This window comes from Zingiber officinale, chromosome 4A (genome assembly GCF_018446385.1).
Source record: "Zingiber officinale cultivar Zhangliang chromosome 4A, Zo_v1.1, whole genome shotgun sequence".
Classification (NCBI taxonomy): domain Eukaryota; kingdom Viridiplantae; phylum Streptophyta; class Magnoliopsida; order Zingiberales; family Zingiberaceae; genus Zingiber; species Zingiber officinale.
Genome location: NC_055992.1, coordinates 128,052,677 through 128,124,513, shown reverse-complemented (window position 1 = coordinate 128,124,513; position 71,837 = coordinate 128,052,677). Strand labels below are relative to the sequence as shown.

The window sequence follows — 71,837 nt, the reverse complement described above, 5'->3', positions numbered from 1 at the left end:
TGACGAAATCCACCAAGGATTGCGCTTTGATGGCCTTTCGGAGCTGGTATTGGATATCAAACTCGCTGAGCTCCGTCGTCCATTTGATTAGCCGTCCGGACGCTCTGGGGTTGAGAAGGACCCTCCCCAAAGGACTATTGGGCATCACGATGATGGAATGCGCAAGGAAGTAGGGGCAAAGCCGTCGAGCGATGAGCACCAACGCAAAAGCCAGTTTCTCGAGATCGGTGTAGCGGGATTCAGCATCTTTCAATATATGACTCGGGAAGTACACCGATTGTTCTTCATCGTTCGACCTAACTAGTGCCGAGCCGACCGCATGCTCGCTCAAGAATAAATAAATTGCGAGTGCCTTGCCAACAGTTGGCTTAGCCAATACAGGCAATGAATTGAGGTACTCCTTAAATTCTTCAAACGTCCGGTCGCACTCTTCGTCCCATTGAAATTTGGTGGCTCGGTGTAATATCTTGAAGAACGGCAAGCTCCGACCGATTGACTTGGAGACGAACTGAGATAGTGCAGTTATCCGACCGGTGAGACATTGGGCTTCCTTGACGGCGACATATCTTGTAGTGCTTTCACTTTGTTGGGATTCACCTCGATGCCCCGTTCGGTGACGATGTAACCCAGGAATCACCCGCTCTTTGCGCCGAACAGACACTTGCTTGGATTTAGCTTGATTCCATACGTCCTGAGTGTCTGACAGATCTCCTTGATATCTACACATAGGTCACCTGCTCGAAGGGATTTAATTAGTATATCGTTGACATATACCTTCATGTTGCTGCCGATCTGCCGCTGGAACACCTTATTCATCAACCTCTGATAGGTAGCGTCAGCGTTCTTTAGTTCGAACGGCATGACATTGTAGCAGTAGGTTCCATCAGCCGTGATGAAACTGACCTTCTCTTGATATTCTTGGGCGAGCGACACTTGGTGGTACCCTTGATACACATCCAACATGCATATTAGCTTGCACCGGGTAGTGGAGTCTACCATCTAATCGATCCGAGGCAGCGGGTAGAAGTCCTTCGGGCACGCCTTGTTGAGGTCCCGGAAGTCGATGCAAACTCACCACTTGTTGTCCGGCTTTGAGACCAACACTACATTCGCGAGCCAACTCGGGAATTGAACCTCGCGTATGTGGTCAGCGTCCAAGAGCTTCTCTATTTCCGCTCGGATGATCAAATTTTGTTCGGCGCTGAAGTCCCTCTTTCTCTGCTTCACCGGTCGAGCGCCTGGTCGGACGTGAAGCTCGTGCTGTGCGACGCTCAGTGAGATCCCGGGGAGCTTGTACGTCGACCACACGAATACATTGTGGTTTTGTTGGAGACAGGCGACCAGCTCCGCCTTCTGCTCAACTCCCAGGTCAGAGGCGATGAAAGTTGTTGCCTCCGCTCGGCAGGGATAGATCTGTACTTCTTCCTTTTCTTCATAGACTAGAGTAGGAGGCTTTTCAGTGATGACGCTTACCTCTAGTCGGGACATCTTCCGAGCGGACTTGACTTCGGTTTTGACCATCTCGACATAACAGCACCGAGCGGCCAATTGGTCGCCTTTGACCTCTCCTACCTGGTCTTCTACCGGGAACTTGATCTTCTGGCAGTACGTTGAGACTGCTGCTTAGAATTCGTTGAGGGACGGTCGGCCCAGAATGATGTTGTAGGCTGAGGGGGCATCCACCACAATGAAGTTTGTAGTCCTGGTCCTTCTGAGCGGCTCCTCTCCGAGTGATATGACCAACTTGGCTTGGCCGATCGACAGAACTTCATTGTCGTTAAACTCTTATAGTGGGATCGTCATTGGTAGTAGCTCGCCTCAGTCGATCTGGAGATGATCGAAAGCCTTCTTGAAAATTATATTCACCGAGCTCCCTGTGTCAACAAAAATTCGGTGAATTGTATAGTTGGCGATTACCACTCGGATGATGAGAGTGTCATCGTGAGAGACTTCCACTCCTTCGAGGTCCCGGGGTCCAAAGTTGATTTCGGGCCTGCTCGCCTTCTCCTGACTACAGCCCACGGCGTGAATTTCTAAGCGCCGAGCATATGACTTCCGGGCTCGGTTAGAGTCACCGCTAGTTGGTCCGTCGACGATGATGCTTATTTCTCCTCGAGCGGCATTGCTTCTGTTTTCTTCCTCCCGAGCGGTCGTCCTATGTCGCTCGTGTGAAGCTTGGGGATGGTTATTGCTCCTCTGTTGATGGTGGTGCTACCGCTCGAGTGACCGCCTGACATCCTCTCGTCGCCCAGTTGTTTGATGCCCGTGTCGTCGGTCGGGTGACGGCGATCAACGATGATAACCCCTTGGTGACGGTCGGGAGGCTGGCGTCAACCCACGACAGCCGCGGGTGTTGTGAGACGCCGATTGGTGGAAGGAACAAAACATAGGTGTCCATACCTTGCCCTTAAATGTCTTTGGCTGATCAGAAGCCACGTGCTACACGACTTGTGTTCTCGTTTCTTGGTGCGGTCGACTTTTGGCTCTCGGCCCCCCCTTGGCAGTTGCTCGCTGTCTGGGCCTCCTCCACGTTTATATACTCATTAGCCTTCTTGAGCATATGGCCGTAGTCGCGGGGCGGCTTCCTGATGAGCGACCGGAAGAAGTCTCCCTCTACGAGCCCCTAGGTAAAGGCATTCATCAGGGTCTCAGATGAGACCGAGGGGATATCCATGCTACCTGGTTGAACCGTTGGATGTATGCTCGGAGGGTTTCTCTCGTCCCTTGCTTCAAAGAGAACAAACTGACGCTCATCTTTTGGTAGCGCCTGTTGCATGCAAAATGGTGGAGGAAGGTCGTTCGAAAATCCTTGAAGCTTTGTATTGATCCGTCCGGCAGCCTCCTGACCCATCGCTGGGCCGAGCCGGACAGCGTTGTGAGAAAGACTCGACACTTCACCCCATCTGTGTATTGGTGAAATGTAGCAGCGTTGTCAAACTTTCCCAAATGATCATCCGGATCGGTTCATCCGTTGTATTCTCTGATTGCCAATGGAGCGTAGTGTCTCGACAATGGGTCTTGAAGTATTGCTTCAGAGAACTGGCGGTTGATCCGCTCTGGAGACGCGTCAGCCCGGGGCGCCTTGCCTTTCCTTGCGTCCCGAACAGGCGCTTCGTCTGAAGAAGATCCCCTCTCTTGATTTGCTTGTGCAATCTCTAAGGACATTTGGAACAGAGTCCGATGGAATGGAATAGGCGTGGGTGGAGCTTCTCCATGCGTGCCGGTCGGCAGTCTATTTTGTCCCTAAATAGAATACTGCTCCGATCGGTCGTTGTGAGCCACTCGGCCTCCAAAGGCCGACGTTGCTTATTGTGCCAGCCGGCCGGCTATACCTTTTGCTGCTATTGCTCGACGATCTTTACCGCTCGCGCTTGTATTAGCGCGTCGAGCTCCTCTTGAGTGAGCGTCACGGTGTGAAGTCGTCCAGCTTCTTCCATTTTCTCGGCTCGGATGCAGGTGCGTTCCCACAGAAGGCGCCAAATTTAATCCTGTCCAAGAGTCAAGACGATGGATGCTAGGGACGTGGCGCTCTCGTTGACCGTTGGTGGACTTCTCGTCAGTGAAACCTACAACCACAACAACGTCAGTGCCGAGTCAGGGAGGGGTTCCCCGGCGATATCCCTCTGATGCTTAAGTCAACCACCGACGATGAAGAAATGAGGAAGCAAAATGGCAGGGTAACTGTAGCTATAGTAGAGATTATGCATACCTCCGTCGAAGCTTGGAGCTCTTTATATAGGGCCCCGGGGAAGCGCGTGCACACTCCTCAAAACATATCCTAAAAAGACATATCAGAAAAGTGTCCCTGACACCATACCTCAACAACCCGAGCAAATCTCTGACAAGACAGTGGAAGCTTCCGTCGTACGATCCTCTGCCTGACCATGCCTCTAGCCACGCCGTTTGTCGGTGGCACGGGCTCCCACAAAGATATAGACTGATTCGTCTTTTGTCGGCTATCGGGCTGAGCGAAAGAGCCGCTCGGCCGATCCTCGTCCATTTGGACGACTGTCCTTCCTGGGGCCGAGCAGGAGAGCCGCTCGGCTGATCCTCTCCCATTTGGACGGCTGCCCCTCCTGAGGCCAAATGGGAGAGCCGCTCGGCCATCCTTCCACTGTCCGCTCGTTTGTGACTCCACTCTGTTGGTTGAGACTGTTGGGATGTATACTATAAGCCTAGCTTTTGTATGAACATATGTTTTGAAGTATTTTGAAATGAGAATCACTTTAATCAAATATCTGCATTATATATATATATATATATATATATATATATATATATATATATATATATCAATGCAGTTGTCCATTTAATTTGTATTGTAGATAACATGGTGTGTGGTGCCAAACAGAAAATCATGTTATTGGTTCCTTATAAATTATAAATAGTAGCTCACAACCAAGATAGATAAGGATGAACCATTAGAACGGTTGTAGTATAATTGGGCATTAGTTTGTCTTGACTATAAAATTACACTAGTACACTATATGTGTATTGAGCATGATCCTTTGACGTTGTTCGATTTGTACTGACTTCGTAAAAGAACAGAACCTCTATTATTATGGATGTGCATCCTCTTAATCCCTATATAATAACAAGCACGTATACTTAGTATTTATTTCTTTAACTTATCAATGACTGAGATTTATTCGTTAAATCAATATACCCGATGAGTTGGGAGATAGTATTATTTATATAACGTGTTGTTGATTATAGAAGGAATCTGTATCCTAATTACTTAGGTTGATGATGCCCCCTTGAGGAACTCATAAGGATTATCATGTAAACTCTGTAGGTGGACTTAATCCAGCATGATAATAAAGTTGAGTGGTACTACTCTTGGAATCAAATGTTAATTAATTGAGTTGTCAGTAACTCATTTAATTAACGGACATACGATTTCTTAAACACGGGGAGATTAACACACTCATGATAAGAATGAGCCAATATTGTAATATGAGATTGGTGCGGTAGTTCAATAATAACTCTTTAGTGATATGGGTTATTATTAATGGACTTGGGTTGGGTGTTCGGGCCGAACACAGGAAGCCCAAGCCCATCAGAAGGTCTAAATCAATTCCTCCTTTAGGTCCCTGTTATAGCCTCTATATAAAGTCTCGCATCTACCCATCCATAACTTGGTTTGGTTTAACTTGATTTAGTTTAACTTAACTTGGTTTGGTTTAACTTAACTTGATTTGGTTTAACTTAACTTGGTTTGATTTAACTTGATTATAGAAAGAGAGATTTTTTCTAAACAGAATTCGATTATAGAAAGAGAGATTTTTTCTAAATAAAATTCTGTTATTTTTTTTCTTTGTAACCGATGGCAAGCCTATAAAAAGGAGTAGGTGGTGGCCCCTAAAACCTAATTTTCCTAATTCCACAATTCTCTTCTCTCCTCCTAGGGCTGGCGGCACACATCCTTCTCCTTGTGGCTGGTGCCCCTCAACTCCCCTCTTTCTCCTTGGTGGTCAACGCCACCTTCACCTCCACCTAGGGTCGGCGTCATTCTTCCCAAGCTAGGGTCGGCGCCCCTCCCCTCATCCTTGAGGCCTGGTGCCCCTCCTTGCTAAATCCATTGGTGCCCGGTAGCTTGAAGAAGAGGAAGAAGAGGAAGAAGGTGCCCTATCCTAGAGCCTCCTTTTGTAGCCGGCGGTTTGGAAACCGAGAAGAGAAGGAGGGTGGTGTTGTCTTGGTAGATCGTCTCCCACACGACGTCCAAGAAAAGGAGAGGAATACGACAGAAGATCAAGAGGTCTTTAGCTACAAAGAAAAGGTACAACTAGTTCTTTAATTCCGTTGCGTATTTAGTTAGTTTTTCTTTGTATCATTTTTGGAATACCAACACAAGAGGCCAACGATTTTGTACTTCGATCAAGGTGTTCTTTGATCATTCAAGAACTTGCTTAATTGATCAAACACATGTTTGATCGAACATACGGGTTGCTAGGAAAAATTCTGTTTTTGTATAATTTTTTTGTACAGGAAAATTGAAACAGAATGGAATTCCAGCACCCTTCAGAGACTTCAGGCAAGTCCAAGCAGATTGGCTGCTTGACCTCTGGATTCGCTGATACTTGGATTTTTGTACATGACCGAGATGTGCTAACATCTGCTTCATGTAGGCTGGGCGATTCTCCCTCCTGGTCAGGAAAGGGGGGTTGCCCGATCGGGAGATAATACTGGGGCGTTGACCAGTTTAACTTTGACCTCCACCATGTCATTGACCACCCTGCTGGCCGAGCCTCTCCTCATCACCGGATCAATGACAAAAATAATCTTATTACAGAATTTAAATAATTGTATTCTTCCTTTCAATTAAATCAAATTTAATCTGACTAAATTAAATAAGATGAAATTAAATAAAATTATTTACAAATATTGTACGGTTGGTTTTACAATAGTAACTTCTGAGCTCGCCCTCTTGATGAAAAATGATTAGACAAGTAAATTATACTGATTAATACTAGAGAAAATGACATTAGATTTTTCAGGTCAGACCAACATCATACCATGGTAGAAACAAATTGGATCATTGTTGCAAATACATCTAACATGAGAAACATAGAAGTCACATCTGCATATGCTATACAATACATTCTCTGACTTGATGCATGCACGGGCTCCTAACTTCATCAGTGTCCATCGAGCAAAGTGTTGGAAACACATAAGTACACAAAAGAAAGTTTGACACTCCGCTGGGATATGGATTCTTCAGTTGAGGGGACATGGCTTTTGGTATCTGAAGCAGACAGGCTGTTGGAAAAAAATTGTGCTTCCCTACATAGGAGCTCCTAGTGAGGTAGCAATGACATTCGATTGAGAAGTGCATATCGTTGGCTAGCCATATTACCAAATGGAAACCAATCACCAATTGCAAAGTTCACTGCTTCACCACAGTTGAATCCTATGGAAAAAATGGAGAATGAATCTGCTTCAATGATCCTTAGACAATGACGTGCAGAAGAATGTGAAAATTAAAAGAACTCTAAAATGGAGAAAAGGAACAAACTCCTCACCGTGACTGAATCCAGCAGGATAAGCTCTAAGAAAGGTGATAATGTATTCTCCAGGTTTTTGTACAGCTTTATAAATAGGAACATTATGTTCTAGTAGAATATTTGGAGGAAGCATAGTGGTCTTCCTAAGAAGTAACAAAAGCAGCATCTGCTACCTATACAAATAATGAATTCCAAGAATGAACACATATATATTTTTTAAACAAGGTCAAATTAAAACAAACTAAATTTAATCACAGGAACAAACCCAAACTAAACTAAATCAAATCAAATTTTACTAAACCGAACAAAATTAACCATCAAGTTTGCATAAAAATCAAAGTTTAACCACCAAATTTAGCCGGTCTAGGAAATTACAAGTTTAACTTATCCAAAGAAATAACAACAAAACATACAGGTCTATGCCTCAAATATCTCCACTCGATAACGCTTTCACAAAAACTTCTTTCTCATCATCTGGTATGGTGAAGAAAATATTTGTAGTCTCATGATCACAACGAATTTTTCTTGTCACTTTGTGTCACTCCAACATGCTAAGCCCAGATAACTTTGTTAAAACCTTATTGATTTTCATTCTTTTTTCAGTGCCTTCATCATATTCCAATGCTTTACTTAATCGATTACTTGCATTGTTAAGTTCTTCCCCAAGAATAGTTGTCGCCTCTCTAATAACTTGAGACAAATCTTTAGTACTCTCGGTCTTTTTCCTTTTTGGCTTAGAATTATCTTCGTTTTATCCAAATATGAAATCTTGGCCATATGAAGCATAATCCCCATCAACACCTATACTTTCATCATTATCAACTACAACTTTGTCTATTTCTTCCACAATATCAGCACGAACTTGAGCATCTTTCCCAGATGCACGGTCTCCACCAAAGATGATAGAAAGTTCCTCATAGTAAGCCAATGACTTGTATCTAAATTGTTCTGCATCTCCATAAGTCTATAAAATAAAATTTAATTATATTACTAACTAAACAAAGTAAAATAAAAATAAACTATTTTAATAATAAAATAAATTACCTTAATATATTCATCCCACACAGAATTCTCAGCCATAACAAGTTTTTTTTCCGAGTCCCAACCAAAACTACTGCTACCAACTCCATACAACATGTCATGCAAAACATTGTGCAGCTTCTGGAAAGTTCTTAACCTTGATTCAATTTCTGATTTTGCCTTAATTCCATGTCCAGGCAAGCTAACCTCAAGCATTTGTTGTAGCTTTAGTCCATGTCCTGGCCTAAAACCTTCCTCATTCTTGTTTCTAAGATCTCCAACATTATTTAATTGCATCAATGCTTCAATAAGTGCAACATTTTCTATAGCAGACCATTGATATTTGTTTTTTCCTGGTCTTTTTGGGTTATAAGATTCTCCTAAAGGATTAGAAGCCATGTTCACCTATAGCACAAAAAAATAATAGCTCAAATAAAGAGAAATAGCAACCGACCTTCTATCGAGAAAAGATTACAGAAATGATTGATGATATGCTTTCTATTAATGAATGAAAAATAGAAATAGTATTGGTACTGCTTTTTATATACATAAATTATTGGCATTGCCTTTATAGTTTACCGTTGGTTCCTATTGCGTTTCTTAATGGGTTGGTCAGAAAATACAAGCTTGAAACATTCTAATTCAGCATACTCAAAATAAGCTAAACACAAAATTAAAAATTGTAAGACATGTCACATGTAAATTACAAAGAAACAGAATAAGGACTATGGTCTTTGTCCATTTACAAAAATCTAATAATTCATAAGAATTAAACAAATGATCTCATCTAGATCTTTTCCATTAATTAAGCATGTCATTGGTCAAATTATCTCGTCAATCGTTAAATTCACTCGAAATCTCAATGGTTAACACCATATTTTCACAAATGTCATCTACTTCATCTGGTTGACTATCCAACCTTCTCTCTAACCTTCTTTCTGTAAGATCCCCAACCATTTCTCTCCTTATAAAATTGTGAAGAAGGTAACATGTCATAATAATTCGATTGTGAGTTTGGATGGGATAATAAGCTGGACTTCTAAGTATTGCCCAACGTATTTTAAGTAGCCCATAGCATCTCTCTATCACATTTCTAGCAGCCGAATGCTTCATATTGAAAAACTCTCGCGGGCTTCTAGGTACTCGACCTTCTTTCTACTCATTTAAATGATATCTTTGGCCCCTATATGGTGCTAAAAAGCCTTCACAGTTTGTGTAACAGACATTGACAAGGTAATAATATCCTATAAATTGAATAAATGTATTAAAATATATCACAAACTCAAAACACAGTAAAGTATTTAGGATATTTTGAAAAATTAATTAGCAAACCATGTGGGACTTTTAATCCATTTTTCCTTGTGATTGCATCTCGTAGTACTCTACTATCTGCTGCTGAACTTTCTCATCCAGACAACACATATGTAAATTGCATATCTTGGGAACTAGCAGCAAGCACATTAGTAGCAATTTCACCCTTTCTTGTCCGATATCTAGGTCTATCCTCTGTTAGTACTCTAACTTTAATATGTGTCCCATCTAAAGCTCCCAAACAATTCTAAAAGGAACAACAAGAAGAAAATGAGAAAAAAAATCATAAATCATTACTTTAAAAATAAATATAATAATTACCTTAAATAATTTCCATCTCTAATCTATTGAGTCTGCTGCAATTGGCTCTGGATTTTCGAAAAGTACATTTTGTAGATGAATAACAACATTCAAAAATAGGGAAAAATGTCTACTTATTATTTCACCAGACCTTTCAAATCGAAATTGTATAGTTCTATTCTTGGCATGATGAGCTAGCAAATGTAATGATATTGCTACTTGCTCATCTACCTCCATATATCTTGTTCCTTTCAGGCCCCCTTCACTTTCGAGCATACAACATAACTTTGTAAAACTACTCCTATTCATTCTTAGCTGTGCTATGTAAGTAGCATCACTTTCATATGCTAAATTATATATCATCCCTCTCCTAGCAAAAACATCATTCACATATCGCCTTTTCAAGCAATACAATCTATTACACTTTTCCACTAAAATACAACACATTTGAAAACACCAATTCACTATATTCAAGATCTCCAACCAATGCATTAACACAACAACTAGTTTCTTTTTTCTCATTATATTCCTGGTCTTTAAACTAAGACGAGTCATGGCTGCAAACGAAAAAGACAAGATATTTTAGAGGGAAAATAAAAGCATGTTACTTTTGGAGGGAAAAAAATGCATGTCTGGCTGATGCATAAAAGACCCACTCGATATAGATAATATACAAAGCAGTAACCTAAAAACAGTGGAAGTAATGGTTGTAACTATTATTATATCTCTTGCACTAATAGAGTCCATTTCGGAGTATGGTATATACAAAAAATTATAATAAAATAATACGACATTCTATTTATACCTTGCAATGTTATGTATAGATAATATACAGATGGCAGGGTGTGCGATGATAAAAGTTCAAACAGTACTCTAGAAGATGTTAGAAAATGTTCTCTTCATAGTCTGGTATATGAAATAAACTAGGTTTATGCTGTCTTTAAGCAGAATAGTGATCTATGAACTTACAGCGGTGGATCAAAGCCTTGGCAAGACTTTAATAGGAAGCAGAGACAAGGATGGCGTCAGTGTCGATGTTGGTGTTAGTGTCGATGCTGATAGAGGGGTTGGATGGAGGTGGTGTCAGCGCCAATTCTGATGGAGGCGCTGGATGAGTGTGCGAGGCGAGGGAGAGGTGGTGTTGATGTCGTTGCTGATGGAGGCGCTGAGATGAGTGTGCAAGACGAGTTATGTGCGAGGCAAGGATGAGTTTCTATCGGTGTCGTTGAGAGGAGAGGGAGAGGTTCTGCTGAGGCAAGGGAGAGTGTTGGTGCAAGGTGCACCAAAATCAAACCTGAGTTTTGATGTTGTCAAAGGTTCAAGTTAAGTCGATTTATTACAACTTTTGTCTTGATATTCACTTAATCGATCTATCAATTGATATCAGAGCCTGGTAGCTCTAAAATTACTTAACCATTTTTCAAGCAACTTTAAAAACTTTTTCTTTTGCTTTAAAAGTGTTTTCTTTAATTCTTAAGTTTTTTTTCTTTATCTCGCACTGCTAATCCCAAGACAAAAGTCTTGAAAATTCTTTTTGTTTCTCAATTTTTGGTGCAAGAACAAATGGCGCAATCCGAGGGATATTCGACCATGCGTCCTCTGCTATTCGATGGAAGCGATTTCTCATACTGGAAAAAGAGGATGGAAGTTTTTCTCAAAACAGACATTGATCAATGGCTTATTATCCGATGCGGCTACACATCACCAGTCAACAATCTAGAGGAATGGACAGAAGAAATAAAGAAGAAAGTACAAATTGATTCAAAGGCACTTAACACTTTACAATGTGGATTATCAAAAGAAGAATTAAAACGAGTCGGCCCCTTCGACAATGCAAAAGATTTATGGGATAAGTTAGTTAAACTACATAAAGGACAAATGATACAAAGGTAATAAAGCGTGATCTTTTATTAAATTCATTACTAAATATTAAAATGCTAGATGGTGAGTTGGCAAGCCAACTACACATGAGGATTAAGGACATCCCAAATGGACTACATACCATCGGCCATCAACTTGAGAATCGTGATATCATCAGGTATACGCTTAACTCATTCTCTCGAAACTCCTTATGGGCATCTATTATAGATGCCTATAAAGTTGCGAAGGATCTTTCCATTATTAAATTAGACGAACTATTTTGTGAATTAACATTACATGAACAGACTAACTTGAGTCAAGCCAAGAAAGGGTTCGCTTTGTATGCAGGGCCAAACAAGGAAGCTAAGCCCCGAACAAAACCAGAACCAAAGCACTTGAGCCATATAGCATTTATGGCAAAGACTGAAGAGTTTGAATCCGAGTATGAAGATGAGTATGAGTCAGAGTCCGACGACAAGTCTGAGATAAGCCATGGATTTGCATCTGTTTCAAAAGGACCCGATAAGGTAACTTTCAATTCGAAGTTTGAAATGTTAAAAGTAATTAAATGCTTGTTTAAAAAATTAACAAAATCTAAAAAACAAAATAACTTGCTACTTAAGGAAATAGACCACCTTAAGGAGCAAGTTAACTTGAGTAACTCAACTAATCAAGTTCAAGTTGGAACTTCAACTCAAGTTGAAAAACTTGAGGAAGAAAATTCCAATTTGAAAGGTCAAGTCGAGCGACACAAGAAAACGTTGGAAAGGTTCGAAATGGGATCCAAGTGTTTAAATATGGTACTTGGATTGCAACGAGCCGTGTACAACAAATCAGGACTCGGTTACAAACCCAAACAAACAAGCAAATCATACTTATCCTTAATCAGTCAAAATACTAGAAGGCAAGTCCAAGCATGGGTTCAAACAAAACTTTTAACCAAAAAAATTGAACCAAATCTATACTTGGTCCCTAAGAGTCAAATCCATTACTTAGATAGACCTTATCTAAGCTATGAATCAGGGGGAGCAAGTAGAAAAATAATACAACCAACTTGACTAACCAAACTCAATACTTAGGACTAGGTTTATTTCTGCTTAGAACGGTTTGATGAAAAAGGTTTACCAAACCCTATAACATAGCATCGGAATGAATTGGAATGATAGTACGTCAAGGAAGCTTTGTCGAAGGCATGTCTAGGCTGAATATGGAATTATACCTGGTGCACTAGACTTAGTGGATCTGACCGAAGCTACCCCAGTCAAACATGAGCTAGTTAGACCAAAATTTAGTATTAAGTTTTTTGGGCGGGAACAGTTTGGAAAGCCTTCAGCAAGTGGTCTAATGATATCCAAGTAGGCCGTATGCCTCGCCGCTGAACTGAAAGCTTATCCTCAGGATGTCTGCTTGATTAACCTAAAGCTAAGTTTGAATCTAACATGGGTTCAATAACCTTTTTCAATATTAAAATTTATTTTAAAACCTAATTAAAATTATTTTTTAAAACTTAATTAAAATTATTTTAAACTTAATTAAAATTATTTTAAAACTTAATTAAAATTATTTTTAAAACCTAATTAAAACTTAATTAAAATTATATTAAACTTAATTAAAATTATTTATAAAACCTAAATAAAACTTAATTAAAAAACTTATTTAAAATTATTTTAAAACTTGATTAAAATTATTTAAACTTAATTAAAATTATTTTTAAAACCTAATTAAAACTTAATTAAAATTATTTTAAAACTTAATTAAAATTATTTTTAAACTTAATTAAAATTAATTTTTTTAAAAAAAACTTAATTATCTTTAAACTTAATTAAAATTATTTTTAAAACTTAATTAAAATTATTTTAAAACTTAATTAAAATTATTTTTTAAAAAATTAATTAAAACTTATTTAAAACTTAATTAAAAACTTAATTAAATTATTTTAAAAACTTAATTAAATTTCTTAAAAACTTAATTAAATTTCTTTTTAAACTTTATTAAAACTTAATTGAATGTTAAAAAAAAAACTTTGTGAAAACTTAATTCTAATTATAACTGAAATTAAATTAACACACAATTAAACTCAAACTTAATTTTTAATATTATAATTAAAACTTAAAATCGTAAACTTAAGGAAAACTAAATCAACTTTAAATTCATAACTAAATGATTAATCAATTAATTAAACTTGAAATCATTAATTAATTAATTAATTTTCTTTAACAATTAATCTTGAAATTTCTAAACTAAAACATAAATTAATAAATAAATTTAATAATAATAATAATAATAATAAACTTAAATTAATTAAAACTTAACTTAATTAAATTCAAGGTTAATAAATTAATTCATTAAAACTTAAACTAAAATTTAATTTAAAACATAAAAATATAAACTTAAACTAAAACTTAAAGTAAAAAAAAAACTTACACAACATAAAATTTAATTAATCTAGACCTAAATTCAATACTAAAGTTTAAAACTTAATTCAAATTTAAATTAAATTAACACTTAATCATCTCAAAATTAAATTCTAACTTAAAATGATAATAATTTTTTGAAAATAGTAATAACTAATATAAAAATTATAATAATGTAAACCAAATCAATCTAACTCAAAACTGATTTAATTAATTACCTCTTAATTAATCAAATTATTTAATAATTAAAGTTAAACTAAGTTAACTAACTTGATCAATTAATCTAATAAATAAATGAAACAATTATTCTTAATTAATAAATTTGTAAACCTAAATTAATTATGTTTAAATAATTAACTTAAAAATAAACTTTAAAGTAATCCTTAATTAATTACTAGTGTGATTGTGCACACGCGTTGCGTGTGTAATATTGATCCTGTCCGAACGTTGAATCAACGGACGCTGGGCACGTGGCGCTCTCCGAATTGCTGACGTAGATCTTCGACCGGTCGTACGGACCTCCGGCGAACCTGCAAGGAAGTCGGGCCGGGAAGGGGTTCCCGGCGACGACCCTCCGACGCTCAAGTCAGGCAAGTGGACAACAAAGAAGTGGCTCTCAATCTCAGAGAATGCGTACCTCAAGCGAAGTGTGAGGCCCTTTATATAGAGCTGTGAAGGGGCTCACACACACATATCGAGGCGAATACGTGTCCTCAGCACATACCTCAGTATGTTCTTGTCAGAAAAGCTTACCTGACACCATACTGCTACAGTCCGAGCACATCTCTGATGGGACAACGGAAGCCTCTGTCATAAGATTCTGTGTATGACCTGGTCGTTGAGCATATCCGCTGTCAGAAGCTGTTCCCTTGTCCTTTTGTCTCTTCTTACCCCATGCCGAGCGTCCGGCCGGTCGGCCATCCCCTCACGTCCAGCCGGTCGTATGTGCTGGTCCGCTCTGGAGATTCCTGGTCGTGTGCCCTGCCGACTGTTCACAGTAATGCTACTTTATGCCTTCGGCCGAGTGGGCTCCCCGATCGGCCCGGCGGTCCTGTTCCCCATGAGCATCGGAGACCCGACTCCCCGTCGGGTTGTTTGTGATTCCGCTGGGACCCCGTTCGTCCGACTGGTCTCCCCTTCTCCGGTCGGTCGTTTGACGCTTTGACTTCCACGTGGCTTTGACTTCCCACGGAAGGGGGGTCCCTGTTCTTACCACCGGATCACTTGCCTCCCCTTCAACTCTAGTCGAAGGAGGCGATTAGTCCGACTGACTAGACGATTGTTTAGCCGAGTGGATCATACAAGAAACCACCCCCGCTCGGCCGGTGTGGAGATAAGTACGACCTCAGTCAACGTCCCTATCCCTCGGATCTCCTCGGAATTCGCGCCAATCTCCGTCATTAAGGCCAAGCACGCGCTCTGTGCCTCGATAAGGCGCTTATTAAATGCTCTCCCGTGGTGGAATGCCACGTGGCATTGCTGTCGTCAGCGTACGGCAGCGGCGCCGCGGGTGATGAGACCGAGGCGGTTCGAAATGAACGGCGCGATGCGTGCTCCGATTCTCGCGACCTAGATCCGACGGTGGAGGCCGCTCGGGCTCCATCCTATAAAAGCTTCGCTTTCTTCCTTTGCCGCATTCTTGTTCTTGCGTGCCTCACAGCTTCTCGTTCTCAGTGCTCCGGCGACCCAGCTCCTTTGCTCTCCAACGATCTTCGGTGTTCTTCCTTCGATCCTCCTCTTCGTTATAAGGTTCTCCTATTTTCTCTCCTTGGTTCTGGTGTTTTCTTTGCATTTCTTTCCCAAGTTTTCATCCTCGGGGTACTGTTTCGTTGCCATCTTCTTCCTTTCATCCTCTTTCGTCTTTTTTTGTTTCGTCCGCTCGTACAATGGCTAGCTCTTCCCAGCCACAAGACCAAGCCCTCGGCCCATGGTATACCACCATGGAGTCACGCTTCGATCGGCGCGACGCCGACATTCTGATAGATAGTTTTGACATCCCATCCGACCTTGAAATCATCCTACCCACAGATTTCGCTCGGCCACACAAACCGCCGCGCGGAGCTTTTTGTGTTTTCCGCGACCAGTTTACAGCCGGTCTGCGATTTCCGATCCATCCCTTCTTTGTAGAAGTTTGCAACTTTTTCGGCATTCCGCTCGGAAGCCTAGTCCCCAATACCTTCCGCCTCCTATGCGGCGTTGTCGTCTTATTCAAGATCCATAACATTTCCCTCCGACCGGAGGTCTTCTATTATTTCTATTACCCTAAACAGTCCGAGCCGGGTACTTACATGTTCCAGGCTCAGCCCGGTTTAGTTTTCTTCAACAAACTACCCTCTTCCAATAAGCATTGGAAAGAATTTTACTTTTATATTCGCCTTCCCGAGCGGACCCCCTTCCTAACGAAGTGGCAGATCGGACCACCATCCTCACCAGAGCTCAAAAGGTTCAAAACCCGGCCGGATTATCTCCACGCCGCCAACATGCTTGCCGGTCTGCGCTTTGACATCAACAAATTCCTTCCATAAGGGGTTATGTACATATTCGGCTTGAGTCCGATCAGAACACCCCTCCCGAGCGGCTTCGGTAGGAATTTTACTTGTACATTTGCCTTGCTTGCTAACTGATTTTTTCCTTTTTCCTTTGCAGCGAATATTGTCATGGAGTCGGTGATGGCTGGTATTCTGAAGAGGAAGGCGGCGGCGGCGCTCGAAGCCGCGGCAGCCAAAGAAATGGAGACGCTCGGCATCCAGCCGGTCGGCTCTAATGAGGGGGAGAGCGGGACCAATGCTGGGGAGTCGGCCGCTCAGGCTTCTCTTCCAGAGCAAGCGGCTGGCGCAACTGCTAGTCGAGAGCCTTCCGCTCGGGAGGAGGGATCGACGCAAGAGGAAGAACACCCCCATCGACAAAAAAGACACCGGGCGGGAACGCCACTTCGCTCGGCTACTTCTGCGATCCATCCATCCGAGCGGGTCACCGCCGCTTCTCGAGGCAAAGCTCCAGAGATCGAGGCGAGTTCGTCCGATCGGACTCCCTCCCAACTTGACGCGTCTGCGGACCCTCTTGAGGCCGTTCCAGTCAGCGTCCTTCCGCCCGCTCCCCGCCAAGTCCATCGTTCCACAATTCTGTCCCAGTTTACTGCGCCAGCTTCCGCTCCTTCTCCTGCTTCCGCCCAGACTACCCCCGGTCGACGCCGCACCGTCCGAGTCTCACTTCACCTCCCGACCGAAGAATTGCTGCCCGAGGCCGATCGACCCACCGCGCCCGAGCATATGATCACAATGAAGGGGCCCTTAGCCGAAATGTGGGCCGACGCTCGGGCGCGGGTGGCGATGATTCCACTCAGCAACTTGGTCAATAGCCACATGCAACAAGCCACCGGGGTAAGTGCATTTTCTGAAGTCGTTTACACATTCTTTCCGATCGGCTACTAACAATTTTTCTTTTTGTCAGAGATGGGTGGAGGAGATTGCTGTCTCCAATCGGCTTGCCATGGTGGATGAGGAGCTCAAAAGGCTACGGAGTTCGGGCGGCGCTCCTTCCCAAGGCCCTTCATATGCCGATCTTCAGAAGGAGCTCAAAAAGACCCAAGATCTGTTGGAGGCCGAGCGGAAGAAGACCGTCGAGAGTCTTAATCAATTGATTAATCTTAATCAATCGAGAGTCGAACCGGCGACTATAAACCCTTCGAGCGGAAGACCTAAATTTAATTACACAACATAAAATTTACACAACATAAAATTTAATTAATCTAGACCTAAATTCAATACTAAAGTTTAAAACTTAATTCAAATTTAAATTAAATTAACACTTAATCATCTCAAAATTAAACTCTAACTTAAAATGATAATAATTTTTTGAAAATAGTAATAACTAATATAAAAATTATAATAATGTAAACCAAATCAATCTAACTCAAAACTGATTTAATTAATTATCTCTTAATTAATCAAATTATTTAATAATTAAAGTTAAACTAAGTTAACTAACTTGATCAATTAATCTAATAAATAAATGAATCAATTATTCTTAATTAATAAATTTGTAAACCTAAATTAATTATGTTTAAATAATTAACTTAAAAATAAACTTTAAAGTAATCCTTAATTAATTACTAGTGTGATTGTGCACACACGTTGCGTGTGTAATATTGATCCTGTCCGAACGCTGAATCAACGGACGTTGGGCACGTGGCGCTCTTTGAATTGCTGACGTAGATCTTCGACCGGTCGTACGGACCTCCGGCGAACCTGCAAGGAAGTCGGGCCGGGAAGGGGTTCCCGGCGACGACCCTCCGACGCTCAAGTCAGGCAAGTGGACAACAAAGAAGTGGCTCTCAATCTCAGAGAATGCGTACCTCGGGCAAAGTGTGAGGCCCTTTATATAGAGTTGTGAAGGGGCTCACGCACACATATCGAGGCGAATACGTGTCCTCAGCCCATACCTCAGTATGTGCTTGTCAGAAAAGCTCACCTGACACCATACTGCTACAGTCCGAGCACATCTCTGATGGGACAACGGAACCCTCTGTCATAAGATCCTGCGTATGGCTTGGTCGTTGAGCATATCCGCTGTCAGAAGCTGTTCTCTTGTCCTTTTGTCTCTTCTTACCCCATGCCGAGCGTCCGGCCGGTCGACCGTCCCCTCACGTCCGGTCGGTCGGCCGTCCCCTCATGTCCGGCCGGTCGTATGTGCTGGTCCGCTCGGGAGATTCCTGGTCGTGTGCCCTGCCGACTGTTCACAGTAATGCTACTTTATGCCTTCGACCGAGTGGGCTCTCCGATCGGCCCGGCGGCCCTGTTCCCCATGAGCATCGGAGACCCGACTCCCCGTCGGGTTGTTTGTGATTCCGCTGGGACCCCGTTCGTCCGACCGGTCTCCCCTTCTCCGGTCGGCCGTTTGACCCTTTGACTTCCACGTGGCTTTGACTTCCCACGGAAGGGGGGTCCCTGTTCTCACCACCGGATCACTTGCCTCCCCTTCAAGTCTAGTCAATATAATAATATATAAATTATTTGGGCCTCAACAATAAACTACTGTAATGGGCTTCCCTATGGAAAAAATTATTTTTATTTAATATTATACTTATCTTAGTAAAAGAAACTAAGAAAAGTATATTTTTTAACATCGTCGGCTTAAAATATTTATAGAAGTTTCTTTGATCACAGTGTTATCAATTCTAAGATGTGGGACTAAAGAGAACTTTATTATTTTTTTAGAAAAATTTATAATAATACGTCGTAGCTGAGTCTCGAACTCTAGATTACTGATTGTTTTGCTCGTGGAATTACTAATAAACCTTGGAATTATTTTTAGTATGAATAGAAAAAAGGATAGTAACGTAAATTCATTTTAGGCTTCACCAAAGTTAGTTAGTAAAGGGGGGAGATTTTTAATAAAATAGTAAGATAGTAAGATAAATAATTATACAATAAATTAGAAATTAAATAAATCAATAAAGTTTTAATCTGAAACCTAATTTATTTAATTTAATAATTAAATCATTAATTTGAAGTTAATTAATTTAACTTTACAAATCTAATTAACACAAAATTCAAAATAATCCAAATTGAATTCTCAACTTAATCAATTAATTATTTAATACGTAAATTAATTCAAGTTTAAATGATCTTAACATTAATTAATTAAAATTAATCAATTGATTATTAACTTGCTTTAATTAATCTTATTCAATTCAAAACTAACCTTAATTAAATTTAACTTAAATAATTCGATAATAAAATTTAGCAAATAATATTTGATTAATTAAATAAAACTTACTCATTAATTAAATTAATTTTAAACTTTAACCATAAATTAAACTTTAATTAATTATTAAACCTAATTACCAAAATAATTTGAATCATCTCACACAACTATAGGTTTATTTAGTTTGATAACTTAGAACTGGCGAGATTAATTAATTAAATTAAAAACTATTCCAAAACTTTGGTCTAACAAATATTTTTCATATCCTACTTGGACCTTAGGTTATTTTTTAATTAAGGGGGAGCGTCAATATCATTTCAAGATCAATCTTTCCTAGAATTTTTCAAAATTCATTTTTTCAAAACTTATCTTACTATTTTATTAAAAATCTCCCCCCTTTACTAACTAACTTTGGTGAAGCCTAAAATGTATTTATGTTAATGTCCTTTTTTCTATTTACACTAAAAATAATTCCAAGATTTATTAATAATTCCACAAGCGGAACAATCAGTGTTCTAGAGTTCGAGACTCAGCTACAGCGTATTATTATGAATTTTTTTCATCATTAATTTTCTTTGGTTGTTTTATATAAAAAAAATGAGAAATGATATGCAGCTCGAAACTACATCTCGAATTTGCGCCACGAACGATGTGGCGTCCTGCGTGGACAGTGACGGGTCAAAGTCAACATTTGGTTTTTTTTTTCTCTCCCCGCTCGTTCTTTGGTTTTTTTTTTCACGCCCAGCTCGTTTCTTTTCTCGCCCCGGCTCGCGCTTTCTCTCCCCTCCTGCCCTAATTGGTTTTCTCCTCTCCCTGCTCCCTGCCGTCGCTCTTTCCCTCCGCTCGCTGCTCTCGGCCCTCCTGCCCTAGCATTTTCTCTCCGCCTCCTTGCCGTCGCTCTTTCCCTCCGCTCTCTGCTCTCGGCGCTCTGCCTCTTGCCGTCGCATTTTCTCTCCGGCTCCGTGCCCTAAATCTCTCGGCGCTCGGCGGAAAACTCTCCCCTGCCCTAAATCTGCCCTGAATCAGGTATGAGGTGTTTTCCTTAGCTAATTTTTGTCCAAATCGACTCGATTTTCTGCTATTCGAACCTTCCTGCTGTTTAGCTGCTCAGCTCTCCCTGTGTGTTTTTTTTTTGTTGTTGTTGTATGTCATTGCAGAGCTATGCTGACATTAGAGATTGTTCTATACATTCAAAATTCATTGTGATGAAGATTCTTGCTTTGTACGTTAATTTGTTTGCCTATGTATCATGGAGATAACCAGCCATCAGTTTTTCCTTGTGTGACAATAACATTAGTGCTTCCTAAGCTCATAAGCTATCTGCCGTGATATGACTATTACAATGGATCCGGTTGATATTTGCTATTTGGATTTTGGTTTTTGTTTTAGAGTTTTGTGTGTTTGGTTTATTAATTTTTTAAAATAAAACATGATATCAGCACAGCTCTGTGCTGACAAACATCTCTTATAACTTTTGTGTTTGGATGTATGTTCTTCTTTCTTTTATGGAATTCCTTACTTTTCATTTGTATACTTAACTTTTTGGATCTGTTTTCTATTTTTTAAACAAATAAATGTAGTTGAATACTTACCTGCCTTCCATTTTTGAATAAATGTAGGTGAAAAATAATCATGGATCAAGGAAAAAGTTATTCAAATGAGGTAAACGATAACAACGACCATGTGAGCACAAATCTATCTCCATCTAGTTTAAATGAAGTCATGATTCCTAAGATTGGCATGACTTTTATATCTGAAGATGAAGTTCGTAATTTTTATAAATCATATGCTCAGAATGTTGGTTTTGGTATTTCCAAATTAGGTGGTAAAAAGGGAGATGATGGAAAGCAAAAATATTTTTGTTTTGGATGTGCCAAAAGTGGTAAAACAGTATCTCAAGCCAAAAATGCTTTGTACCCTAGACCTTCTATTAAGACAAATTGCAAAGCTAAGATTAATGTTGTTATTCGGAATGATGATAACTTTGTGATAAATAGTGTATCTCTTGAACATAATCACGTCTTGAGCCCGGGAAAGTCACGGCATTTTAGATGTAATAAATTATTGGATTCAACTACAAAGAGGAAACTTGAATTAAATGATCAAGCAGGAATTACTTTAAGTAAAAGTTTTCATTCATTGGTAGTTGAGGCTGGAGGCTATGAGAATTTGACATTTGATGAGAGAAAGTGTAGGAATTATATTTCAGAAGCTAGAAGGTTGAGGTTAGGGGATGGAGATGCTGAAGCCTTGAGTAATTATTTTTGTCGCATGCAAAGTCGGAACTCTAACTTCTTTTATGTGCTTGATTAGATGAAGAGTCTCGAATAAGAAATGTTTTTTGGGCAGATGCAAGATGTAGGGCTACATATCATTATTTTTCTGATGTTGTGACTTTTGATACAACTTATTTGACTAATAGTTATGATATGTCATTTGCTCCTTTTGTTGGGGTGAATCATCATGGTCAATCCATTTTGCTTGGATGTGGATTATTATCAAGTGAAGATTCAGAAACATTCATATGGTTGTTCAAATCTTGGCTGACATGTATGCTTGGGCGTGCTCGAAAGGCCATAATCACAGACCAGTGTCGTGCCATGGCAATTGCTATTGAAGAGATATTTCCGGATTCTGATCATCGTTTGTGTCTTTGGCATATAATGAAAAAATTACCAGCAAAATTAGGTGGGCATGCTCAATATAAGCTGATAAAGAAACAATTGAAGAATATTGTTTACAACTCACTTAGTATTGATGAATGTGATGAGAATTGGATGAAAATGATTGAGGTTTTTAATTTAGAGAACAATGACTGGTTGAAATCTTTGTATGAACAGCGGAATAGATGGATACATGTGTATGTCAAAGATAAGTTTTGGGCAGGTATGTCCACATCCCAAAGGAGTGAAAGTATGAATGCTTTTTTTGATGAATATGTTCATTCGAAAACTTCTTTGAAGCAATTTGTTGAACAGTTTGATAATGCTCTGAAGAAGAAGATTGAAAAAGAAAAAAATTTGGATTTTGGTTCTTTTAATTCTATGATACCAGTAATTTCTGGTTATCCTATTGAAAGATAATTTCAAAGTTTCTACACAAACAACTTATTTAAGTTGTTCCAAGATGAGATAAGAGGGTTGATGTTTTGCAATACCTCACTAGTGAGGCAAGAAGGGGTTGCTTTTATATTTGAAGTGGTAGAAACATTGTTGGGAAAAAATGGAGACCCTATAAGAGATGCTTCCTTCAGGGTAGATTATACTCAGTTAGATTGTCAAGTTAAGTGTCTATGCCATCTTTTTGAGTTTCGGGGAATTTTATGTAGGCATGTGATCTCTGTGTTGATACGAATGAAGGTGATTGAGGTTCCTATGAATTATATTATGGATCGATGGCGCAAAGATATTAAGCGTGGTTATCAAAGTATCACTAACATTTATGATGAATATGTTTGTGATGGAGAAAGACATCGGTATAATATTCTCACTCCATTGATACAAGAGGTTCAACATCTTGGGGCAAATAATGACGACGGTTGTTCTGTTTTGGTGGAAATCTTGAAAGATGCGAAGGAAAAATTAATTGCTATTCAAATAGATCATTCAAGAGCGGACCATTTGAAACAAGCATCTACATCGAGTTCAAAAACAATACACTCTCCATTAAAAGTAAGATCTTGAGGTCGTCCACCCACAAAGAGGAAACAATCTATGATTGAACAAATTATGAAGAAATCAGTTGCAAAGGCCAGAAGAAAGGTATGATTTATTATGTTTTAAGCGATAGAGGATTATTGTTTGATACCTATGAGATAACTTTTTCTTTATATAGATATTTATAGCCAAATATCTCTATTTATTATTTATAGGGCTCTTTGTTGAATACAATGTTAGGTCATTCATTCTGTGACAACCAGCCAATCAACAACATAATGATGACGACAACAACCAGCCATTCAATTCTTTCTGTTCTCAAAAACCAGGAGCTAGTGACCAGAGAGGTACATCTGGGCAAACGTCAGTGTCAAAACACATTATTTAATGTCAGTTTCAATAACTAATCAGCATTCTAATTGTCATCATGCAGATTGATATTCTGTGATGCAACACAGATCACAAGATTCTTGCGTGTTCAGGCTTTTGGCGTGGTTTGTCAGGGGTTAAGAAGGCAGTTTATATGATGCTTGTTTCTTGTGTTTCTAAGCTTGTTGAATTCTGTGTGATGGTTAATTGTAGCTATGCATGCCATTTTGTAGTTGAACTGATGACAAATCTGTATCTGTGTTTTCAAAGAAGTGTCATGAAACTCGTATAGGAAATGCACCTTATGAACAAGCTAGTCCTTGTGGAAAATTACTAATTCACATGTACTTTGCTATTATTTATCTTATAAACAAACTTTGTTGTTCTCAACAAAGAGGGGGACATCCTACTCAAGGGGGACTAAGCTAAGCATCTGTTCTCTTTTTTTTTTTTACTTCTTGTGCAAATCTCATCAACTTATCTAAATATTTCCAGACTGATTCTATACTTAAGTGCCTAATTGTGGTAGCTTAGTCAAGTTTTCATGTCCATAGTATTTAATATGCTCAATTTCTTTTCAGGATCCCATAGCACAGGATGCTTGGAAAAGGAAGTTTTCATCAAACACATTTATATGGAAGGTATGTGTGTTATATTCTAATTTTTTTATGGCGAATTCTCAAGTTTAGCTGGTTTAGCTCTCTAATCTAAATATTTTTTGTATCAAACATGGGTTTGGCTTGATTTGAATTCTCAAGTTTAGCTAGTTTTTTATCGCACCCATATTTTATGTTCGAATCCTTTTCCAAGCATGCAAAAATTAAGATAGCAGTTTGATATGACAGCATTTGGTAGAGTACCTGCAAAAATCTGCAGTTACTGCTATTGTCTTCTGATGCTTAGCATCTTTAGTGTTTTTACTATACCAATTTATATTGCTACTTGATAGTATATCTTACATTAGCCTCTATAAAATTATCATCTTTTGGACCTGTTTTGTAGATTGCCATAATTTGAGAGGTGTAAAACAAATAGGACAGGATTATTTTCATCTTATCATTCTTCCTTCTCCTTAGAAATTGCTTCCAAATAAGTTGGGGGTCTACTACGTTCACTCTCCCTCCTATTCGTTGACCTTTAGATTGTATTTAGTATTTTTTTTGCTTTAACATTGATTATGTTTTTGTTGGTTTCGTAAGAATTGATCTACCAACAGATTTCTGTGCTTATAAGTCATTCATGTTCTGCAGCTTCTTACGCCCTCAATTCAGGCAAAACCTCTGCAAATTAACTATGATAAACGAGACCCCAATTCAGTCTTCAGCTGGTTAGATAGACGGACCACTATCAGTTTCTCAGTGCCTACAGCCAAATCGAAACGGAGAATTAATTTGAAAGGCCAAACCAACCGAGCTGTGGAAATTGAATCAGGAAAATCAAGGCGCGTGCAAAATAATTCTGCTTCAAATACTACAACTGGTCAATTAACAAATACCAATTATGAACCTGAAAAGGCAAAGAGGAATCTGAAAAAGGCAAACAGTTCCCCAGTGCGCAATAAAACTAAAGACGATATCAATGTGAAATATTAAATCAATTCTGAATTCTGATGGTATTGTAGCTTTCAAGTATGTTTCTCGTATGTTTCTCAAAAATAAATGTCATCAGTCATCACTAGAGACAATTCTGAAAACTATCGAAATATATCATTTAGTGGTTGTGTAGCTTTCAAGTATGTTTCTTGTACAGAAGTGGGTGCTGGTACCATCATCACGTTTCCTTTACAACATTTGCAAGTATCTAACTGTCAGTCCAACCCATTTGGTTACATCCAAATTGTACGTATATAAATTTTATCATTGCAAATTAGAGGCTGTTCCGGTTCATCGCTGGAAAGTAACTTTATAGAATTATGCAAAAACCCAGTAATACGGGATGCTTGTCTACTAATCCATGAAATTTTTTGAAGTTAATTAGAATTTGAAGTTAATTTAAATTTAATCAGAAAGCAACTAATTTAAAAAGGTTAAAACGGATTCTCTCTTTTTGGCCCTGTAGTAAGTTTTCTTCCTTGGCAACAAACAAGAAGCCCAATTTAAACTTTCCATTCAAAAATCTGCATAGTGGTATGTCTCACTTTTGCTTGAATACCAGATTGAATTCTACATAGAGATCATTAAAGATGTTTTTTTTCCCTTTGTTTTATGATGGGAAAATGCTGGGAGAACAGAGTTTGAGCACTCTAGCAAAAAGATTGATCGCTTTGGTTAGCATAAACGCGACTAAATCTGAACATATTTTGTTGTGAAAAGAAAAAGTGCCTTAGCTTTCATGAAGTAACAACCAAGTTGATTTGTTGTATCTTATATCCAACTAAATAAGTCCGGAAAGAAGAACAAAGCAGAATAAATCATTACAAATTATCAAACCATTATATCACATGTTCTGTATTATCCATCTTAACTAAAAACAAATTATCCTATCACATTACATCACCAACATTACTCCACTAATTAACAAGACCGAACTAACAAAATAATAAGGTATACAGCCAAAAGAGTTAAATTCATTATAACTAATATCCAGACCACTGATGGTACATTCCAATTTCCTAAATTATGCCCACGAGAAGCAATGTATTCACTTCCTAACCTTGACTCTATTCTTCCTAACCTTCCACGACATATGTCACTTCTGTCTTCATTAGACAAAGTATCGCCTACCACCCACTTTTGCCAGCCATGTTGCGCACATCCATAATACCTCCTTCCGGGATTTTTGCTCGATCTAGAAACACATACCAATGTTCTTCGTCCGCAATCTCTACATGGTACATGTTCAAATTTTGCGTCGTCAATGGAGCTGTAACTTGATGATGCCATCTTTTAACAACCTATTAAGCAAACAAGAATTATTTAGATTCATTTATTTTGTAATGCTCATAGATTGTATGCTAAATCAATGGAAAAATAGGAAATAATCTATTTTACGTTATTGTATAAATCAACAATAAGTACTACATAAATTATCTCATTTTGATAATAACCACTAAGTAAAACAAAACCTTATTGCCTCCATCAGTTTTTCCTTGTGATGGAGAATCTTGCTCTGTACATTCATTAGCATGCAGTCTCAGAACCTAATTTACAAGATACGAAAATATTGACTGAATTAACTATGAAGGAAAATACTTATTTGACTAAATGTTGTAGGGCCATATGATTTCAACTCTCATTTGCTATAGCTCTCAAGGTCTATGCATAAGCCTCTTGCATTACATATTGGATGGCATGCCAATTCACAGGCTAGAATTGTGCAGTGTGTCAGCTTCGTATGGTTAGTTAGTCAGGCTGGTATCATGTGTTGGAATAATGACTCATTCTGAATTTTATGAAAGACTACCAATCTGCATAAAATTCAAATCTGTATGAACACATACCATATGATAAGTAATAAGGAGTTAAAAGTTATAATCGTTGAGCATCAGACTTGCAATAATTATTCCGCTGAAATGTCGACGTGACTAACGACATTTTGGGAAGGGTAAGACTTGCAAGAAACAAAAAAAATGAGAGAACCAAGATTACAGGTCAATAGGTCATAAGAAATCAGAAAGCAACCTTTGCACCCAGACACGATCAATGAATAGTTGGAAGAAAAAAACAAGAAAGCAACTCTAATCATCAATAATTTCAAGAAAAAAAAAGGACAGATCAGTGTCAGTCAATATTGGTGAAAAGAGACCAAAGTAACTCACACTCCTCCCGCTACTCCACCGGCCACAAGGGACTTGCAGATGCTCAGGATCGCGTGACTGGGAACCTTGACTCCCTCTCGCGCGAGCTTCGCCTCCTCCGCAAGATTCACTATCGTCGTCACCGCCGAGCAAGAATCTTCATCAGCTAAGGTCCAAATAGCAGAAAATCGAGTCGATTTGGACAAAAATTAGCTAAGGAAAACACCTCATACCTGATTCAGGGCAGATTTAGGGCAGGGGAGAGTTTTCCGCCGAGCGCCGAGAGATTTAGGGCACGGAGCCGGAGAGAAAATGCGACGGCAAGAGGCGGAGCGCCGAGAGCAGAGAGCGGAGGGAAAGAGCGACGGCAAGGAGGCAGAGAGAAAATGCTAGGGCAGGAGGGCCGAGAGCAGCGAGCGGAGGGAAAGAGCGACGACAGGGAGCGGGGAGAGGAGAAAACCAATTAGGGCAGGAGGGGAGAGAAAGCGCGAGCCGGGGCGAGAAAAGAAACGAGCGGGGCGTGAAAAAAAAACCAAAGAACGAGCGGGGAGAGAAAAAAAACCAAATGTTGACTTTGACCCGTCACTATCCACGCAGGACGCCACATCGTTCGCGGCGCAAATTCGAGATGCAGTTTCGAGCTGCATATCATTTCTCAAAAAAAATATAGTTCTCTTTAGTCTCATATCTTAGAATTGACAACACTATAATCAAAGAAGCTTCTATAAATATTTTAGGCCGACGTTGTTAAAAAATATACTTTTCTTAGTTTTTTTACTAAGACAAGTATAATATTAAATTAAAATAATTTTTTTGCATAGGGAAGCCCGTTACAGTAGTTTGTTGCTGAGATTCTTTAGCGTCACTAATATATTATTATATTACACATGCAACGCGTATGCACGATCACACTAGTTTGTTGAATATTTCTTTTAGACTTATGGAATTTAAAATATATTTCAAAATTCTCTTTCCAAAATATTTCAAAAATTATACACTTATTTTCCTAAAAGTATAAATGTTCTTAATTATAAAATTTTGCTTCAACCTTTCAAAACTTAACTTTTGCATCAAACTTTCTTTTTCAAAATTTTGCCTTAGGATTTTTTTTTTAAAAAAAACTCTAAAACTAATTTCAAAACCTAGTTCACTATTTTTGCTTAGAAAATTTTCTAACTTCAAAAGTTTTCCTTAGAAAATTTTTCTAACAAATCGTAAAATTTATGCTTTCTTTAACTCACACTTATTCATGGAAATTTTTAAGTTGTTCTAAATATATTTTCAAAATTTTAACTTAATTCTATTAAAATGCTTAGATAGTTTATGATTTTTTTTACATAACTTCTAACTTATACTTAGAGAATCTTGATTTCAAAAAAAAAAAATGATTTTTCTAACTCAAACTATTAATTTTTCTCTTGAACTGCTTCAAATATGTTGATTGTATTACCCCTATTTTTGATGTGTGTCAAAGGGGAAGAGATAGTAAATTTAAGGGGAGTTATTGAACTCAGGGGGAGAGTTAAAATCTTTTTTACTTAACTCTGCATATTTTAAACTTAACTATGAACCTTAGTTGCCAAACATCAAAAAGGGGGAGATTGTTGGTGCAAGGTGCACCAGAATCAAACCTGAGTTTTGATGTTGTCAAAGGTTCAAGTTAAGTCTTGTTATGATCTGATAATTTGGCTAAGTGTACAGGCTATTTACTCAATCGAGAAAGCCCTAGTCACGACCAGACAGTAAAGTCCAAACAGGTCTGGAGGGCCCAACGTTTGATAGGTAGTTTGAGGTAAATAACTGGAGGAGCGACAGTGAGGTCGGGTTCCTAAAGGGAACAACCTAAGGTCGCTGATCCAACTGAAGAAACCAGGAAGGTTTCCAAGTTGAGATCAAGACAGTCCTAACTATTATACTCATGCATATTACTACTCATGTATTATAACTGTGCTAACTTTGTTTTGTAGGAATATTATTGTTATATCGAATTAACTTTGTGTTGCAGAATCATATGACCCCTTGAACTTCAAATTTGTAGGATCCTACTTGATCCGCTGCACGACTTGTTATATCGATCTAACTTTGTGTTGCAGAATCATATGACCCCTTAAACTTCAAATGGTCATAACTTTTGACTCAGAACTCAGAATCAGGCTCTGTCAGCGGCCACGCAACTAGCACTCAGAAAGCTTCATTTGACCAAAGGTTCGACCGATTGAACAGGAGGTTCAGTTGACCAAAAAAGGCTTTTTATCAGTCAAATGAACAAAGGTTCGGTCGACCGAACAGGCAAAAATGGCAAAGCAGATCAGGATCTTAAATATGGCATCACAGCATGATCGGTTGACCGAAAATGAGGTTCGGTCGACCGAACAATAAAAGCATTAATGGAGCATTAAGTACGAATCTCGGTGAGAAGGGAAATTCACCGTTCGGTCGATCGAATAAGGTTATCGGTCGACCGAACCTTTAAAGATCAGTTAATGCTCGAAGATCAGATCTCAGCGAATCTCAGCACAGAAGGAATGGAGCGGGTTCGGTCGACCGAACCCAGGGATCGATCGACCGAACGTTGACGGTTCTTATAAAAGAGAGCTCGAGGTCCAGGGCTGTATGACACTGTTCGGGTTCAAAGTCAATCTCTGTGCTAGCTACTATTGTTCATGCTACTGCTCTACAACCCTTCTCTGATCGGCTCAGTTTCTGTTCTGCAAGCAAACCGTGCTACAAGCCTTCATCAACTCAGCAAGCCACACTATCCGGAAGTGCCGACCAAAGCTTCAACTGCATTTACTTGTCGGTATATTTTTATATAAGCTTGCATTGTAATTCACTTAAGCAAGATAGTAGGGATGTTACTATCTTGCTCATTTGTACGATCTGCTTCTTTTCGAGGATCTCGGAAAGAAGAGGTATAGTGATTTGTCCATCGGTGCGATCAAAGATCGCAGGCCTTCGAGTAGGAGTCGAGCTAGGCCCCGAACGAAGTAAAAAAACCTTGTCTCTTTTCTTATTTCCGCTGCACGACTTTGGTTTCAAAAGATTAAAAGAATAGTTTTTAAACATGCGATATTCACCTCCCCCCCCCCTATCGCTTAAATCGATCTATCAATTGGTATCAGAGCCTGGTAGCTCTGAAATTACTTAACCGTTTTTCGAGCAACTTTAAAACTTTTCCTTTTGCTGTAAAAGTGTTTTCTTTAATTCTTAAGTTTTTTTTCTTTATCTCGCACTGCTAATCCCAAGACAAAAGTCTTAGAAATTCTTTTTGTTTCTCAATTTTTGATGCAAGAACAAATGGCGCAATCCAAGGGATATTTGACCGTGCGTCCTCCGCTATTCGATGGAAGCGATTTCTCATACTGGAAAAAGAGGATGGAAGTTTTTCTCAAAACAGACATTGGTCAATGGCTTATTATCCGATGCGGCTACACATCACCAGTCAACAATCCAGAGGAATGGACAGAAGAAATAAAGAAGAAAGTACAAATTGATTCAAGGACACTCAACACTCTACAATGTGGATTATCAAAAGAAGAATTCAAACGAGTCGGCCCTTTCGACAATGCAAAAGATTTGTGGGATAAGTTAAGTAAACTACATGAAGGGACAAATGATACAAAGGTAATAAAGCGTGATCTTTTATTAAATTCATTACTAAATATTAAAATGCTAGATGGTGAGTCGGCAAGCCAACTACACATGAGGATTAAAGACATCCTAAATTGTAATGCCCAAAAATTCTCAAAACTATTTTAGGAATATTCTATGATTTTTCTGGAATTTTTAGATATTTTTCCGGAATTTTCCGAGTAGCGGAAGTAGCAAAACTAATTAGAAGAATAAAAAGTTAGAAGAATAAAAAGGCTTTAGCGGGAATCGAACCCGGGACCTCTCGGGTCCGTTAAACCTTTAGTTAGCCTTAGTAACCGGTGAACCCAGCAGGGCCGTGCTGAGAGAAAGGAGAATCAAATATATTTATAATTGAGTTGGGCCAAAATACCCACTTAATATAAATTAAAAACTTAAGTTGGTTTGGGTTATTTTGGAGTTTGGTTCGGCAACCTCTTCCCCTCCAAACCCTCACGCCGAACACCTCTCCCTCTTCTCCCTCTCTCGGCGCCAACCACAAGGAGAACTAGGGTTCCATCCCTAGGGTCCCAAGGTCACTTTCCAGCGATGATTTCAGCACAAGGACGTTCCCCTCCGCGAGTAGAGCACGTGGACGCGAGCGAATCGTCGAGAAGTCGTCTCCACCGGAATTCCTAGCGATTAGATTTGTAAGAAACCCCTCACCTGCAGTATAAGTAGCTCCGTTTGGTTTTATACGCACTAGTTTAGCTATATGCTGTTTTTATCGACGCATAGGGTGAATTTGACCCTCCTCGCAGATTTAGGGATTTAGTGAGTACTTCTAGATGGGCCGGACATGTATTCCCTCTTCAGTGGGGGTTCCTAGACGTTATCTGGTGCCTAGAAGTGGTCTCCCTAATAGAGGGGAGAGTTGGGGCACACTAGGTGTTCGATAAAATAGCTAGTTGAGTTAAAATGCAAATTAGGCATTTTAATAGCTCAGTTAAATGCATTAGAAGTATTTAAATCAGTTTATTATAGTTTATATGGGACTACGGTCCAATGGGTGGGCTCCCACAGTCACCTCTAGGTTCAGACAACCTAGCTCTAGGTTCAGATAACCTAGAAACAGCAAGTTAAAACAGTTAGCTATATTCAGTATTTTATTTTCAGTGGCACTGTACTGGATCAGATATCCATTGGGTTGGACTCCCACAGTCGTCCCTAGGTTTAGATAACCTTACTAAATTCGGGACTTGCAAACCCGGGTCTAGTTAGGGATGCGCGCACAGCAAGTATAGTTGCCGGGCCCAAACTGCATGATTATGTATTTTCACTTATTATGAATTAGTTTTCAAAACTCAAATTAGTTATGTTAGTTGAGTTGGAATTCAGTATTAGTTTAGCTACAGTTTAGCCTATTATATGTTCAGTTCAGTGATCTTTATTGATTCATATGATTAGTTGTCATGCCATGTTCAGTATGCATGTTCAGTTATTTCAGTTTATGCATGCAATCATAGTATGACATGCCAGTACATGTTTTCAAATAGCATTCTTTAAAAACATGTTTGCATCGTTGCATGTTTTAGTGAGGTAGTCGGTTTCTTACTAAGCTTTAAGCTTACAGATTCTATTTTCCTTATACTGCAGATAAAGGTAAGGGAAAAATGGACTAGCAGAGGAAGCTGGAGGCCAATGCAGAGATGGTGTGTGTGGGCAGGAACTTGGAGTAGAGATCTTAGGGAACCTTAGCAAGCTTTGTTTTCAAACATTAGAACTTTTCAGTGTTTTTGTCATCTTGCACTTTAGTATGTTAATCGCTATGAATTAGTTGACTATGCACCTTATTATGCTTAGAACACCTCTTTTATGTTGTTAGAATGTTAGTTGTTGTCGTTGGAGTGTTTCCTAGTCATTTTAGTACTTGTAATGTGATTGAGGCACGAAACAGTGCTGAAATCAGACCTTTGGCACGGAATCAGAAACTCGAATAGATCAGCTCATCGATTCGAGAGTTTCCAATCGATCGAAGGATCGACTGGGCACCTGGTTTCGCGAACAGTAGGCTTCTGGATCGATCGGTCGATCGATCCAGCCAATTCCGTCGCGAACAGAAGGCTCTGGGATCGATCACTGGATCGATTGATCAGTCTGGATCGATTGATCAGTCTGGATCGATCAGCCAATCGATCCAGAATATTGCCCGAGCACAGTAGCGTGCTGGATCGATCACTGGATCGATCCAACCTATGTTCCGCATACAGTAGCCGGCTGGATCGATCCGACTATTCCAATCGATCCGTGGATCGATTGGGAGGTATGGTATCAGTGGGGGAGTGTCTAAGTTCAGTTCCTTGGCCATGGGGAAGGTAAAACATGTTATGAGTAGTTAGTTTACCTCCCTTAGCATGTATAGAACCAAGAAATGTCAGTAGTTTAGTAAAATTTTAATTAGTCCAGCTTCCGCATATGTCTTTAGTAATGGTCAGGAAATAGTTTAGCACAGCATAACTGTAGCGATCAGCCTTACAGCCTAGTTAGTAGAAGGCGGATCGTTGCGGAGTGGTATCAGAGCAGTGTTCCATACTTCCTACACACACATCAGCATTGAACCTGCAGCTTCCAAGTAAGAATACCTCTACTTTATTTATGCTCCTTGTTTTGTTATTACAGTTCATGTTTATATGCCTACTGCTTGTTAGTATGTGATAGTTTTTAAACATGACATCAGTAGTTATATAACTGTGATTACATTAGTTATGTTATGGTCTCTATGTCTTTAGAAATGGCACGAGGACGCCCAGCTAGAAGGGCACTAGCTACTGAGCCCCAGCAAGAGGCAGGCAGTTCAGTGCCTCCTCCAGACCTTACAGCATTAGTGGCTCAGTTACAACAGCAGCTAACTGAACAGCAACAGGAAATAGCCACCTTAAAGGCTAATCAGCAGAGTACCCTCACAGTCACCCCGGAACCGAATTTGACGACTCCAGTAGTCTTAGAGGTTCCACCAGCTCAGCCCGCAGCACCAGCAGCCCCAGCAGCTGAGCCAAGAAAGGAAGCCTATCTGATCCAGTGGCAGCGGGTCAAGCCAGAGAACTTCTCATGCACTAGTGAACCATGGGATGCACAAGTCTGGTTCAAAACACTGGAGAGCACGATGGAGCTTCTAGACTGGCCAGAACACGAGAAGGTGAAGTGTGCCTCCTTCTGCCTGACAGGAGACGCACGCATGTGGTGGGAAAGAATCAGAACGAAGCACCTAGTGAACCAGATGTCATGGGCTGACTTCGAGAAGGAGTTCTTCGAGGAGTTCTTTCACGTACGGGTTATAAACCGCCACTACGACGAGTTCACTGAGTTTTGCCAGGGCAACCTTTCAGTTGAGGAAGCCGTGAAGAAATTCAACAGGTTGGCTCGTCTATGCCCAGAGCTAGTCAGCACAGAGAAGGAACGAATCCGGTTGATGCTTAAGATGCTGAGGCCAGAGATAGCAGTGAACGTGGCTGGTGGCATACATAGGCCACAAACCACAGAGGAGTTAGTGAGCAGTGCCTTGACCACAGAGCATTACTAGAACAGCATAAAGCAGCAGAAGCAAGTCTCCTTAGAGTCCAAAGGCCAAGGAAACTCCCACACTCAAAAACAGCAAGGCCACAGCTCTAACTGGAAAGGGAACTCCAACAGCAAGTGCAGATCAGGAAGTGACCCAAAAGGAGGACCATCTAGCAAGCGCCCCAGTTATCCAAAGTGTGCTACTTGTGGGAAATTCCACCCAGGGGTTTGTCGCAATGGCACACGAGGATGTTTTGAATGTGGACAAGAAGAGCACATGGCCAAGCAGTGCCCGAACAAGACCGGTCTTCCTCAGCCACAGCAGATTCAGTATGCAGGCCAGCCAGCTCAGTTATATCAGATGCAGGCCGCTCTAGAAGGTCCACTTATCAACCAGGGCCGATTAGAAGCCCCTCCAGCTATGGCGAATGCGAGGATCTACTCACTCACTAGAGAGGACGTAGCCAATGCCTCGACAGTTGTCACAGGTCAGATTAGCATTTTTCAGTATAGTGCTACTGTTCTATTTGATACTGGGGCAACTCATTCATATATAGCCAGGATGTTCTCTGAAAAATTAGAAATACCCTCAGAGGTACTCAGTGGACAGTTTTTGATGGCACTACCTTCAGGAGAGATCATGGCATCCACGCACTGGCTCAGAGCAGTGTCGGTCATTATAGCAGACAGAGAGCTCTTTTGTGATCTGATAGTGCTAGAAATGACCGACTATGACGTTATCTTTGGAATGGACTTCCTGATCAGATACGGTGCTACCATAGAGTGCCGTAAACAGAAAGTCATCTTCCAACCTGAAGCGACAGTGCAATTTGAATACAGCGAGGAACCAAAGAGAAAGGCCAAGAAGTTTCTCTCAGCTATGAAAGCACAGAAGCTACTGGATTCAGGATGTACAGGATTCCTAGCACACGTAGTCAACGCCAGCCAGGACAAGAACCACCAGCTAGCAGAGGTTCGAGTCGTATGTGACTACCCAGCAGTCTTCCCTGAAGAGTTACCAGGCTTAGCACCAGACAGGGAGATTGACTTTGAGATAGAGCTCATTCCCGGTACAAATCATATCTCCAAAGTGCCTTATCGCATGGCTCCAGCAGAACTAAAGGAACTTCAGGAGCAACTACAGGAGCTGCTTGACAAGGGTTTCATACGCCCGAGTCACTCGCCATGGGGAGCGCCTGTATTGTTCGTAAAGAAGAAGGATGGAATCATGCGACTGTGCATAGACTACAGATCACTGAACCAAGTCACGATCAAGAACAGGTATCCCCTTCCCAGGATCGATGACCTGTTCGACCAGCTGAAGGGAGCAGCAGTGTTCTCTAAGATAGATCTCAGATCAGGTTATCATCAGGTGAAGGTTAAAGAAGGGGATATACCCAAGACAGCATTCAGAACCAGATACGGATACTACGAGTTCGTAGTCATGCCCTTTGGCGTGACCAATGCTCCAGCTACATTCATGGATCTCATGAACAGAGTATTCAGGGAGTATTTGGATAAGTTTGTTATTGTGTTTATCGATGACATTCTTATCTACTCAGGAACTCAGGAAGAACACTCAGAGCACTTGAAACTAGTATTGCAGACCCTTCAGCAGAACCAGCTATATGCCAAGTTCACGAAATGTGAATTTTGGCTAGATCAAGTGTCCTTCCTGGGTCACATCATCTCAAAGGATGGTATTATGGTAGATCCCAGCAAGATAGAAGCAGTAAGTAACTGGAAGAGACCTAAGAACGCTAGCGAAATCAGGAGCTTTCTGGGATTAGCAGGATATTACAGGAAGTTTGTAGAGGACTTCTCCAGGATAGCCTCCCCACTGACAGCTCTTACCAGAAAGAACAGGAAATTTCAGTGGACAGAGGACTGCGAGCGAGCTAAAAAGGAGATTGACCAGTGCTCCCATTTTGGCTCTACCAGACAACACCAGCAGCTTTGACATCTATAGTGATGCCTCTAAGTTGGGACTAGGAGCAGTACTGATGCAAAACGGCAAGGTGATCGCCTATGCCTCCAGACAACTCAAGGATTATGAGAAGAATTACCCTACTCATGACCTTGAGCTCGCAGCAGTAGTGTTCGCTCTCAAAATTTGGAGACATTACTTATATGGAGCTCAGTGCAGAGTGTATACAGATCATCAGAGTCTGAAGTACTTCTTCACTCAGAAGGATCTGAACATGAGACAGCGCAGATGGCTTGAGCTGGTCAAAGACTACGATATAGACATCCTCTACCATCCAGGGAAAGCCAATAAGGTAGCCGACGCACTTAGCAGAAAATCCAGTGCTACCTTATTATCTCTTACAGCCATGTCACCGCCTCTACAGAAGGAGATCGTAGATTTCGGTCTTGAACTCATCGTTGGACAGCTCTCTACTATGACCTTAGAGTCTACCTTGCTTGGTGATGTTCAGTCAGCTCAGGAGCAGGACCCTGAAATTCAGAAAATCAAGCAAGGGCTAGCAGATTCAGAAAGTAGAGAATTCAGAGTGTCCGATAGCGGGGTGTTGTATTTTGGTGACAGACTCTGTGTTCCAGATCAGGAGGAGCTACGGAGACAGATTTTAGATGAGGCTCACAAGACTCCCTATGCGATGCATCCAGGTTCCACCAAAATGTACCAAGACCTGAAGAACCGTTTTTGGTGGCCCGGGATGAAGCGAGACATCGCCAGATATGTTAGCATCTGCCTCACCTGTCAGAGGGTCAAGGCAGAACATCAGCGACCAGGAGGAGTTCTGCAGCCTATACAGATTCCAGAATGGAAGTGGGAGGATATCTCTATGGATTTTATAGTGGGACTGCCCAGAACCACGAATGGTTTTGACGCCATCTGGGTAATAGTCGACAGGTTGACTAAATCAGCCCACTTCTTAGCTATCAAGATATCCTACTCCATGGAGAAGCTACCTCAGTTGTATCTCCAGGAGATCGTCAGACTACATGGAGTCCCACGAACCATCATTTCAGACAGAGACAGCAGATTCACATCACACTTCTGGGAGTGTGTACAGTCAGCGTTGGGCACTAAGTTAAAATTCAGCACAGCATTCCATCCTCAGACAGATGGTCAGACGGAGCGAGTAAACCAGGTATTCGAAGATATGCTCCGAGCGTGTGCCCTAGACTTCAAGGGAAGTTGGTACAAATATCTGAGCTTAGCAGAATTTGCATACAACAACAGCTATCAGGCCACTATCGGCATGGCACCTTACAAGGCTCTCTATGGCCGGAGGTGTAGATCTCCAATCTGCTGGTATGAGAGTGGTGAACAGAAAGAGCTAGAACTTCAGACAGATCTAGTGGCAGATACCACCGCAGCTATACGGCAGATCCGCCAGAGGATAGAGACAGCTCAGAGCCGCCAGAAAAGCTATGCTGATACACGGCGCAGACCCTTAGAGTTTTCAGTCGGGGATACAGTGTTCCTCAGAGTAGCTCCCATGAAGGGAGTGATGCGTTTTGGGAAGAAGGGCAAGCTTAGTCCCAGATATGTGGGACCATACCTTATCAGCAGAAGAGTGGGCAAGGTAGCATATGAGCTAGAGCTACCCCAGGAAATGTCAGCTGTCCACAACGTATTTCATGTCTCTATGCTGAAGAAGCATACCCCAGATGCCACCCAGGTGATTGAGCCCCAGTCGGTACAGATCCGCGAAGACCTCAGCTATGATAGTCGGCCTATTCAGATAATAGACCGAGCAGATTCATTTGGCACAGTCACACAGCAGAAGAGACAACTTAGGAGACAGAAGCCAGCATGAGACAGAAGTACCCAGAATTATTCTAAGTTCGAGGATGAACTTTTTATAAGGTATGGGGGATTGTAATGTCCAAAAATTCTCAAAACTATTTTAGGAATATTCTATGATTTTTCTGGAATTTTTAGATATTTTTCCAGAATTTTCCGAGTAGCAAAACTAATTAGAAAAATAAAAAGTTAGAAGAATAAAAAGGCTTTAGCGGGAATCGAACCCGGGACCTCTCGGGTCCGTTAAACCTTTAGTTAGCCTTAGTAACCGGTGAACCCAGCAGGGCCGTGCTGAGAGAAAGGAGAATCAAATATATTTATAATTGAGTTGGGCCAAAATACCCACTTAATATAAATTAAAAACTTAAGTTGGTTTGGGTTATTTTGGAGTTTGGTTCGGCAACCTCTTCCCCTCCAAACCCTCACGCCGAACACCTCTCCCTCTTCTCCCTCTCTCGGCGCCAACCACAAGGAGAACTAGGGTTCCATCCCTAGGGTCCCAAGGTCACTTTTCGGCGACGATTTCAGCACAAGGACATTCCCCTCCGCGAGTAGAGCACGTGGACGCGAGCGAATCGTCGAGAAGTCGTCTCCACCGGAATTCCTAGCAATTAGATTTGTAAGAAACCCCTCACCTGCAGTATAAGTAGCTCCGTTTGGTTTTATACGCACTAGTTTAGCTATATGCTGTTTTTATCGACGCATAGGGTGAATTTGACCCTCCTCGCAGATTTAGGGATTTAGTGAGTACTTCTAGATGGGCCGGACACGTATTCCCTCTTCAGTGGGGGTTCCTAGACGTTGTCGGGTGCCTAGAAGTGGTCTCCCTAATAGAGGGGAGAGTTGGGGCACACTAGGTGTTCGATAAAATAGCTAGTTGAGTTAAAATGCAAATTAGGCATTTTAATAGCTCAGTTAAATGCATTAGAAGCATTTAAATCGGTAAATCAGTTTATTATAGTTTATATGGGACTACGGTCCAATGGGTAGGCTCCCACAGTCGCCTCTAGGTTCAGACAACCTATCTCTAGGTTCAGATAACCTAGAAACAACAAGTTAAAACAGTTAGCTATATTCAGTATTTTATTTTCAGTGGCACTGTACTGGATCAGATATCCATTGGGTTGGACTCCCACAGTCGTCCCTAGGTTTAGATAACCTTACTAAATTCGGGACTTGCAAACCCGGGTCTAGTTAGGGATGCGCGCACAGCAAGTATAGTTGCCGGGCCCAAACAGCATGATTATGTATTTTCACTTATTATGAATTAGTTTTCAAAGCTCAAATTAGTTATGTTAGTTGAGTTGGAATTCAGTATCAGTTTAGCTACAGTTTAGCCTATTATATGTTCAGTTCAGTGATCTTTATTGATTCATATGATTAGTTGCCATGCCATGTTCAGTATGCATGTTCAGTTATTTCAGTTTATGCTTGCAACCATAGTATGTCATGCCAGTACATGTTTTCAAATAGCATTCTTTAAAAACATGTTTGCATCGTTGCATGTTTTAGTGAGGTAGTCGGTTTCTTACTAAGCTTTAAGCTTACAGATTCTATTTTCCTTATATTGCAGATAAAGGTAAGGGAAAAATGGACTAGCAGAGGAAGCTAGAGGCCAATGCAGAGATGGTGTGTGTGGGCAGGAACTTGGAGTAGAGATCTTAGGGAACCTTAGCAAGCTTTGTTTTCAAACATTAGAACTTTTCAGTGTTTTTGTCATCTTGCACTTTAGTATGTTAATCGCTATGAATTAGTTGACTATGCACCTTATTATGCTTAGAACACCTCTTTTATGTTGTTAGAATGTTAGTTGTTGTCGTTGGAGTGTTTCCTAGTCATTTTAGTACTTGTAATGTGATTGAAGCACGAAACAGTGCTGAAATCAGACCTTTGGCACGGAATCAGAAACTCGAATAGATCAGCTCATCGATTCGAGAGTTTCCAATCGATCGAAGGATCGACTGGGCACCTGGTTTCGCGAACAGTAGGCTTCTGGATCGATCGGTCGATCGATCCAGCCAATTCCGTCGCGAACAGAAGGCTATGGGATCGATCACTGGATCGATTGATTAGTCTGGATCGATCAGCCGATCGATCCAGAATATTGCCCGAGCACAGTAGCGTGCTGGATCGATCACTGGATTGATCCAACCTATGTTCCGCATACAGTAGCCGGCTGGATCGATCACTGGATCGATCCGACTATTCCAATCGATCCGTGGATCGATTGGGAGGTCTGGTATCAGTTGGGGAGTGTCTAAGTTCAGTTCCTTGGCCATGGGGAAGGTAAAACATGTTATGAGTAGTTAGTTTACCTCCCTTAGCATGTATAGAACCAAGAAATGTCAGTAGTTTAGTAAAATTTTAATTAGTCCAGCTTCCGCATATGTCTTTAGTAATGGTCAGGGAATAGTTTAGCACAGCATAACTGTAGCGATCGGCCTTACAGCCTAGTTAGTAGAAGGCGGGTCGTTGCATAAATGGACTGCATATCATCAGCCATCAACTTGAGAATCATGATATCATCAGGTATACCCTTAACTCATTCCCTCGAAACTCCTTATGGGCATCTATTATAGATGCCTATAAAGTTGCGAAGGATCTTTCCATTATTAAATTAGATGAACTATTTTGTGAATTAACATTACATGAGCAGACTAACTTGAGTCAAGCCAAGAAAGGGTTAGCTTTGTATGCAGGGCCAAACAAGGAAGCTAAGCCCCGAACAAAACCAGAACCAAAGCACTTGAGTCATATAGCATTTATGGCAAAGACTAAAGAGTCCGAATTCAAGTCTGAAGATGAGTATGAGTCAGAGTCCGACGACGAGTCTGAGATAAGCCATGGATTTACATCAGTTTCAAAAGGACACGATAAGGTAGCTTTTAATTCGAAGTCTGAAATGTTGAAAGTAATTAAATACTTGTTTAAAAAATTAACAAAATCCGAAAAATAAAATAACTTGCTACTTAAGGAAATAGACCATCTTAAGGAACAAGTTAACTTGAGTAACTTGACTAATCAAGTTCAAGTTGGAACTTCGACTCAAGTTACAAAACTTGAGGAGGAAAATTCCAACTTGAAAAGGCAAGTCGAGCAACTCAAGGAAATGTTGGAAAAGTTCGAACTGGGATCCAAGTGTCTAAATATGGTACTTGGGTCGCAACGAGCCGTGTACAACAAATCTGGACTTGGCTACAACCCTAAACAAACAAACAAATCATATTTGTCTTTAATTAGTCAAAAAGTTAGAAGTCAAGTCCAAACATGGGTCCAAACAAAACATTTAATCAAACCAATTAAACCAAACATATACTTAATCCCTAAGAGTCAGATTCATTACTTAGATAGACATTATCTAAGCTATGACTCAGGGGGAGCAAGTAGAAAAATAATGCAACCAACTTGATTAACCAAACTCAATACTTAGGACTAGGTTTATTTCTGCTTAGAACGGTTAGATGAAAAAAGTTTACCAAACCCTATAACATAGCATCGGAATGGATTGGGATGATAGTACGTCAAGGAAGCTTTGTCAAAGGCATGTCTAGGTTGAATATGGAATTCTACCTGGTGCACTAGACTTAGTGGATATGACCAAAGCTACCCCAATCAAACATGGGCTAGTTAGACCAAAATTTAGTATTAAGTTTTTTGGGTGGGAACAGTTTGAAAAGCCTTCAGCAAGTGATCTAATAATATCCAAGTAGGCCGTATGCCTCACCGCTGAAATGAAAGCTTATCCTCAGGACGTCTGCTTGATTAACTCAAAGATAAGTTTGAATCTAACATGGTTTCAATAACTTTTTTCAATATTAAAACTTATTTTAAAACGTAATTAAAACTTAATCCAAATTTAATCAAAATTATTTTAAAACTTAATTAAAATTATTTTTAAACTTAATTAAAATTATTTTTAAAACCTAATTAAAACTTAATTAAAATTATTTTTAAACTTAATTAAAATTATTTTTAAAACCTAATTAAAACTTAATTAAAAAACTTAATTAAAATTATTTTAAAACTTAATTAAAATTATTTCTAAACTTAATTAAAATTATTTTTTTAAAAAAAACTTAATTATCTTTAAACTTAATTAAAATTATTTTTAAAACTTAATTAAAATTATTTTAAAACATAATTAAAATTATTTTAAAACTTAATTAAATTCTTTTAAAAACTTAATTAAATTTCTTAAATACTTAATTAAATTTCTTTTTAAACTTTATTAAAACTTAATTGAATGTTTTTAAAAAAAAACTTTGTGAAAACTTAATTCTAATTATAACTGAAATTAAATTAACACTCAATTAAACTCAAACTTAATTTTTAAAATTATAATTAAAACTTAAAATCTTAAACTTAAAGAAAACTAAATAACTCTAAATTCATAACTAAATGATTAATCAATTAATTAAACTTGAAATCACTAATTAATTAATTAATTTCCTTTAACAATTAATCTTGAAATTTCTAAACTAAAACATAAATTAATAAATAAATTTATTAATAATAATAATAATAAACTTAAATTAATTAAAACTTAACTTAACTAAATTCAAGGTAAATAAATTAATTCATTAAAACTTAAACTATAATTTAATTTAAAACTTAAAAATATAAACTTAAACTTAAACTTAAAGTAAAAAAAAAAAAAAAACTTACCCAACATAAAATTTAATTAATCTAGACCTAAATTCAATACTAAAGTTTAAAATTTAATTCAAATTTAAATTAAATTAACACTTAATCATCTCAAAATTAAACTCTAACTTAAAATGATAATAATTTTTTGAAAATAGTAATAACTAATATAAAAATTATAATAATGTAAACCAAATCAATCTAACTCAAAACTGATTTAATTAATTACCTCTTAATTAATCAAATTATTTAATAATTAAAGTTAAATTAAGTTAACTAACTTGATCAATTAATCTAATAAATAAATGAATCAATTATTCTTAATTAATAAATTTGTAAACCTAAATTAATTATGTTTTAAATAATTAACTTAAAACTAAACTTTAAAGTAATCCTTAATTAATTAATTCTAAATAATTATACAATAAATTAGAAATTAAATAAATCAATAAAGTTTTAATCTGAAACCTAATTTATTTAATTTAATAATTAAATCATTAATTAATTTGAAGTTAATTTATTTAACTTTACAAATCTAATTAACACAAAATTTAAACTAATCCAAATTGAATTCTCAACTTAATCAATTAATTATTTAATACGTAAATTAATTCAAGTTTAAATGATCTTAATCTATTTTAATTAAAAATTAACATTAATTAATTAAAATTAATCAATTGATTATTAACTTGCTTTAATTAATCTTATTCAATTCAATACTAACCTTAATTAAATTTAACTTAAATAATTCAATAATCAAATTTAGCAAATAATATTTGATTAATTAAATAAAACTTACTCATTAATTAAATTAACTTTAAACTTAAACCATAAATTAAACTTTAATTAATTATTAATTTAACCTAATTACCAAAAGAATTTGAATCATCTCACACAACTATAGATTTATTTAGTTTGATAACTTAGAAATGACGAGATTAATTAATTAAAAACTATTCCAAAACTTTGGTCTAACAAATAGTTTTCATATCCCACTTGGACCTTAGGTTATTTTATAATTAAGGGAAGCGTCAACATTATTTCAAGATCAATCTTTCCTAGAATTTTTCAAAATTCATTTTTTCAAAACTTATTTGTTAAATATTTCTTTTAGACTTATGAATTTTAAAATATATTTCAAAATTCTCTTTCCAAAATATTTTAAAAATTATACACTTATTTTCCTAAAAGTATAAATGTTCTTAATTATAAAATTTTGCTTCAACCTTTCAAAACTTAACTTTTTCATCAAACTTTCTTCTTCAAAATTTTGACTTAGGTTTTTTTTTTAAAAAAAAACTCTAAAACTAATTTCAAAACTTAGTTCACTATTTTCTCTTAGAAAATTTTCTAACTTGAAAAGTTTTCCTTAGAAAATTTTTATAACAAATCGTAAAATTTATACTTTCTTTAACTCACACTTATTCATGGAAATTTTTAATTTGTTCTAAATATATTTTCAAAATTTTAACTTAATTCTATTAAAATGCTTAGATATTTTATGATTTTTTTTACATAACTTCTAACTTATACTTAGAGAACCTTGATTTCAAAAAAAATAATAATTAAATGATTTTTCTAACTCAAACTCTTAATTTTTCTCTTGAACTGCTTCAAATATGTTGGTTGTATTGCCCCTATTTTTGATGTGTGTCAAAGGGGGAGAGATAGTAAATTTAGGGGGAGTTATTGAACTCAGGGGGAGAGTTAAAATCTTTTTTACTTAACTCTGTATATTTTAAACTTAACTATGAACCTTAGTTGTCAAACATCAAAAAGGGGAGATTGTTAGTGCAAGGTGCACCAGAATCAAACTTGAGTTTTGATGTTGTCAAATGTTCAAGTTAAGTCTTGTTATGATCTGATAATTTGGCTAAGTGTGCAGGCTATTTACTCAATCGAGGAAGTCCTAGTCACGACCAGACAGTAAAGTCCAAACAGGTCTGGAGGACCCAACGTTTGGTAGGTAGGTTGAGGTAAATAACTGGAGGAGCGACAGTGAGGTCGGGTTCCTGAAGGGAACAACCTAAGGTCGCTGATCCAACTGAAGAAACCGGGAAGGTTTCCAAGTTGAGATCAAGACAGTCCTAACTGTTATACTCATGTATATTACTACTCATGTATTATAACTGTGCTAACTTTGTTTTGCAGGAATATTATTGTTATATCGAACTAACTTTGTGTTGCAGAATCATATGACCCCTTGAACTTCAAATAATCATAACTTTTGACTCAGAACTCAAAATCAGGCTCTGTCAGCGGCCACGCGACCAGCACTCAGAAAGCTTCATTTTACCAAGGGTTCGGTCAACTGAACAAGAGGTTCAGTCGACCGAAAAAGGCTTTTTATCAGTCGACCGAACAGGCAAAAATGGCAAAGCAAATCAGGATCGCAAATATGGCATCACAGCATGATCGGTCGACCGAAAATGAGGTTCGGTCGACCGAACAGTAAAAGTATTAATGGAGCATTAAGTGTGAATCTTGGCGTGAAGGAAAGTCCACCGTTTGGTCGACCGAACAAGGTTATCGGTTGACCGAACCATTAAAGATCAGTTAATGCAAAAGATCGGGCCAACGTCAGACTCCAGCCAGGAAGGAAGGGAGCGGGTTCAGTCGACCGAACAGAGGGATCAGTCGACCGAACAACAATGGCACTTATAAAAGGAGCTCGAGGTCTGAGGCTCAGCAACTCTTCTCTGATCGACTCAGTTTCTGTTCTGCAAGCAAACCGTGCTACAAGCCTTCATCAACTCAGCAAGTCACACTATCCGGAAGTGTCGACCAAAGCTTCAACTGCATTTACTTGTCGGTATATTTTTATATAAGCTTGTATTGTAATTCACTTAAGCAAGATAGTAGGGTTGTTACTATCTTGCTCATTTGTACGATCTGCTTCTTTCCGAGAATCTTGGAAAGAGGAGCTATAGTGATTTGCCCATCGGTGCGATCAAGGATCGCGGGCCTTCGAGTAGGAGTCAAGCTAGACTCCGAACGAAGTAAAAAAAACCTTGTCTCTTTTCTTATTTACGTTGCACGACTTTGGTTTCAAAATATTAAAAGAATAGTTTTTAAACGCGCGATATTCACCCCCCCCCCTCTATCGCTTAAATTGATCTATCAATTGGTATCAGAGTCCGGACTGCCAGAAGGTTTAATCGCCGACTGTGCACAAGAGCTATGGTCTAATTGAGCCATGTGAGTACACTATTGACCTCGAACAAAGGAAGTTGGGGCTCCTATGTTCGGATCAAGAGGACCAGACATCAGGTAGGAAGTTCTAGTTGCGACTAGGCAAGGAAGTCCTAGTAGGTCGGGTAGACCGAGGGACAGGAAGACCTGGTGGGTCAATGATCGGACGTGGGAAGTCTGGTCCCACATTGAAGGGGGGATTATTAGGGTTGCAAGGTTGCAAACATAGTCCCACATTGAAAACACATAGGAAAGATTACGTGTTTATAAGAGAAAGATATCTCCATTAGCATGAGACCTTTTGGTAGAGCCCAAGAGCAAAACCATGAAGGCTCAGGCCCAAAGTGGACAATATCATATAATTGTGGAGATATCTAAATTCTTTTCGATCCAACAGAGAGTTGTGTCGACATCGTTGCGAGGCGAGGGAGAGGTTTTGCTGAGGCAAGGGAGAGGTTCTGTCGACGCCGTTGCGAGGCGAGGGAGAGGTTCTGTCGACGCCGTTGCGAGGCGAGGGAGAGGTTCTGCCGAGGCGAGGGAGAGTTGTGTCGACGATTTTGGTGAGGAATTGATTCGATGAGATGAGATTAGGGTTAGATTTAGTAATAAAAAATTTTGAGTTATAATGTAATCAGATTACATGCTATTTGGTTTGTAATATGAATTACAAAATGTTATTACCTTTTGTAATCCAAATTACATTATATTACAAGTTTAGAATTATACCAAACAAAATAATCAATCTTGTAATATAATCTTGATTATATTACAAGATAAATTATACCATATCAAACGTAGCCTAAATGGGGCGGAAGAAATCATGCAGTGAAAACAATTTTTCATGGCTAAAATCGGATAATATCAACAAAAAAAAATTAACCTACTTACACAAGAGGCAATTAGTCTCGGGTAAAAAGTTGGCACAATAGCAATTAATAACAACTTCCGATTGAACTTCTTTTCTCTTCCCAAAGAATCAAATAGTTCAGAAGTAATGTTTGAAACAAGACTTGCGCGCCATCGTTCTAGTAATTCAAGCGCCAATGCCATCAAAGGCAAATAACATTTATTTAAATTCAACTGCCAACGATTCAGGCAGAAAAATATGGAATATTCATGTTATAGAAATATCGTAGAAAAATATGAATGTGACGGAGTGGAACTCAACCGATGAGCAGCTTGTTCTCATCCAAGAAGGAATACTGGGGAACCTCAAGGTTGAATGGAGCTGGGCCCCTCCGAATCCTCCCTGAAATATCGTAATGGGAACCATGACAAGGGCAGAACCACCCGCCAAAGTCTCCGGCGTTGGGCAATGGAATGCATCCTAAGTGGGTACAGACACCGACCACAACTAGCCACTCAGGGTTCTTCACCCTATCCGCATCCACCTGCGGATCACGAAGTGATGAAATATCTACGGTGTTGGCCAACTTGATATCTTGCTCTGTTCGACGTCTTATGAAAACAGGCTTTCCTCGCCACTTCACGGTCACTGTGGAACCTAATGCAATGTTGGAGAGATCTACTTCCAAGGAAGCTAGAGCCAGGACATCTTTGCTAGGTGACATGCTCAACACAAGCTTGAGAATCAGGAGACGAAGCAACGATGCATACACAAATCTACCGCCGGTCAAAACAAAGTATGCAAAAGCCCGCTTGCTTGGATCTCCGGGGGGATAACGCTCGTGGTTATGTTCGTCATAAGTAATCTTTGAGGTTGGATTCTTCACAGCGGCTACAGTAGCAGGAAGATCAGCTAAACCCAAATCCTGATGTCTAGGCACAAGGGTCTCAGAAGCATACCCTGCACGTTTATTTTCAGTAAACATATCATGATATCAAGAAAAAAAAATTCTAGATCATCAACTAAAGATGATAGGCATCAGTGAGTTCAGGAAGATCACAAAAAATAAATAATAAAGAATTCAAGATCATTGACAACAATAAGGAATAGATATCAACGATCATCTGAAAAATTGAATGACGCAAATTATGATTCGTCAACTAGAGCAAGACAAAAAGTGATATTTAGATTTTAGATGATGTTAGCTCAAATGAAAGTTTGCATTTGTGTGAAATATTCTAATCCAAAACAGGCAAAGATGCTTGTCTCAGAGATAACAATGTATAACCTTAATAGGTTTAGAACCAACTCTCAAGATCTTTTCAAATCTAGCCTAAACTTTAAAGCGTTTCAGTATGTATACAAATTGCAAGTTTCCCAATCTTATGTGCCTTAGAAATCTCACATTAACTCGAATTCTAACAACACTGAAATCCGCAAACTAAACATGACAATTGAGAGATGTTAAATTTGAACAATTGTAATTTCATATAATGTGGCAAACTGTAAGCCATCTGTGACATCTGGGTAAGCATGGAATGCTATCATAAAAATAGGCAAGTTGAAGAGGAAATAACAACAACAATAACAACAACCAAACTTTCTCCCACTAGGTAAAATTGACTATATGGATCCTTTTATACCATAGAGTTCTATTTCCTACTTATATTATCATTTATACTTAAATAAATTTTATCTTAATTTATTATTACTAACAAAGTCTTTTTTTATCTTCCTTTTCCTCGTTTGATATACATATTTGTTATAGTTTCACATCGTCAATTGGAGCATTTATAAGTCATCTAAGTACATGTCATACCATCTTAAACGTATCTCTTAGAGTTTTCTCTCAATAGATGCAACTTCAACTTTCCCTCTAATGCTCTCATTTCTTATTTTGTACATTCTTGTATGTCCACACATCTATCTTAATATCCTTATCTCTGCAACTCACATCTTTTGTTCATGTGCTTGAGTCATAGCCTAACATTTAGGATGCGTTTGGTTCAAGGTTATTTTTGATAACCTTGGTTATCCATCCAAGGTTATCAACAAAAACCTTGTTTGGTTTAGGTATCTGATGATTCCCGAGTAATGTTTTATTCCCGACACGTCAACAAAAGGGTCATGCAGCCCGGAATCGGAAAACCTCAGAAAACTAAGGTTTTTCTTGATTCCGGAGTTAACGAATTTTTTTTACCAAAAATACCCTTCGATAAGAAAAAACATGAAAAAAAGAGAAAAAAATGTAAAAAAAATATTAAAAAATAAAAAAAATGTTTTAAAAAAATTAAAAATTAAAAATTTATTTAAAAAATAATAATAAATAATTTTAAAAAATACAAAAAATAAAAATTTTAAAAATGTTAAAAAATTTTAAAATTTTTTTAAAAAATTAAAAACAATTTTAAAATTTAAAAAAATTTAAAAATTTTTTTAAAAAATTAAAAAATTTTAAAAATAAAATTAAAATAAATTAAAATTAAAATTAAAAAAATGTAAAAAAATATAAATATAAATAATATAAAAATATAAAAACATTAAAAAAAATAAAAAAAACACATGAAAAAGTAAAAAAAATATACAGGAAAAAGAAAATTAAAAAACATTTAAAAAAAAAATAAATAATAATAATAATAATAATAATATTATGTATAGTTGGTTTTGTAATTGAGGGTAATACGGTAAAATATTAAACTAGGGTATTCATTAAAACCTTCAAACAAACAAGTTTTTTTTGCATTACCTAAGTTGAACCAAACAACATTTGGTTATGTTTTATTTCCCATAACCTTGGTTATGTGATTACCTGGTAATCACATAACCAAGGTTATACATGGTGACTTGAACCAAACGCACCCTTAGTTTCATATATCATAGCAGGTCCAACTATAATTTTGTAGAATTTTCCAAGTTTTAGAGGCGCTCTCCTCTATTTCAACCATCTTACTTATATTTTAGGTAAGATCTCTCTCAATCCCTCTATCATTTTGAAAAAATAATCCTAAATATCTAAAACTCTCAGTTCTAGGCAATTCATCATCTCCTATCTTAACAATTGTCTTATTACGTTTAATATTACTAAACTTAAATTCCATATATTCTGTCTTTATTCTTCTAAGTTTAAAATCTTTCTCTTCTAGTGTTTCTAGCCAAGATTCTAGTTTAGCATGTACTCATTCACGTGTTTCATCTACCAAAATAATATCATCTGCAAATAACATGCATAACGGTATTTGTGTCTTGAATGTGTGCAGTGAGTTCGTCCATAATTAGTATACTCTATCTTTATTGGAAATACTTCTGTTACCTGAAGTCTTTACTCTAGTTGTTATATCTTCGAACATATCCTTAATTAGTTCAATATATGTTACGCTAACACATCTCTTTTAAAGAATTCTCCGTATAATTTATCTTAGAAATATATTATAAGCTTTTTCTAAGCCAATAAATATCATGTGTAAATCTTATTTTTGTTCCCAATATTTTTCAATTAATTATCTAAGAAGATGTATAACTTCTATTGTCAACCTTCCAGACATAAACCCAAATTAATTTTCAATCACCGTGATCTCCTTAATCTTTTTTCTATTACTTTTTTCCAAAATTTTATGGTATGACTCATTAGTTTAATACCCCTATAATGTGCACAATTTTATATATTTCCCTTGTTCTTATATAAGGGAACTAGAATATTTATCCTCCATTGATCAGACATTTTTTTTATTTTCAATATAATGTTAAATAATTTTGTAAGTCATTCAATACATTGTTTTTCTAAATACTTCCATATCTCTATCGGGATATCATCTGGTCCAATGGCTTTTCCATTATACATTCCATTTAAAGTTTGTTCTACTTTTGAAATTTGAATTCTACAATAAAAATTTAAATTTCTATACTCATTCGACCTATTTAAATTACCTAAGTTAAGTTGGTCACTTAAATCTTCATTAAAAATTTGATAAAAATACATCTTCCACCTTTCTTTTATTTCTCTATCATTTACTAATACTCTATTACATTCATCTTTAATACATTTTATTTGGATAAGATCTTTTATCTTCCTTTCTCTCACTTTAGATATTCTATAAATATTTGTTCCCCTTCTTTTGTATCCAATTTTTGATATAATCGTTTAAAAGTTTCATTCTTTGTTCATTCACTACTCTCTTAGTTCCTTTCTTGACTATTGCATATTTTTTTATATAAGGTGTTTCCTCGTTCTTACCAATATATAATTTCTTATAAGTTGTTCGTTTTTCTTTCACTTTCTCTTGTACGTTCTTATTCCACCACTAAAATTCCTTATTTAGTGATGTATGTCTCTTTGATTCACCGAATACATTTCTAGCTACTACTTTCAACTTTGATATCATCTTAGCCCATGTCGTATTAGAATCACCTTACATTTCACATAATATTTGTACTCTTACCTTCTTAAATATATTTTGTTTCTCATCCTTTAACTTTCACCACTTAATTTTGGGAATCGTATATATTTTCTTTCTATTGATACCATATTTGAGGTGTATATCCAACGCCACTAACCTATGTTGGGTGGTTAAGCTTTCTCTAGAGATGACTAGGGATGACAATGAGGCGAGTTGAAACCCGGTTCCGTAACAAATCCGCCCAGAGAGACGGGTTTAGACCCACCTAAACGGGTCTCAAGGCGGATTCAGGGCGAGTCACGAGTTTAACCGGACCCACCCCGTATAATATTTTTTATTTTTTATTAATTATTAATTGAATAAAAATTGACAATTAATTTTTAATTGAATCAAAATTGATAGATTTTAATTTGTGATAATATTTTTTATTACAAAATATTATTAATATAAATGTTGAAAATAAATTTAATGTTTAATTAATTTTTAAAAAGTTTTATTTTGTATTTCAAAAAAAATAAAATATGACGGGTCTAGCGAGTCTAACCCGCAGGGCGGGGCGGGTCCAAAGGGAGGCGGGCAGGTGAGTTTGGCCAAACCCGCCCAATCCAGACCCATTGCCATCCCATGACCTTGCAATCTTTACTAATATTTCTATCCTTCCTAATTATAAGAAAGTCAATTTGCGATTTATTATTCTCACTTTTGAATGTGACTAAATGTTCTTCTCTTTTTTTTAAAAATGTATTAGCTAATATAAGGTCATATGCTATTGCAATATCTTAAGTTGAAAAGGAATAATAGTTTTGGAATAATTCCATAACCACCTGGAAAGTCAATGCTATATGCAGTAATCAATCTAAACAACTCACAGCCTTATAAGCTTAACAAAGAATATTGTTAACAAAAGTTTCACCTGGTTCTCAGGCCTTAAGTTTCACCTGAGAATCATTGCTTCCAATTCTGTGAACTATACGGTCACTTGAAAGTTGCTCAAACTCTGCCATAAACACCATTATATTTTTGACAAGATGGGAAAACACCTTTCTATAGGAAAGCCAGAATAGCTTAAGAAGGTTTCCAATAACCAAGTCCTCAAATATGTTACTGTAAATCTGTAATATTGTAACTCAAAGAACAATAATATACCACATCTAGTTATCCAAATCTAGATATTACAATGAACTGATGCCATTATCGAGCAAAAATTCAGATTCGCTCAATGTACTAACTTCTCTTGCCTTCTTGTTTTATGGGTCTGGCAATGGAAAATGAAAGAAAAAACAAGATGATGACCATAACAGTAAAGGATGCAAACTAATATGTTCAATACTAGATCATTAAATGTGATTTTTCCGCACTTTAGGCTTTTCTAAAAATATGTTCCTAAGTTATTGTGACATATGTCCCTTAACAACTAAAAGAACATAGTGTCATAATGCCTAAACAGTGGCAGATATCTTTGCCAATGCCATCATTTTTCTCCACCAAGATAGCAAGAGAAACAAAGGATAGACTGAAGCAAGGACATGATGTCATCTACCTTAATGGAATTAAACTATTGTGAGTTGTGACGAAAACCTAGAGAGATTGGCAAAGATGAAAGTACACTAGAAAGATTTTTTAAAAAAAACCAAGCTTCTAATTTTGAATTTATTTCGTAATTGGTTTCTAAGTTATCAGGATATTGGCTGATATTATTTGGCATGTAACTCAAAGACACAATGTGACGAAATATTAATCTAACATTCCTCTTTGATAAGAAATAATGTGTTGATAACTAAGATGAAGGCACATGGTTTAGTATCATTCACTAGTGATATTCGAGAAAAATAGTGGAACTACTTCAAAAAAAAAAACAAATGAAACTTGCCCTTCTTAGCAAAGATCCTTCCAAACTATTTAGTTCCACTTTAGTATCATCCTTTAAAAAAATGAATTTCTAATAATCGAAGTTGATTCCATTTCCCAGACTAAATCTTTTTAACTACCCAGTGCAAGAGTACTCATCTCCAAGTTTGATATAGTATTTCTGTGATCTATTGACAGAAACCCATATGATTAATAATATGGGTTCAACAATTCTTAAAGACTGAAAGTTCTACCTACTGATAAGATAGTTAAGAATTTCTGAAATTGGTTAAGTAAGCATGAGCTACGAAATCGAAAATCCTGCAAAAAAAAAAAAAGGATCGTGATCGAGACTAATTTACATGCCTACCGAGCTAATAAGAAGATAACGGACAAAGAAATAGAAGCACAAGCAGAAGACCGAAGGAATCTAATTTCTCCGATCCTGAGCCTAGCAATATACAAAGTTTGATATGTTTTTGATCGTTAACATACAAGGCTTCTATAACGATAAATAAAACGAAAGGGTAAAGAATCTCTCACCTCTTACAGCCCCAACGAGAGGTGATTGAAAGGTGAACCGAGACACGGAATCGTCGGAGATGGGCGAGTCCACCACTCCTTGTGCACGATTCCTCGAGAAGACGGCAGAGACGGCGGACGTCGGCCGCCATGAGAGCCCAGATAGTCCTCTTCCGGCGAGCCTCAGCATCGTTTCCACCAATCGAGATCTCTAGGGCTTCAACATGACGAGGTTAACATAAATAGCCGAAGTTGATATGAAGTGCCTCAGGAACAACGCTCTTAACATATACCTTTCATAATTTCGACATGATAGTGGATTTTAAACTCACCAATTTGAAAAATAAAATAAAATTTATGTCATGTTTTTTTAAAAAATTGCTGTTAAAAAATAATTATATAAGTTTAAAGAAAGCTAAAATCAAGTATTTTGATTGATAAATTCAAAAAAAAATTGAAATTAAATTCAGAATTAATATAATTAAAATTTCAAATATTAAGGTTTTTGACTTTGCTCAGGTCAAAATATTCAATTCCTTGAAAAAAAATCGCCGGTCAGGTACAAAACCGCATTACCCCTTCGCGAATCTCAAAGCATTCAATCACCGAATTGACCGTTCAATGTAACGATCTAGGGCCAATTCTTCCCATTGAACGATCAAGTTTCCAAGGCGTCTTGAACGGCATCGTCCCACAAAAGCTTAACCGAGTACTATCATTGATCAGTCACTCGGGACTCGGCTCGTTTGGGACCATCATCCGCTTAACGCCCGATGGATGACCTCCCACCGCCGGAGCCGCCTTCCAATGGCGGCGCCGCTGCCGCACCACCAGTCGAGGCTCCGGCCGCCCCTATGCCAGGAACCAAGCGGCAGCGTCGCCCAAGTGTGCGCCTCGGGGAGATCGGCGACCAGCCCGCTGCTATCCCCGCCGACCCCCATCTCCGCCGCCCCAAGCACTGGAAGCTCTCTGCGCACCGAGATCACACCAAGCACCGCGTTTACCACCATCCTGCCGCCCACAAGCAGCCTTCCAAGACCCGCCACCTCGCAGCCATGGCCCCGGGTGAGGAAGACGGCACGGACGCGCTTCCTCCTCCGCCGCCGTCGAATCTTACTGACGATGGTGTCATCCTCTCTATCGACGAGAACCTTGATCCTCTCAGTGCTGGCATGAGGAGGGTCAGTGGCGATCCGAAACCGTGGCGCGGCGCGAGGCGGGTTCGATCCAGCTGGGTCTCGAAGGAAGAGGAGGGACTGGAAAGCGCCGACTTCAAAGCTGGCGGCGGAGAGGATGCTGCGGATGACGGATTACCAGAAGGGGCTGGGAGCCCATCGGAGAGGGAAGACAGGAGGACGGCTGGGCTTAGGGTTAGGGTTTCTGAGATTAGGGACGGCGGACCTGATGCAGCAGGGGATGGTCCCTCAGATACGGATGGTGGAGATTGGTATGAGCGGGACGGGCATTGGCGATCTGGAGAGGACGGCGGGGTACGGTCCTGGCTCGACGGATTGGGGCTCGGCAGATATGCCCCTGTTTTTGAGATACATGAAGTTGATGATGAGGTGCTGCCACTGCTCACTCTGGACGATCTGAAAGACATGGGAGTCAATGCTGTAGGCTCTAGGAGGAAGATGTTCTGTAGCATCCAGAGGTTAAGGAAGAACATGGATTCCTAAAGTGAATTTCAAGTTTTTCTGAACTTGGCAACAAGGCATCGTCTAAATAGTTTTGGTGAACTCTAACTTGGATCAATTTGGTTACAATGTTTCTCAGAATCATATCATCTTGCTCGGTGTAAGCCATATGTCCTGGACTATTGTATACTTTGTGTTGCTTTAGTTCAAAAATACTATGAGAGATGCCTTCCAATACGACTCTTTGAAACACTTGATTATGTAGTGTTCTCACAAAGGCATCCTTGAAATATTGTTGAGCGCTAATGATGGAACACAGTAAGTCACTGAACCAAGAGAAACACAAGCATTACACCTTTTCAATTACCTCAATCCATGTGATTACTACCTCCATGTTGTTGATAAGGGTATTGCATCTCTTCTAGTGGGTTCTTGTTTCCTTTTTCTATGAGTTGTTTGCTTTAGGTTTGGTATCGACATCTGGTGGAAAGTTTGATTGGTAACAACTTTACCTTTGATATATGTTTGCAATGCATTGGTATTTTTTGTCAATGCACATGAAATCACATCCGTCAATTTCTCAAAATCATGATTTTAGCATTCGTCTATGTTTGGAGTAGAAATTTGTTCTATGAAATCTGTTAGATCAGGAAATTTTTATTTGCTGCACAAGGAAAAAATATTGATAGTTGGATCATTACTTAATTCTATTAGTTCGAACATGATGGTTCTATAGTTGGACCTTTACTCAAATCTGTAAGTTTGAGAATGATGATCCTATCTTCTTCATTTGTCGATTTCAAATGAGTACAAATATTCTGAACTATCAAAGATGCATAAGTATGCACACTTGATGTCACAACTTAAACTGAGAGATCAGCTATTATGAATTACAAGTTTAGTATTCTTATAATCTGTTCTATCATAATGTATTTTTTATTGACACTCCATGAAAGAATCAGGATGGACATGAAAGAGGTGCAGTATCAATTCCCTCAAGTAGGTGAAATTAAGAATACACACAATGGAAGGACATGAGGACTCTTGCTCCTATATTTCCCTATCCTTCCCTTATATGAGATTCCAGGTCAATTAGAACAAAAAGAAAAATTCTCATTCTTTCCTGATCGATCAATCTAATTATTCTTTTATTGATAAAGTTGTCAACCATTCCCATTTGACCACACCACCGAGATGGTTTTTTGCCCATCAGAGTTTGCAACTTTGCATTAGTGTGACTTTGTGGCTGAAAGTTTTTAGCCTGAGTGACTATACCACTTCTTGAACTTGGCTAACCATAGGCTTTTTGAAGCACGTTTGTTGTTGTATCATGCAATAAAGTAATAGTCATTGAAACTTAAGTTTGTTGCATATATGCCCGTGTGAGATTATGATGTAGTGAATTTGTCATGCAACAGCACCTTAATGTTAGGAGATTCTTCCATTCAATAACGCACCTAAAATAATGTTAGCCTAAATAAATATCTCTTAGATACTATATTGAAGGCCAATTAGGTGAACATGGAAATGAGAGAAAATAGTTTGAAATCTAATAAACATGTCCATGATTACTAAGCTGACCCTAAATCGTTTGGGACAAACACAACTTGATGATGTTCATGATGACAAAAACAATAATAATATCCTGCTAATTTTCCTCGTACTCGACTTTTATAATGCATTCCTACTACAATGAGTGCTTTGCAAAAACATGAGTTGAATGAGCATGCTTTTAGTTTATTGCTACATTGAAAAAATCAAGTGTGGCTATGATTATTCAAATTCAAGTAGCCACACTGTTTGGAAGCCAATATCCATATCGCAATCAGATTCAATTAGTGCCAATAAGGTTTTAATATTGGAGCTGACTGATAAGTGATACCAGAAACCTCTGACATGTTGGAACAATCTCTTTAGCCTGCTTACAGGATACTAAACTTTAGTCGCCTTCAGTTACTTTTAGTGCACAACTCCTAAAGTAAAAAGATCATAAAGTGCATCTGTTATTTGGCCCGATATTATATTCCAAGATTCAGTGTTTATGACATCTAGGTCGGTGTACGAAACCTTGGAGCTAAAGATTTTTCTTCATGACGTAAACAGATTGTGTTTAACATGTAGCTGAGTAGAATTTTTCCTTTTGCTGTTTCAGTCATTTGAAAAGAAAGAAAAGGCTTACTTTTGGCTTCAGCATCGATCCTTTCAAATCTATGGAGGCTCTTCAAGGTTTTATATCAAATTTCCACACTGGAAATTGTTTCTTGTTGTTGTCGAATGAGTTCCCAAACTATATGCCAATTATCATTAAAAAAAATCCTTTTCTATTGTGGTTCAGATGAAATTCTATTGACATGTTCTCCCCAGACATGGGACTGTAGGCTCTTGTTAAATTCTGGTGCTGATGTTTTACCAATTTGGACAAGTTGAGATTCTTAGAGAACTTGAATAAACACCTTATTTGTTCGTTATATTGCTGTAATTTGGTTGTGTATATAAGTCGATATTGCAGCTGTGGTATTTTTGGTCTATTAATTTGTTTGCCAGTCTTAGGTGAAATAGAATTGAATGGAAGGATGATTCATTTCATCAATTGTAATCAAGGTGATTACGTTCATCCTAAATATCCCTTAGAGTCCATCCCTAAATTATGTGAAGACTGCCAAGTGACTAAAAGATGAGAGGAGTTTTCTCTGTAGGGACTGATTCAGGGTGGAATAGAATAAAATATAAATATGATTTATTCCATCTGGGAATGTATTTTGATATTTGGATGGATGGACAATTTATAATGAAATTATTCTCCTTAATGTTTGTTAGTAGCCATTCTTAAACCAAAATTAAGATAAAATAGATCATCTGGCAAGAGTGAGTAAAGCAAAAAAGCAGACGATGAATGGATCGAAAAGAGCAGACCAAGTGAGATTCGAAGCAAGTTAGCTGGAATGGATCGAGACAAAATGAGAAGATAAAGAACGAACAGAATTCCATGCGATTAACGATATTATAAGTAATTTAACCTTTGTATACATGCTCCAATGTGAAATAGTTTCATCAAACACGGGGTAGAGATACTTGTCAAAATCAAAAACAAAATGACAAAAGATCCTCAAAAGAATGAGAATCACTTTGTAATAAAAATGGCATAAAAGGGCAAACGTTGCAATGTTTTCCAAATATTTTTTAAAAAAAACGAGGGAAAATTTTGAATGTCGTCCATTCAAGAAAACCTAAACACAAACTCTTTAATTCAGTATCATTAGTCAATACAAAGATCCAGGCTAAAAGGAAAACTTTCTCAAGGAAACTTGTGAGCCAGATTAATAAACACTTTTTGAGGATTCTGGCATTATACATTATTGAAGAGTCTCAACAATCTACATGGATGAGTTTTCGAAGATTTACGACCAGCAGCATCTGCAGTCACATAGATAAATGCAAAAGAATAAGCCTGCAACACGAATTTCAGGCTAAGATCAGTCTTCACGGGAAATCTCTCCAATAACCGCAAAGACAATGTTGGTATGAAGTGTCTGACTAAGCTGCAGCAGCTAGAGGCACTGCTCGATAGCATGCCCGCTTCGCAGCACGGACAATGTCATCTACCTGCAAGAAACAATTCATAAGCATCTCAGGCAAGACAGGTTCACTCTGTTCCAAACTGTAATCTTATGCTATTGGTTCAAACATATTTGAATTCTTTGCTAGGAGATGCAAAGGGATAATTACCTGAGGAACAGCCATTCTCTCAAGATTGGCAGCGTAAGGCATCGGGACATCGGCTCCAGCAATCCTTTCAACTGGTGCATCAAGATACTCGAAGCTTTCTTCCACCACTGACATGCTGTTCAATAAGTGTGCAGTTAGATGTTTGCTTGCAATGTGCATTCAGCGAATAAGCAGATAAAGATAAGAGTGCAAACCATATTTCAGCTCCTACACCATGTTGAGGGAAACCTTCTTCGAGGGTAATGAGTCTGTTAGTTTTCCTGACAGAGGCATTGATGGTGGCTCTGTCTAGTGGCCTAATTGAACGCAGATTTATAACCTGCAAAATAGCAATTTAGACTAATAAATAAGCAGGTACAGGAATAGTGTTATGTTACATATCTCTGGTAGCAAAAACTTTACCTCGGCACTTATTCCTTCCGTGGAAAGTACATCAGCAGCCTGATCATTAACCACAAGGATAAATATATGATTAGCAAAAAAGGGCTTCCTCCATGTTTGTGAATAGTAGTAGCATATGAAAAAAAAAAAACAAATTAACAGTTGGTTTTTATGAACAATGGGAATATTCTCCAATATCAAAACCTAGATATAAAAAATACTTCAAATTGGTCGACAAGAGTTAATAGAATAAACCAATTAGGTACTTGTTGACATAGGAAAATAAGAATGGTATCGATAGTGAAGCTGGTCTAATCTTGGAGTTGCAAGTACAACCGGTGTCCCAACCAATACAGCTCAATATTATAAATGGAAAAAAAAAACTCAAAATAATAAATGAAACACAGTTCTCGTGTCAGTTTTCTGCCGGTACAGTTGCCTTTGCTGATATCTGAAGTAATAGCTTATCTAAATCGAAGTTAAAAATACACAAATATTAGTGCTATTGGCCATGTCAAAAAAAATAACTTTGTGCCCTATAACAAGATTCTATCTACTCAACTTTCAGCCATTAGCCCTTGAAACAGATAAAACCATCGAGCCCTTATGTCTGTCGTGGACATTAACGCTTCCATAACTCTAGGATAGGGTAGCAGATCATTTCATGGGTACATCAGTAAGAAATTACTGTACTAGGAGATTTTGTTTCTTTGTAGCATGTCATTTCATAGTTTCTAAGAAAAAACTATTAAAAAATTTGATACGTGTTCTTTTTTTCCTAAATATAATATTGTGGCTGAGAAAACCAAAGAAGACTATTAACAACAATAAATCATGATAAAATTTATTTAAATATAGATGATGATAGAGTAGGGGATAGAGTCTAATTGCGTAGAAAGATCCATATAACTGACCCTATCTAGTGGGATAAGACTTGGTTGTTACAATCTAAATGATACATGAGAAAATCAATTAACATAATCCATATATAACATATAATGTTATTTAAAGTCAATTTTCTCACATTCTCTTGGTAACTCCAACAAAACCAATATCTACAGAAGACTACGAACATGTAAAATTAAGAAGCAAGATTGATACTGATTAGAGTTAATTTTTACATACCTGCAGAGCATATCCAACCATCTTTGAGAATGCTGTGATTGTTACATCCTTTCCTTCTCGTTCAATCTGTCAATGGAGACAAAGAAATTTGAAAAAGAGAGAATAAGGGATGAGGTAGATTAATGAGAGGATTTTACACGAGCATATTGATTTTATCATAAAATGTGTACCTTAGCCTTCCCTATGGGAAGACAGAAACTAGAATCAAGTGCTTCAGCTGAAACAGGGAAAGACTCTCCGTATCTGAAAATCCAAGTCTTTACAATTAATATTGCAAACCTTTAGAAGGTTGGAACTTGGATGTCTGGTTTTTATACATACAAAAGTTCATTTTCCAGAAAAACAACTGGATCAGGATCCCTAATAGCAGCCTTTAGCAAACCTCGAGCATCTTCAGACGAATATGGAGTTAAAACTTTCAAGCCAGGAACATGAGCATACCATGCTGCAAAACACTGTAAGAATGGCAATAATAAGATCTTCGCAGAAATCCCCCATTTTATATTGTTAGCTAATGTTGGTAATCAAAACCATAAATAAACTCTATTGTGATGCATAGAATGTGAAAAAAAATAATCGTAATAAAAATAAACCTATATAACCACCATTATATAAGAAATGTGGATTGACTAGGAAATCTTTTTATTTATAGAAGCTCAACTTTTACAGTGGACAAAGCACACACAAGTTAATTTAACAATCTGTAAGAGAGGTGCAAACACACCGGTACACCAAAATCTAGTAGAAGTACAAAATGGATGGTAGCAAAAAACATGCAAAAGTACTACACACCTGAAGGACAAAGATGAAAGGAACAAACAACAAAATAAGAATGAAGCAACAAATAAATTTGTACAAATAGTTTTTTTTAATAGTTGAAAGGAAAAGTGCACTTAATTGCATCTAGTATCTATACATTCATGCCTCCAACATGACATCTACTATACTAATAACCAATGTCAGATAATCTATTCTAATACTCTAATGGCGAGGAATAACAAATGGTGGAGTTAGGAAAATTGGAACATTTTCTCTATAAGGAAAACAATTAATCTTCTTGAATTCTTACAATCAATATGTTAAAAACATGAATGAATGGAAATAAGAGATGAAATGGTTCTTGATGCAAAAGAAAGAAATCTTTATAGCAAATTACACAATAATGCAATGCAGAATTTTTTGTGACTAGCTTTAAATAGCATTACACAAACACCATATTACTCGATACACTTTTAAAATGGAAACAATTAATTCCAAACCTTCATGTAAGTTTTCCTCCCAGAGTATGGAACCAGCAAAAGGATAAAATAAAAAGGAGCAAGGAACTGAAATCTCAGAACATAATATTTATCATCTTAACAAATAACAATAAGCTTTGTGAGCTGGAAAATCCATCAAATATTAGTAATTTTAGATGATAAAAAAAAACAAAACAAACACTTTTATAGGTCATTGTATGGTTTCTACTTGTTTTTCCTTGCCTCATGGACATCAGTCCAATTGTCCGAGATATAACCTATGCATGTCAATCATGTTGATTATAGTGGAATATGGGAATATAGACATTTAAATTGCAAGAAACTAATAATCTATGTCCATGTGCAACACAAAGAAACAAGAAAGTGAGATCATATGAAAAACTGGTTCCATAATACCTGTGAATGTTGTGCACCAACTCCAGCTGCAGCACCATTTGGTCCTCTAAATACAATAGGGACAGATATCTGACCAGCTGACATGTAGTTCGATTTTGCAGCAGAATTAATTATATGATCAATTGCCTGCACAGAATATAAGTTCCATATATCTGTAAGAAAATACAATAAGTTCCATATCTGTCTGGATTATCTTCCATGCATGTTTGTTTGCTAAATTCACCAGCACTTAAACATAAAACAAAAAAATAAAAAATTGAAGTACACAGGATGCCGTCTACAATGTTAAATTTCTAAAGTATTCTACTGCTAGCACCAAAGAAAGTCCCAAGGAAATGGCATGCAAATGAGACGCATCCTAAATTACCCAATATAAATATTCAGAAAAACTACCTCGAAAGCATGATACTAAACATCTATGTATCCAGTTAACAACTCATGCATATTCACAGAGTAACAATGCAATACCATCAGCAAATTTTTTATGATGATGATCAATATGACCAAACCGATATGAACCTCCTTGTTGGGTTTTGAATTTTGAATTTAAAATGAACAAAAATCAGTCTGTGTCTACTATCATGAATTAGACAATACTCATCAACTCTATTCTAATTTTTTCTCTCTATTTTTCCTGACTTATTATGGAGGGAATCCTTCAACCTTAGTGGATCCTCAACTCATTAAATTCTTAGTATCCTATCGTCCGTGTAGAGGCATGGTACCATAGCCTAAGAACTAAAAGAAGTAATTTGAGAAGTCAAATTGGATAGCTTAAGTGGAGTGGTACCTTGGTACTATGTACCTTGAGCAAGACATTCATGCTACTAACACCCAAGAGACTACTTTAGGCATTGATTAACCTAAAGTGAAGCAGGTTAGCTCAATCAATCTATAAATTTATAATTACTACCTTTATAACTTATTGGCATACCCTCTAATAAATAGTCATAATTCTTGACAAGGAAACAACAAAAAATGCTGCCAAGAGAAAGAGAAGTGCTTTTTTAGTGATCAGATAAGCAACAAAATCATTCTAAGAATACAACTCAATGGGGGGAAAACTATTCTTGATTTTCTTTTTCTGTCCATTAAGCTTCATTTAATGTCCGCCATAAACAAAAACATTGTACTAGTTGACGATCAGAATGTTTTTGCTACCAGTATCATGTTCGGTACTATATAAAAAGGTGGCATTCTGTTCAGAGTTGATTGACAAAGAATGCATCAAGAAACTTCATTAGGTCACTTGTTCGGTAGGAAAACCCCACAAGGCATACATTTAAAATAATAACAATCAGAAGTTGAACTTATAATGCATATCAAAGTCCACAAAGTCATTGTATAACAGGTCAAAGTAAGTTCTACTATCTGAACATAATAGGCCTCAAACTACCCAACACTTGCATTAGATACACCTACATTGATGAAGAAAGCTTTCGTGTGTGTGGCAAGATCAAACATATCAGTATTTCTTGCCACTCAAATGGTAAATAGTTGTTGTAGGTATATCAGATAAACATTCAATTTCAAAAATTTCACTGCTCCATAAACTATGGTGGCGATATACTGCTGAACCTATCGCATTAAAAAGATAACCGGCACTTAAACATAATTTCAAATTGTTTTCTATCTCATTCATTTCATAATAGTAATACATTATATAGATGTAGCCACAGCCAGGAATATTTGTGTTCCCACATCGATCATAGACATCCACAAAAACTAGTTTATTTCCATTTACTCATGCGACATAGCACCTATGACTACTGAGCTTATTCTTGTCCAAAAAAAAACTCTATTATTTTTCTTTAGAACATTAATCTAATTTCAGTTTATCATTGTAGAAACTCTAACCTGCATAGAGAAGTTAAATGTCATAAACTCCACAATAGGCCGGAGACCATAATAAGCTGCACCAACACCAATCCCCGCAAATCCAGCCTACAAGTGTAGACATATTAATGACTTAAATGCTGGCTGCAGAGTAGTAGAGTCCAGAATAGGAACTAGATTAAATAAAGGAGAAGAAAGGTTATTATGTGTACCTCAGTGATGGGAGTATCGAGAACTCTTTCAGGACCATACTTTTCTAGAAGACCCTTTGATATCTGTACAAATAAAAATGTGTCAGTTATTGCATGAGTAAACGATGTAGAAGTTGGGAATAATCTGAATGCAATCATATCTAACCTTATAGGCACCTTGGTATTCTCCAACCTAAGAAGTAAAAGTTTCATTAGAGAAAACAATGGAGACCAGAATTAAAAGCGGTCACTTTTAAGTTAATTACTGTTTTACCTCTTCACCCATCAAGAAAACTTTGGGATCTGCTGACATCTCCTCATCAAGCGCAGAGTTAAGTGCTTCACGCACTGTAATCTACAAGGAAGATGAACACAAAATTAGGCATGGCGGATATGCTTAAAAAGTCAAAAGGCAATGATGCACAATAGGAATATGTCACCGAGCTTAACAGGAACATAAATATTGAGAGTGTATAGGATGTTAACCATCCAGTTACTGCAATTGCCTATTTTGCTTACAGAGAAAAATAAATATCACTGCCATGACAAACGTAAATCATAATGAACCCATCAAAATTCAGTAATTGTTTTGACTAGAGACCCCATATCCCGTACTTTCATGTAAACTCTGAAGTATATCACCTGACGATATACGTACTGATGCACAAATTTGAAAAACAACTGAAAATCACCTCTTTTGCACTTGTCGAGTACTTCTTGGGCAAAACTGATCCTGCAGGCAATACCCTATTCAACCCCTCCTGTAGAATCTACATATACAAAATAAAGATGGTGACGAATGTTAGCATCTGCAATCAACACAGATGATGAATCACAACCAAAATTGACGCGCATATAAGAAATCGTACAGGAGCACGGAACAGTCCCAGTCCGACCTTCCGTCTCGCGATCCCCAACATTTTCCTATCAATAAAGAAAAAAAGGGAACTTATTTCAGACCACGAGATCCGACATACACATCTGCACAATATCAAATCGCTTCAGCAACCAATAAAAGAGGTCACGAATTGGATCGACAAACACCACGGTCGTCGCAACTCTTGATGTCGGAAATCGGCATCAAACAATCGAGAACGAAATCGGCTACGAAAACACGGCGAATCAAGGGCTAAAGCGAGAAGCGGCAAAGTACCTCGGAATCGAAAGAAGCAAGAGCGATCGGACGAGAGAGGGAGGAGCGCAGCCGATGTGGAAAAAAGGCGACAAGCCGGTGGTTAGCCTGGCAGGGAGAGAAAGGAGACACCTTTGCCTGTGCACCAAACGCGAGATGATGTGACGACAATAGTAATACTAGAATATCTAAGGAGGCAAAAGGTAAAATCAATAGAGAAATATCAGGAACTCACAAAACCCCCCTCATTTGTCACTATTTTCAATGACCTCCTCACTCCAGTTAAAAATTTAAAAGAATGCACTTTGGTGGATCATGTCAAAACAAATTAAAAAGAGTATTATGTTCTAAGAATAATACCTATTCGATTAGACGAGTATTATGGAAAATAACACCTCAAAATAATATACTTGAATGTGTATTTATTTAATTATAGAAACTATTATTTTAAAAAAATAACTTAAACATCTTTATTTAGTTATAATATATGCCTTTATTTATTTATAAAATTACTTTACAAATTATGCATAAATCACACTAAAGACACCAAAGAAAGAAAGCTTGAAAATTATATGATACCCCGGGTAATTAGGTCCATCTAAACTCAAGATCCAATAACCCGTTAGGATTTCAGAACATAATTCTCTATGAATAGCATACCTATCTAACACTATCTTTTAACTTTTCTTTTCCTTTGCAGCATGATGGTGTCACATATGAACTTATTTGGTTTCGATTTACCTGTTCAAATCTTAATTTTCATATCAAATTTAGAATATCATTTAAAATTATGGATTCTATTGATAAGTTGATTTTTGTCTGATATCTTATAGCTATCCTTCTAAAGTCAAATTGCCTTGGGAGGCAATTCTTGTTACTTCAGTTGAGAATTTTAATTTAAAAGCTTCCAGCTGCTTGCAGTTTCTAATTACTTCATAACCATGGTATTCTAGATTAGTCTTGATATCTCATAGTATTAGGTTTTTCTTATCCAGGTTACTCGAAATCGAGTTAAGTATTCTATAGAATTTCTCTTGGTGAAATTCGAAAGAGCTGCCTAGACTAATAAGTCAGTAATGGAGTTTAACTGAGTATTTTCAGCATGTAGACAGTGCTTAAAGCTATTTGGTTTAGGAGGGTTTCTTGTTTGCTGCAAATAGAGAGAATGAATGCCTTTGCTTCATCAATAGTAGAATTGGTAGCTCTGCAATCAAGAAAAGCATCAGTGTGCCAGGAACATTATCAGTGTCATCCTCAAGGTCATGTGGACAATCCCTTTGTTCTGATCAAAGATCTGTCACATTTTGTGGGATAAAGTGAGAGAACATTAGATCCATATCCTCAGATTGGAGGTGGTCTAGCTGATCTTCTAAATCCTCAATTCTGATGGAGAACTTTCAAAATGGTCTTCTTCTTCTTGGAGTGTATACACTTGATTATAAAAACCATAATGTTGGTTAATCAAACTTTATTGTACCGAGCACCAAGTTCTTAAACACATGCTGCGAGGTAACCGGTCTATTACTGAAATCAGAATGGATAGAAGCTTTCAAAGGAATTATCAAAGTCAGATACATTATGCTTTCGATTCAAAATTTCATGGCATAGGAGTCTAATGTGGCCCTCAGTCTCATCATATCCTTGGTCGACTGAAGTAAAATATGCTAACTTGTCGATGAATACTTGCTGTAAAACTCCCCATAATTTTCGTAAACAGACTACAATTTTTGTTTTGATTTCCCTGTAAAAGGGAAAGATAAGTGTTAACTCTTCAGCTATTTGTATTTGTAGTATTGCGTGCATTTGCCCGTATTTTCTCCCGCCAGTTCTCTCCCCACATTTTTGCCTCTGCCACGGCTCGTTCTCGATCGAAATCCTTCTTCAAGAGCCCAACTATTTCTCTCGGTGAGTCCTCTTTCTCTGATCCTTCAGTGTCCCATTTTCGGCCAGAACCTCCACCGTCCTCATTCTTTGTGAAGATTGTGCCACCTACGCGGATTTTTGTTTCATCATTGTCACCTCCAGATTTATTGCTGGAGGCAGGTGAAGAATTGGGATCGTAAGCTTGCTTTGCCAAGTAGGACAATGCAGTGACCACATCGGCGATAAGAGGACGGCTGGCAGCTTGTTCTTGGATGCACATTGAGGCTACAGCGAGTGCTTGGTAGAGCCCACGCATAGGAAACCGGCCTTGCAGTTTGGGGTCAGCTAGCCTCTGGAGTTTTCTTCGATCATTGAACATGGGCCTTGCCTGGGAACACAGGATAACTGGTGAATTTTTTTAAGCAATGGCAAATTTAAACTGTAAGTTTAGGCATTACAACTATCGAACATCAAGATATGCACTCAAATTAAGCATTTTCGTAACTATTTTTCCCCAATCCAAGAAATATTCCGCCAGTTGGCAAAAGAAGATGAATGTATTCACACTGTTTAATCAATATTTCATCAGACTAGAGTTGATCCAAGAAATAGAAAGATGAACTTTTGAAACAGAGATCATCCAATATCAAAATGCATATGCGTGGATCACAGTGTTCGACATAATTGCTTCTAATCATTGTACATGGTACAAAGCATGCACAATGAAACATTAAGTGTCTATCGAAGTATTGGTCTTGGAGCATCAGTCTCAAAACTGGGTACAAAGCAGATAACTGAAGAATGCAATTAGTAGAGAATAAAATGATGTTTGTCCAAAGATAAGGGAAAATTAGCTACACTAGTGTTTCCTTCTGATTTTGTCCCCAGTATTGCATACCTAAACACTAGCAGAAATAGGGTTTATAACCATGCCTCACATAGAATTAGATTTGATAAACATGCGAGGTAAGTGCAACTAATCTCTATGGTATCAAAAATCGAAGTACTAGCATGAAACATTCAACTTAATGACTATGCAAACATCACGAAGCATACCCATGCAACAAGATTTTGTTCACCATGTGATTTTGTGTTATCAATTGCCTTTCGCCCAGTTATCAACTCAAGAAGTACGACTCCAAAACTATAAACATCAGATTTAACTGTCAGCTGCCCTGTCATAGCATATTCAGGGGCACAGTAGCCATAGGTGCCCATCACTCTTGTTGACACGTGAGATTTATCGCCAGTTGGACCAAGCTTTGCAAGACCAAAGTCTGACAGCTTTGGGTGAAAGCCCTCACCCAATAAAATATTGGAAGATTTGAAATCCCTGTAAATGACTGGCGGGTTAGCTTTATCATGTAGATACTCCAACCCTTTGGCTACGCCTGAAGCTATTTTCATCCTTGTATTCCACTCCAGTGGTTCCTTGTCAGGTGGGAGATCTGAAATCATTCAAGCTCTAATTAATCCAAAGGAGTGTGAGGTTAATGAAGTTACTCAACTAAAAGACTATTTCCAGTTTCGTTCTAATTAAGCAAGACCTTTTGCTCGAATCGATGCATCATATTATGTTAGTCAATTTGGCTGTGCAAGGACAACAATCAAAAGGGTGCGGAAATGCTATATGGCATTCATTTTCCAAATGAAAGAGAATAAAGGCATCACCAACATTAAAAGGGTCAAATAACAAGTAGCAAGTAATAAACAAAGCGCCACTTTATAGTCGACTTAAATTTTCATATAGAAACAATGCTGATAAATAGTCTTGCAGTGTCACTGAGGTTTATTCCTTAAAATGAAATTGGAGCTCGGGCATCTTGATTTGATATCCAGGAGGTAATCACCAGAAGTTGTAGGCCAAATTACTTTTGGAATGCTGGAAATTGGCATGATGGTTATACTACATAAGATCTATTTGGTATCAAGAATGGAGTGCTCAAGGTTAAAATTTAAAAAAGAGCAGACCAAAGAGTCACGAGGATGGTCAATGCATGCAACTAGACAAGCCATAGATAACAGCCGCTTGGGTCTTGCCACATGGAACTTTTGAGTTATTGAGCTTTATAGAATAGAAGGGGGGAAAACTCTCATGCAATAATATAACATATGTAAATCCCACTAACTCTTATGCAAAAGATTGTGAGAAATATTATAAACAACTATCTGAGAATCAACCTGACACATACTGCAACTAAGTAATCCAGATGGAATATCTTAAGATTGGTTGTAATCATGGCAAGTGAACCCTTTGTTTACTAAAATCTTCAAAAGAAAAATATTCAAACCATACGTAAAGCCCACTTAACTCTTTTGCAAAAATTGTGAGAATTATTATAAACTAAGAATCAACCTGACACATATTGCAACTAAGCAATCCAGAAGGAAAATCTAATGATTGGCCATAACTGTGACAAGCAAAAAGTTTGTTTGCTCAAATCACCAAAAGTAAAATGACAAAACTCTACAAACATATTAAGTCCACACCTTCCACGAACTATCAAGTCCATAGTCTCAAATGTTTTGAATTGAGACTGAAACAATAAAGTTCTTTCAAGGATCAGTGAGTAATATATTATATACGATGTGCACAATTCAGTATAAGAAAATGACAGTAAATGGAAATTAGAATTTTGAAGACAGAAACGTTGGAAAATGAGAGAGAAATAATACCATGTAAATGATCTTCCAATGATCCTAATGGCATAAATTCATAAACAAGAAGTCTTTGATCTCCATCAGCGCAGTAACCTATAAGATTTACAAGATTTTGGTGATGCAATAGGCTGAGCATCAACACCTCCACAAGAAATTCTCTATTTCCCTGAAGTCCATTTCTATCTAACTGCTTCACAGCCACAATCTGAAACAGAATTAGATACCTAAGGCTTAAATATAGTAAACCCAAAACAAATGTCAACTCTTAATAAGCACGAAAAAGAATGTGGGCATTCAAGCAAATATCTGAGACGGATCTATAATCTTATCCAACTTTCTTGGACAATATCAGTTTCTTGTCCAAATTAATGAAGAAATTGTATTGCAAATTTCACAAAATACTCATGAAAAACTGACCTGACCAGTGCTTTCAAGTTCCCCTTTGTACACACTGCCAAACCCTCCTTCTCCAAGAAAGCACTCGTCTTTGAAGTTTCTAGTTGCTGCTGCAAGTTCCCGGAAGGTAAATGTGTGTGCTGAAATGGTAGCGCCAGACAGTTCCTTTTCGAACTGCGCATCCTTCTTGGATCCTGACTTGCTTCTAGGGTTTACACTATCGGCTACTATAAATGAACGAGCAAACATAAGAGAATAAGATTGATGCCATGTGAAACAGTATGGATCAAACAGCTATTACATCACAAGATAAATAATAGCAATAGAAAAAACGCATCAAGACGCATACGCTAGATTAACAATAGGATCCGAAAGCAAAAACAAAAAACAAAAAACAAAAATCGAGTTCATAAATTGTTTCCCTGAGTAACCACATTAATCAAGTTGAAATCTCGTCAAACGACCCAGCATAACAACACATCAAAAGATCAACGGAGGCCAAGTAGTTCTCCGCATAAACGCCTATTTGTTCCCCATCAAAGACCAACATTGGGGAAATAAGTGAAAAGGGGAAACAAAGAGTAAAAAGGACACAGAGACAAACCAGGAGGCGCTCGAACGATGTGAGAAGGAACCATGGGGTGCTCCTCGTGCGCATCATCCTTCTGCCTCCTCGGGTTGAGCGCCTCTCGCCGCCTCGATCCGAAGCACGGGAAGCAACCCATCTGCCGGGAGATCAGATTCGAGCTGAAGGGGCGGACAACCCCTAAAGATTGGATTTTTGCGTTGCGCCGCCCATACACTACCCCTGACCTCCTCCGCCGCCGAATCGATTCCGTGCATCAAAGTGGACTGCTCGTTGACTGGCGGCGATCGATCATCGATAAAAACCGATCTTCAGGTCCGGATTACGGGAGAGGATTAGGCGAAGAACAGTGCGAGGCAAAAGCGGAAGGGATGGCGTGTGCATCGGCTCCACATGCGCAACTTGTTGCAAGAATCTATCAATATGTTTTTATTGGGAGAAAATTTCGTTTTGCTCCCATAATTTCTATAATTTGTAACTTGACCGTCATTGTTAATATTTTACATTTCGGCTTTTATTACTTTCAAAATATCAATAGAATACCCTAACAATAACACCTTTTCAATGAAAATATTTGCAATATAAACAAAATACATGCTGTTGTTTCATGATCTTGAACTCGTCGTCCCCTCGGGATGGTGTGATAATTAAGATATAGGATATTATCATATGAGGTCTTGGGATCCAAACTCAGCGTCACCAAGCATAATCTCCCTCATGTCTTGACCATTTATACTAATGACTAGTAGTCACCTGTGATTTACCTCCTCCGTGTTGACCTAGGGACGGATTGACGGGGACACTGGGAGTGAACGAATCACTTTTTGTCACATGATCTTGAACTCGTCATATAAGTCACTTTCAAATATTTCTACTAACTAGCATTTATAAAAAAATAATTATTCTTCAAATACAATAAATG

The 71,837-nt window shown here is 38.0% G+C and overlaps 4 protein-coding genes, 1 long non-coding RNA gene and 1 pseudogene across 6 annotated transcripts; 2 read left to right on the top strand and 4 right to left on the bottom strand.

Annotated features, from left to right (window-relative positions):
* Nucleotides 1-6,844: 6,844 nt before the first annotated feature.
* On the bottom strand, nucleotides 6,845-7,082 carry LOC121973658. Its single transcript, XR_006109699.1, has 2 exons — nucleotides 7,023-7,082; nucleotides 6,845-6,910 (listed from the first exon to the last, which is right to left on the bottom strand). It is a non-coding gene; the product is annotated as an uncharacterized LOC121973658 (long non-coding RNA).
* A 14,273-nt stretch (nucleotides 7,083-21,355) lies between these two features.
* Nucleotides 21,356-23,298, top strand: LOC121972776 (annotated as a pseudogene).
* Nucleotides 23,299-47,041: 23,743 nt separating this feature from the next.
* LOC121971117 (cytochrome b-c1 complex subunit Rieske-4, mitochondrial-like) lies at nucleotides 47,042-53,935 on the bottom strand. Its single transcript, XM_042522243.1, has 2 exons — nucleotides 53,748-53,935; nucleotides 47,042-47,922 (listed from the first exon to the last, which is right to left on the bottom strand). Exons 1-2 carry the CDS (start codon nucleotides 53,914-53,916, stop codon nucleotides 47,279-47,281), a joined length of 813 nt encoding a protein of 270 aa, XP_042378177.1. The 5' UTR covers nucleotides 53,917-53,935; the 3' UTR covers nucleotides 47,042-47,278.
* Nucleotides 53,936-54,499: 564 nt separating this feature from the next.
* Nucleotides 54,500-55,405, top strand: LOC121972775. The gene has a single exon (XM_042524412.1). It carries the CDS (start codon nucleotides 54,500-54,502, stop codon nucleotides 55,403-55,405), a length of 906 nt encoding a protein of 301 aa, XP_042380346.1.
* Nucleotides 55,406-58,579: 3,174 nt separating this feature from the next.
* Nucleotides 58,580-65,583, bottom strand: LOC121971115 (pyruvate dehydrogenase E1 component subunit beta-1, mitochondrial). The gene is made up of 15 exons (XM_042522242.1): nucleotides 65,431-65,583; nucleotides 65,147-65,201; nucleotides 64,970-65,047; nucleotides 64,552-64,632; nucleotides 64,444-64,470; nucleotides 64,299-64,361; nucleotides 64,108-64,194; nucleotides 62,251-62,376; nucleotides 60,917-61,050; nucleotides 60,766-60,838; nucleotides 60,596-60,661; nucleotides 59,492-59,530; nucleotides 59,284-59,408; nucleotides 59,090-59,204; nucleotides 58,580-58,966 (listed from the first exon to the last, which is right to left on the bottom strand). The coding sequence occupies exons 2-15, from the start codon at nucleotides 65,195-65,197 to the stop codon at nucleotides 58,898-58,900; spliced, it is 1,134 nt and encodes a 377-aa protein (XP_042378176.1). The 5' UTR covers nucleotides 65,198-65,201; nucleotides 65,431-65,583; the 3' UTR covers nucleotides 58,580-58,897.
* Nucleotides 65,584-66,930: 1,347 nt separating this feature from the next.
* LOC121971114 (serine/threonine-protein kinase PBS1-like) lies at nucleotides 66,931-71,322 on the bottom strand. 2 transcript variants are annotated; one of them, XM_042522240.1, is made up of 5 exons: nucleotides 70,934-71,322; nucleotides 70,351-70,556; nucleotides 69,949-70,138; nucleotides 68,329-68,720; nucleotides 66,931-67,660 (listed from the first exon to the last, which is right to left on the bottom strand). In XM_042522240.1, the coding sequence occupies exons 1-5, from the start codon at nucleotides 71,052-71,054 to the stop codon at nucleotides 67,181-67,183; spliced, it is 1,389 nt and encodes a 462-aa protein (XP_042378174.1). In that variant the 5' UTR covers nucleotides 71,055-71,322; the 3' UTR covers nucleotides 66,931-67,180. The 2 variants fall into 2 exon arrangements, with proteins under 2 accessions (XP_042378174.1, XP_042378175.1); XM_042522241.1 differs by having other exon boundaries at nucleotides 70,351-70,553.
* Between the last annotated feature and the right edge of the window lie 515 nt (nucleotides 71,323-71,837).

Bases quoted from the DNA above. Each gene is read 5' to 3' on its own strand.
- LOC121971117 (XM_042522243.1), bottom strand. From the start codon at position 53,916: ATGCTGAGGCTCGCCGGAAGAGGACTATCTGGGCTCTCATGGCGGCCG. The intron at 47,923-53,747 runs GTGAGAGATTCT...ATAAACGTGCAG, and splicing joins TCTCGTTGGGGCTGTAAGAG to GGTATGCTTCTGAGACCCTT.
- LOC121972775 (XM_042524412.1), top strand. From the start codon at position 54,500: ATGGATGACCTCCCACCGCCGGAGCCGCCTTCCAATGGCGGCGCCGCT.
- LOC121971115 (XM_042522242.1), bottom strand. From the start codon at position 65,197: ATGTTGGGGATCGCGAGACGGAAGGTCGGACTGGGACTGTTCCGTGCT. The intron at 59,205-59,283 runs GTTTGCACTCTT...CTTATTGAACAG, and splicing joins GGTGTAGGAGCTGAAATATG to CATGTCAGTGGTGGAAGAAA. The intron at 58,967-59,089 runs GTAATTATCCCT...TGTTTCTTGCAG, and splicing joins AGAGAATGGCTGTTCCTCAG to GTAGATGACATTGTCCGTGC.
- LOC121971114 (XM_042522240.1), bottom strand. From the start codon at position 71,054: ATGGGTTGCTTCCCGTGCTTCGGATCGAGGCGGCGAGAGGCGCTCAAC. The intron at 68,721-69,948 runs GTATTATTTCTC...GAATGATTTCAG, and splicing joins ATTGGAAGATCATTTACATG to ATCTCCCACCTGACAAGGAA. The intron at 67,661-68,328 runs GTATGCTTCGTG...CTGTGTTCCCAG, and splicing joins AACAAAATCTTGTTGCATGG to GCAAGGCCCATGTTCAATGA.